Source organism: Pseudopipra pipra, chromosome 2 (assembly GCF_036250125.1).
Source record: "Pseudopipra pipra isolate bDixPip1 chromosome 2, bDixPip1.hap1, whole genome shotgun sequence".
NCBI lineage: Eukaryota > Metazoa > Chordata > Aves > Passeriformes > Pipridae > Pseudopipra > Pseudopipra pipra.
In genome coordinates, this window is record NC_087550.1 from 57,106,672 (window position 1) to 57,178,760 (window position 72,089).

General features: G+C 36.4%; 1 long non-coding RNA gene across 3 annotated transcripts; it reads left to right on the top strand.

Moving 5' to 3' along the window:
- The first annotated feature begins 16,758 nt into the window (after positions 1-16,758).
- Positions 16,759-49,404, top strand: LOC135409711 (uncharacterized). 3 transcript variants are annotated; one of them, XR_010428332.1, is made up of 4 exons: positions 16,759-17,164; positions 38,376-38,568; positions 42,068-42,207; positions 48,459-49,404. It is a non-coding gene; the product is annotated as an uncharacterized LOC135409711 (long non-coding RNA). The 3 variants fall into 3 exon arrangements; XR_010428333.1 differs by lacking the exon at positions 38,376-38,568 and having other exon boundaries at positions 16,778-17,164; XR_010428330.1 differs by lacking the exon at positions 16,759-17,164 and having other exon boundaries at positions 34,114-38,568.
- Positions 49,405-72,089: the final 22,685 nt, after the last annotated feature.

Sequence of the window (72,089 nt, forward strand, 5' to 3'; positions counted from 1 at the left end):
CCTTCTTACTCTTGCATTCTTACCAGTTGGCCACAGCAACATGTAATACTGCATTAAAATATATCGGGATTCCCAAAGCTACAATTTTCATTGTATAAAAAGCAAAGAAAAAGAAATGGCAGTATTTTGCAAGAGCCTATACTGTATGGTGTTTATTGACTGTAAATCTTTCTATTTTATGTCCACTTTTATTTAGTCATAGTGATTGATCTTTGATTATACTACTGTCCATTAAAATGGAGTACCATGCTCATCTTTCACTAATAAATGCTGAAATAAAACATTCAAAATATGTGAAGCATTTATATTAAAAATATTAAACAATAAAACACAACAAAACCCCAAACTGGAAACCCCACACAAAGAATTCTGACTAGACTTTATTTCAAGACACATTTTAAAAGAATTATAATAACTATATCCTGTAGATCCTGCACAGCTGCTAACAAATAATAAAAAAGTTAAATGACAAAAATAACAATATTCTTCAGAATTTCTGTGATTCAAAAAAATCTTGTCTTTTTCTTGCTTTAACATGACTTTGTTTTCAAACATTCAATAGTCAGAGCTTTAAGAGTTCATTGCATTCTTGATTTTCTTAGAGATGCACATGCATGATAAATAATCAAAAATCCCCAAGAAATTCACTAGGTATTAATACAAATTTATAAATTCTACAACTGTGAGCAAAAATATGTTTTATTAAACATTTCTAATTACACAGTAATACTCTTCTTGAAATCAAAGGTGTTTTAAGTCATAGTAGTATAAAACACCTCAGAAATTTAGGTACCAATACTGAAGGATTTGTAACACTGAAGAAAGTATAGAAAGTAATACAAAACATCAGCAGAAAGAAAACGTACAAAGTTATTTTAGAACTAAGCAGTTCATTTTTTCATCTTGTCCCCTGGTTTTCACTCCACTTTTTACACAGATATTTAATGGTGATGATGAAAATGATAACAACAATGATAAATGAGAAGACACTATCTTTAAGAAGTCAGAAAACTATTAAAAGGCTTAAAACTTTCTAAAATTTTCTTGTTATTCCAAGTTCAGTTTGTGGACTGAAAATTATTCCTGAGAGAAACCTACTTGCAATCTTGGTAGTTGCCTTTCACTGCCCCTCAGCTGTCAGAAGGTGCATTTTAAACCTTAAAATGCCCACTGCAAAATATGTATTTATAAATTCAGTTTCCTCCCAAGCAAAAGGTACCTGCAATTCAGGTGGGTAGAAATGGTGATTCAGTAAACCTACTTTTCTGGAATGAATATATAAATTTTAATCTGAGTTGTAATTCATAAATATTAATCTCTTTGCACAGGAAGGATACTGAATATCAGTTTTTCTTAACTGCTTGAAACCAGATGTGATAAAGCTTCTAAAACTCTTGATTTAAACTGTTGATTTAAACCATCCTCTGCTGGTTTTTATGAAGTTCTTCTTTCATGACCACTGTTATTATGAAATAACTTATCAACACTTTGAAAAAAAATAAATTCCCTTTAGTGAATTCTTAAATGAACTAACTCCAGATCTAACAGATCAATTGTTTAGTGGTTTCCTATGTTCTTCTAGATATATTGTAATTTTATTTTTAAAATAATGTTATAATTATCAAGTAGTCTACTTCTGCTATAAAAATAAACTTTGTTCATTTAGAAATAATATCTTATTTAATCTGTGTATCATCCATGATCTATAGTTTATATTTTTACCAAACATAGCCTGTAGTACTTTGAGCAGAATACTTTTAAAAGCCTAAAAACAAAAGTAAGGAAACAGACTAACTTTCTCAGGTGTAACTAAATTTCTCATTTCTTGAGTAAAAAGCTTTTAACATTCCAGTTTTTACCAACCAATTCCCACCTACTTATTCCACAGAAATCTTAACTATTACTTAATAAAAATAAAAATAAAAGAATCCCTGTCTCTTTTCTAGTGATGCCAAAGGAAAGCTGCAAAGTTATTACTTCTTGGGGGTTTTTTTCAGTACTAGGAAAACTGAATACAAAGAGTGGGAAGTGTTTCATAATAATTTTATACTTCTTCCTAATTTTCAATTGTTGCTGTCTTTATCTCTAGTTCTAGAACAGTGGGTTGGAAGATAATCCAGATGAAGACATTTACTTCATCTGTCCAGTCCATTATCTTGAGTCTTTGAGGAATAATGGGTTTGAAAATGTACCAGGCTACATGTACTTGGCAGCTTTTGATAACCAGCAAGGTATTAGTCCTACAAGGTGTTTTAATTTGGACATTTTAGGTAAAAAAAAATTAAAAAGAGTGGGGATAATTAGAAGAAATTAGGTTTATGACAAGTGTTGTTGATGAATTCCCCTGAATGAATGTTAAATAAATATTGTCCAGCTTACTTGGAATCACGAAAAAGTACACCAACTGCCTTAACTGGCTTATCAATGGATATACAAATTAATGGCCTATATTAATCCATAGCCTATTGCGGGATTGGTTTTGTTTGGTTGGTTGTTTTGTTTTGTTTTTTTCTACACACAGGTCTCATTAAAATTTCTTGTGAGCTATAATGCCCTCTTCACAACCAAGTTTAAATAATCACTATTAAAAAAGAGATACAGTTCTACGAAGCACTGTGCTTCATGAGTAGTCTTCAGATCACAGAAAGGGAACTGTTAATATGAACTATAAATCCTTAAGGCTGTGAAGTATGTGGAGATGCAAAAATTGCTTTAAGACTAAATAGCAGACAGTACAGGGTACTTTTACAGCAGGACCAAAACTGTTTGCTGTAATAGCTGTAATTCAGCAAATTACAGCATAATACAGCCAGATGCAAGGAGGACATCAGTCCACGAAGATTTCAGGCTAATTATTTCCCTCAGTCAAAGATAATAATACAATCCTAAAACAAAAAGACTTATTCATATACAAGAATAGTTTTAGAATAGTCTTTACATTACTCATATCCACACTTGGACTAATCAAGAGGCTGGAAATCCATCAGAACTCAGTTTTAAAAAACTTAATTTAATCACTTCAGTGAATAAATGAGTTAATGCTGCATGGAAAAGAAGAAAAAGGAAAGTAAGAAAACTTGCTTTGGTTTGGGAAGTCTAGTCTTTAGCTTGGTGATACAAAAATAATCAATGACTTAAATATTACAGTGCTCAGTGCTGTGACCAATGAAGTTTGCCTGTTCAACTTCAGCAGTGAAAAGTACAATGTGGTTAGAATGGAAGGAATCTCTATTCTTGCAATGGGGTTTAAAATAGCCAGCTTACAGGATACTTAATCAAGACGAGGAAATACCAAATAGTGCGCTATATCTGATACTCTTTCATGAATGTAAACAATTGCTTCAGAGATGCAGCAAAGTGCCTCTGTGAAGCTAGAATTCAGAGCCTGAAGCCTTTTCCTGTGCCATGATACCTTTTGTATGACTACTTACTGGTAGAGCAATTATCCAGGAGAACTTTTTAGGACATCATCAGACTGGGGAGGTTTAAAATGTACAGGTTTTGCACCTCAGCGTTATGCCTTAGCCATCATAACTGTTGCACAAGCAGAGCTCCTACATTTTACTTTAAACAGTCACTGGACAGCAAAGTTAGAAATGGCTATGGAAAAATGAACTGCCTACTCTCCTCTCAGTTGACTATTCGAGCCATCTTTTGCAAACTGGGCTACTGCTTCCTTGAAAAACATCTAGATCATAACTATATCTCCTCTCTATATTGCACAAAGATGAGTGCTGCAATATTCCAGCTCTGATTTGAGCATACTTATTTTTTGTGCTAAAGTTTCGTGTCCCAAACTGATAATTGTTACTTTAAAAGAAACACTTAGTCTATTGCATACACAGTTACCAATTAGGAATGTTTGGCCAGAAATCTTTAGACTCCTACAGAAAATCAAGTGCTTCAGTGTGTTGGCAAGATTTTCCTGTGTCATTCTTTTCAGTTTGAGGTTCCTAATTTCACTTCAAAGGTACTTTATTCTCCTTCAAGCCTTTAGGAAAATGGGGCCTTGAGAACTTTTGTCTGTTGTTTTGCTTTTTTTTTTGAGAAATCCTACAGCCATATGTATAAGAAACAGCTTTGCAAGGCTATAACTGTCCCTTTTTTTGACATTTGAATTTGTGCATCTATGAATCCTCTTATTTGTCCCATACCTTCATAGGGCTTAGAGATAACACAATTTCTTCAATTGCCCTTAAAATGCTCATTAAACTAGAGCTTTGCATTCAGAAACCTATAGTCTCCTCTAATAAGTATACTACCATTGCATAAGCAGTAGGTCACTTGTGGCCTCTTTCCAGTTCTTTTCAAGTAGCTCACAACACTCTCCTCAGCACTGACATGCTTCTGCCGATTAAAACCTGGGAGTCCAAATATATAGGTGTCAGGCTGAAAGGCAACAGTGAGACTAAATGATGGTCTTCACATAGTTAAACCCAGCATAACACTACTAGCTGTGCTTTTTCCCATCTGTTTGACAAGAAAGAATTAAAAAGGAAAGTATTCCTTGTAGCTCCAGGTGCTTGCAATGCACCCACTTAACACAGATGGCAGAAGGCCTGCCTGTTAATGGGTGAAACTTCCTTTGCCAAGCAAATTAGAATTGCAGCTAAAATTGTACTGGTCTTGTTTTGGCTTTTTTTTTTATTATTATTTTTCTCACACTCTGCCCACAAAAAGGTCGTTTGCTTTACTGTATATGAATTATGAAGTACAGACTTTTCCTGATGCATGATATAAATGAAAGACAGTCTTGAAGGAGATATGCTTCCCTTCCACCTTAAAAATTCTCAGGGTTAAAATACCTAAGAATTGGCACCACATTCTTACAGGAATTTCACCTGTGTCACTAATTTCCCAAGAATTTACTAATAATCTAGATGGACACGGAATTCTAGATCTGGAAATGAGCACCCAAATCATTAAATCTAGTTTTTACCACAACAAAAAACACCCAAAAAGTCATATAATCACAAATTCCTACACCAATCAACCAAGCTGGATTACTCCAGCATTTTTTTGTTATGATGTCTCTGAAGTAGCTTTGCTCACTTAGCTGCCAAGTTGTTAATATCTTTGAAACTTTAATTTAGTATCACATAAAATCTCAGAGGATTATTCTCATTCCTTTCTATGAATTCTGTTTAATTGCTCTTCATTTGTGTTGCCCAGCGGTTAAAAAGACTTGTCTGTTTGCTCCAACATTCTGTCAAGAAGAATGTAAAGCTAAAGGCTGTTTTATCTTCTTGCTGATAAAGGTATTCTCTTTCTTGTGAACAGGATTACTGTGTCCTTAGCTTCTCTCTTAACAAAGACCCAACTAACAAAATAAATTAGAACAGATGTTACATGTACTCAAAATCCATACGTTTTGAGATGCACACTTGATTTGGTAGACTACAGATGCTTTTAATATCTTGCCTTATTGACTATATCTAAGACATTTTTTAATAGGTCTGACCTGTTGTCCTGCTGATATAGCCTAAGCTAAAGACATATTTGTTTCACAGACAAATATTCAGCACATAAATATGTTAGAGGTCTCAGTCAATGTGACTGCAGACTAGCAGAAGGCAGCTTTCCTGTTAGCTCTCAGGCTCTTTCTTGTCCAGTGTTCCTTTGATATATTGCTTAGAGAACACTAATCAGAAACATACAGTTTGCATAGTGGCAGCCAGATTACAAGAAGCCAATGCATCTGTTTGGGTAATTTTTTTACCCTGTGATTGGCTACACAAATGCACAGACATTTGAGGGCAGAGTAGAAAGTAAAATTGGAACTTCATAGAGTAGAATAAATTATTCTACTAGGTTAAAATATGCCTATGGGCAAACTCTTTCCTTGGAAGCTAAAGAATGTATCAACTAATGTGATGAAGAACTACCACTGGGCACTATAGATTGACAGAATATTTGGAGAAGAGAGGAGATTGCTGTCATCTGCATAAATACAAAAGACAGAAAGATAAATAGCCTATTTCAAAACAGATCATTGAAAGGAATTAGAAATAAAAATTAAAGGAGAGACTAAATATTGGATTAAAAACTTGCTTCTATTATGCCATTTTAGAAAGTGCATAATTTAGTTATTGTGACATTTTTTTCCCCCAGCTAAGTCTCCAAAGAGCCCTCTATTGCAGGGTGCCATGTGGAAATCTTTTTCACAAAGACTTTCCAGTGCATAAAAAAACATTTATTGTATCATAAAACATAGCTTTGTAAATCCATTCCCTGTGCTGTGTATCCTCTTCAAGGTTAACATTTAGACTATAAGTTAAAAATGATCAGAGATCAGTAGCTTTGTACACTGCCCCAATATTTGCAACATACTTCTTACTTGGCAGTACATCTGCTACTGAAGGGAGACAGTTTTAGTTCGGCTTGAGGTCGTGTTTGCAGGAGTTACTAAAAACTATTATCCTACCTGTCTTTAAATTTGTCTACATTATCAGTAGTTTTGTTGCATTCAGCATACTCCTAGCTGAGGTCAGATGTCCTCGTTTCAACTAGGACTGGTGAAATCATGCTAATACACTCTGGACAGGAGAGTCCAGCTGTTATGGTCGGTAAGATCTAGATGCCCAGTGTTTTTTTCTGATATTTGTTCAAAACTGAAAAAAGGATACATCCTGTAATTAATCTGCACATAGGTTCAGTTTTCATCTCTTTGACAAAGCTATTTACAGTCATGATCACAGTTATTATGGACAGTGTAGGACCAATGGCTCTAAATGTAACAGGAGAATAGACGCAATTTATGTTATAAAAAGAGAGAAATGCTCAGTTTTGAGAGTTTATTAACAGAGCTGTAATTATCCAATTAAATATTAGAAACATTGAAAGCTTTTCTTTTTTTTTTTTTTTTTTTTTTTTTTTTTTGAAAGCCACAATCTGTAGGTGAATTTGCTTAGAAATTTTTTACAGATTTCGGAAGCTCGAGTAATTAAAAATTATTTCCCCTCACCCTTCCCTGATTAAATGGAAACTTTTAAATGGAATGAAAGAGAAGACATATTGCAAATTTTATTCCAAGCTAAAATATACACAGGATTAGTATTCTGAAAGCAAATTGATTCATAACTGTCTGAGTGCCCTACCATGGAAAGGCATCTTTCCTTGTCACACAAATGTGATGTTCTTTATTCATTTTACGCAGACATTCTGTATAACCTCTGCTTAAATTAAAACCCCATGTTGTCTTTTTCTTTGGCACCATTTTCATCCTTTGCTCTGTATTCATCCTTGATCTCTTGAAGCTAAGATATTGAAAAGGATAAATTTGGCTTGATAGCACTACGTATAACGATGCTACTGTAGGTTGCTAGGATACCATTTGGTGGTCAACTGTCTCTAGTGCAGCTGCTATAACTCGCCAGACTGAGAGACATATTTGCTTTTACCGTCCTTAATGCTTGGGCTACAGAAAGTTTCCTTTCATTTTATTCAATTTTGGCTTTTGGAGGGAGGTAATCTTGGAGAGAAAGATGTGGCAGAGGGAAAGAGAAGTTATTATTTTATTTTATTTTCAGCCTGTCTAAATAACAAATATGTTATCCCAAAAACGAAACACGTATCAGTGTCTGCAAGTTTTATAATTTTTGGTACATGAGCTAATACAAGCTCTGATCATATGTTCTTCACAGCAAATGAGAATCTTTCACTGATTTATGATGACTCTGCTAAGGGTGGCTTTTCCCTGATGATTTTGAGGGCTAAAAGCAAGAGATTCATTAAGTTGAGCTACATAGCCATGTAGTTTAATGGAGTCTAAAAGTTCACATCCTTTGCAGGATATATGCAAAGGGGACATGTAAGAAATTCACACTTACTCAAGAAAAAAAATGTTTTTTCCACAAGAACAAATAATGGTTGCTTTTCTTTTGAAGAATTGCTTTTGAAAAATTGACTTTTGGTGCTAATTCCTGAGTGCTGACCACTTCTAGAAATTAGTCACCTTGACTGACAAAATATGAGTTCACTACCTTAAAGTTAGATGTCATTTCTTGAAAAAAAACCATAACAAAACAACAAACAAGCAAAAAAGCACCCTTCTCTACTTGTAGCTTCCTTTCCCCTCCTGATCTGATTCCTGTTCCTGCTTTGATTCACAGGCTTAATTGTGCACTGTTATGGAAACACAAACTACACTCTACTGAGAGACTTAAAACTTGGTATTCATATATTTAAGATGTGAAGAACCCCCATTACCATATGTATTTCTTCTTTTAGAAAAGAAAGAAAAAACAATTCAAAAGATGCTCTGTATTAATATAAATTGCTTTCCTAACTTGACTCAATGGAAATTGTCATTGAATTTCAAACTGAGTGGAATCTGAAAGTCCAGTCTTAAATGCAATAACAAGAATTCAGGAAGTATTTACATGTTAAGAGTATTTCGTAAAGTAATATCTAAGCAGCATAGGGAAAAGTAATTTTATTCACAGAACAAAAGTCTAACTAAGTGGTCTTTATACAAAGTTGTCATTATTAAACATTCTGTAAAAGTGGGAAACATCTCAACAGCATGTGGTAGTGACTTTATGTACCTGACAACAGTCAATGCAGAAGAAGGAATACCTCTAGTATGTGATTATCTCACTTGTTTTAGACATTAACTGTAAAATGAGATTCATTGCACGTATTTCTCCTGAAAGATTATAAAAAGAGCCTGAGGTTATAGACAACTATGTTTTGTTAGATTAATATTAATTTTTCTTGTAACTTAGTATCATCTAACTTCAGCTTCTAAACCAGTGATATTTGGTCCTCTCTGTATTCAGAGGAAAATTGCCTTCAGAGAACAGTTCATTATCACTATTCTAATCTGTCTCAGAAAATGAAACTCCTTTTAGAGATGCCTCACTTTCATTTAACTACAGTGGGAACCAGTTTTGCACTCTAGACTAAGTACCAGACTTTCAGAAGCATAGGGTGAGTTGATATGAATACCAGCTATAATGAGTGTCTATGATTTTACAAAACAGCATATCCTGCATGGAATAAAAGTAATGAGGCACAAGCAAATATTGGTAAATGTTACAGAGGACACATGTTATTTGCGATAGCAGATGGGCATCAGGTAACAGCTGATTAGGAAGTTACTCCCTAGTGTGTTCAAATATATCTGGACAGAAGGTGCACAAACAGTATCACAGCACACATGTGAACTCAGTGAAAATTCTGGCTTCATGCATTGTTGCTGGACAGTCTCTGGCATTCCTCTCTCCACATTCCTTTATGCCCGACACTGAATTCATGATTACTAACATCTGCAAATATACTGGCAGTGTATCATCATTTTCTGGCAGCTCTGATTGCCAGTGAAAGACTGTACATTTTGCTTAAGCCATGGGCAGTTTGGTGTAGTGAGGTCCATGTGTTTTATTCTGAGAATTTGCTGGGTTCTTGGCTACTACAAATACAAATAACTCTAAACCCACCTCCAACAAAAACAAAAAATCAAGCTCTAGCCAGGTACCTTAAAATTTTATTGTGTTTCAAAAATTTTTCTTATAACCATTCAGATACTAGTAAACAGCATGAAAGAGTTTAAAAGCAAAACCTAATACTACCAGTAATAAAGAGACCAATTGGTAAAATTAGTGCAAACTATAATACCTAGATGTTCTGTGCATCTGCTTTTTCTGTAGCATTTTCTATCTAGTTTCCAGGGAAGAGATCAAAAATAAGTTTTGGTGTTATAATCCAGCTGCTTTCAACATCCCCAGCACGAAGGCAACTATAAATCTACCTTATTTGGCTACAAACTCCAGGTAATATTTTATCATTAGGAGGACACATAGAAGGCATTGGGCATCAGTAGACATATACCTTGGTCTTCAATCATTTAAGGTGCAATGAACCCCAACACTAACAGGTGAAACAAGGAAGTCACTGTTTTAAGAACACTCAGACAAGCCTTTGAATCAAAAGTTAGTGCAATGAACACAGCCTCCTGTCTTTTTGGGGAGTCCGAGTGCTCTGAGTTATAAGAATACTCTGAAATTTTTCTTGGTATTTTTCTCTCTAAACTCCAAAATTGTGTTTAGATTGATGAATACTTCCATTAACAATAATAGCAAAAAGAGTGTTTCTTATCAAATTGAACTTACCAGTGCTTTTCAGGTTTTATATATTTTTAATTAAAACTGGTAAGTTGGTTTTTTTTCCATGAAAATAAAAATTTAGCCCCAAAAATTTTACAAAGAGAAGAAACATACTTTCCATGAAAACAAGGGGAAAAAAAAATCTGGGTGTCTGTTTTTGACTCTTGCGATAAAGTAGAACATTTTCTCTCAACAGCACTGAGGAGGAGGAGACATTGCTGCAGTGTGAGGTTCTGTGGCTGCTAACTGCTGAGGTCATCTTCACTTCTGAGCTGAGACCACAGGGAGGGGACAAAGAAATGAGGAAGTTCTTACTAAATTCTTTGACCTGAATTTTCTGTGGAAGTGATTTATGTGTCTGTTGTTACATTTATTTGGTGAAAAAAAGATTTGTACTACTGGCACTACAAAACCATTTACATCACTGATTTCTGCTTTCAGTTGGACACTGATTATTGCAGCACAAAGAAAGATGTTATATTTTTTAAATGGTCAGCAGTGTATGTTATGTAGTTCAGGCATGGCTACAAGGATCTCAATACTGAAAAATATTCCCATAGCCCAAAGTCACACATATTCTATCGCAGAGGAATCAAGAGCAGACCACATACTGCACTGATACAGAAGATATCTGTGTTCCTTAGACAGTTTTTTATGCACTACTTTATTGTGGACTGAAAGTGGGATGAGCAGACAGCTGAGTCCTGAGAGACCTGCTGATGTTGCCTTAAACAGCCAGTGCTGGCTCATTTCCTCACTTCTGGTGTGAATCCAGAAGGCTTTCCACCAGGAGAGCTTGCCCGCAGCCATTCACATCACAGTTTCTGCAACAGATCCATACTTGAACTGTTCAGATGCCACAGGTTTGCCCATCTGGTACTGTTAAACCTATGGCTGTCACTCCCACACTAAAACACAGCAATGACTTTCTCCACCCTTGACATCTTGCTGAGCTGGCTGTATCCGATAATGTAATGTCTGCTCATAGCAAGGGAATATGGATTCTGGCGAAAACACTGGAACTCTTAATGAATCTATCTCTGGTTGTGTCTTATTATTCAGCTTTATATCACTGCTGATCTCTGGATTGCATTGCTACTGATGTTTATGTCATAACCTGTCAAAACTACTGTCAGCTGTCCACTTCTGGTGTTGCATACTTGCCACTGATACCTCTATCTCGTGGCTAAACAACCTCTTTGTGATTCAGCTGTATCAACGGAAAAGGTTACCATTGCAAGTTTAGCCCTGCTACTCCTTTTCCTTCAGCCGGAGATTATTCTCTCCAGTATATCTCCTTACACAAGTACTGTTGCAAGTACTCTGTAATTTGCATTAGTCAAAGTAGACTAGAATAAAGACGACTTGGTATTTGCACCTTTTAAAGGAACACAAATTGTTTTGATTAAAGTGTCTTCAGAATCAAGAACTGAGAGGCAAGTCTCCAACAAATGATGATGGTCAGCTACAAGTGAGCTATACATGGTAGGCTAGACACAAATTTTATGCAGAATGCCTGTCCGTTGTTAATTTTGAAACAAGCCCTATGTGTGATTTCATGTCACCCATCGGTTTTCCTTGCATATTCACCACAGATATGTCTCCACAGATACATTTATTTCAGGACATATTTAATGAAAAAGTCCTGATTCAGACAGTGGCTTTTTATGGAAGAGTAATGCCGTAGCTCCTCAAAACTGCTTTGTCCACCTTGGAATCCACTTCTGTTTGGTATTTGACATATTTTTTGTTTGTGCTGGATAAAGCCTGGCATATACTAATACATGGTTTGCAGCAATGACTAGATAGAATTGAATACAGCCACATTGAACACAAGTACAATTCTACAGGAGCATTATCTAATAATCTATTTTGTTCACAGGAAAAAAATACCTATGTTACCTCTGCAGCATGTTTACATGACATGAGAGGTTAGCTATTCACAATACTTTTTTAATTTCCGCTTAAAATACTTTTGGCTGCAGAACTCACTTGCCAATACTAAGGGTTCTCTGTCTTCTTTCTGTCAGGAATAACAGGAATGGCACAGTTGACTCAGATGAAAGAAGACATAATTTACTGTCTATATAACACAAGAAAAAAAACCCAATTTCGCATTTTGGAAAGTTCTTTGTATAATACTAAGCCATAAAATGTTTCCAGAACACATGAATTTGTGGTACAGTTTGTATATTATTACTTTTGGCTTCTCTCGTCTTCACCAATCTAAAAATTCAGCTGTTAATCTCACACTGCTATTGTCATTGTCATTATGTCAATTCTTCCTGTATTTAACCAGATTAAGAATACTCTATTAGGCAAACAATAACATACACTTGTGGTTATTGCATAAAATTCCATACAACACTATGAGATTGCTGAGATTTCTACAATATTGTGTTATGGACACATATATATTGAATGAATAAAATTACTTTTCAGAAAGACGTTGCATTCCTTGGCGTACCAGTTGGTTTTAGAAAGCATCAAGAGAAACATTCCTTGATAACTTATTAAGAATTGTTCAAGACTAATTTAGAGGTGCAAACAGCAATGCAAAGACCACTGACAGTGAGCAGCTATTTGCACAGTAAAATGACTTCTTGCTTAGTCTAAAAATAATTGGTTCATTAACTTTAAATGTATCATTAACCTGATCATACTGTTAAAGTCAAATGTAAAAATAGTTAAGGTTTTTTTGGTTTATATTAGCTGATGCATAGGTACCTGCATGTTCTCATTTGGCACTCTTGAAAATGCAATGTGATTATACATTCTGCAGAAAACAAAAGTTTTTAGAGGGTGAACAATGACAGCAAAGCCTAGGGACAGGAGAGCAGAAATAATTTTGTTTTCTCTTTATTGGTGAATCTTAATATTCATTAAAAGCCAAATACCAATATGATGCTTAACAAATCCTGTGAAGGACTTTGGCAGTTTGTGATTTGTATAATTTGATTCTACGTGAACTAAAGGCAAAACTATTGAGTTAAAATGCTAGAGAAAATAATACATGTGTTAATAGATATTTAAGCAGTATTTTTCTACCCTCCATAAGTCTCAAATACTACCAGATATTTAATCTTGCTGAGGAGATACCAAGATGATAGTTGGAAAGAGCTTGCTGTAAGAATTCATTTGAGTTACTCTGTCATGGAGTAGACCAGATGGAAGAAGTAAAGGAAACCCTTGTCTTCAAAGAAGGGACTGAGGTCAGTTGGTTACTTTCACTAACTTGTTCCCCAGGACTTGGGGGAGTGAAAGGTCATTTACTTTTGGAAAGAAGTTCTTGCCCTTCCTTGTGTACGTGACATATTTTGAAAATAACCTTCATTTGAATGAAATAGAGCTGACTTTGCTAAGGCCAGGCTGAATTATGACTCATAGACCCAGGAAACTTCTCCTCTCAGACAGTTTGCTTGCTGCTTTTGTCATTTCCAGGTCCAGACAGTACTTGAAGTCCTATGAATGTCCCAAAAATAAGCACAGCTGATGTGACTGGCCACATGTAAACACACATACAGCATGGCCCTTTCCAACACCCACACAAACATCAGCATTGTCCAGACCTGAACACAGACAATTCAGGCTTCTTTCCCTTCTGTGTCACATCAGGTTTGAAGCTAATCAGTGAAACACGAACATACACCCATTTTCTTGATTCTCTAAAAAACCACCTCAAGTACTGTCATGGGCCCTGCGACGCTTACCAGTCATCACCTCAGATCTTGGGTTCTGGTCAGACGGGAGTGACCTCCTACTCATTGGCTTGTCCAACTTGACATTCATTAGTAAATCATCCTCCAATACATATCACATGGAGAGAAGATAGCAAGACCACACAGAAAATAGTAAGGAACGGGATTTAAAAATAAGATCAGAGATCAGATGCAGAGTTTGGACAGAGGAGTGTCAATCACTTCTTACTCTCCATCTATGTCCAGTTCTAGGCCCCTCAGTTCAGGAAAGACACTGAGGTGCTGGAGAAGGTCCAGAGAAGAGCAACAAGGCTGGTGAAGGGTCTCGAGCACAAGTCCTATGAGGAGAGGCTGAGGGAGCTGGGGTAGTTCAGCCTGGAGAAGAGGAGGCTCAGGGGAGACCTCATCACTCTCTACAACTACCTGAAAGGAGGTTGTAGCCAGGTGGACATTGGTCTCTTCTCCCAGGCAGCTATCAGTGAGACAAGAGGGCATGGTCTTAAACTGTGCCAGGGGAAGTTTAAGTTAGATATTAGGAAGAAATTCTTTACAAAGAGGGTAATCAAGCATTGGAAAGGGCTGCCCAGGGAAGTGATGGATTCACCGTCCCTGGAGGTTTTTAAGATGACACTGGATGTGGCACTTAGTGCCATGGTCTAGTAACCGCAGTGGTAGTGGATCAAGGGTTGGACTTGATGATCTCAGAGGTCCTTTCCAACCCAGCTGATTCTGTGATTCTATGATCTTTCATGCTAATAGGTATCACACTTTGATCCCTCTCTTTCTCTACCCTTAGCCCTTTTCCTAAACATCCTGGAATAAATTGTGCATGTTCCCATATTGCTTTAAAACAGTCCATAAATTGTACACATTCCTGTAAATTACTCCATTTAGTGGTTTAACCGCAGCCAGCAGCTAAGCACTACATCATTGCTCACTCACTCCCCCACGGGATAGAGAATCACATGAGTAAAATTGAGAAAACTGAGCTAATCTCATTAAAACTTTCTGCTAATTTGTTAGAAATCTGAGTGGGAAACAATTCTGCCTGACATTTACAGTTCTAGGCAACATGCAGGGTAGATGAGTTGAAAGCTGAAAGTTGCAACCAAACAGTTCTTCTCATGACAACTGGTTTGAAAATTACTGCACAAACTTTTTCATTTAATTCAGAGCTTCATGACTGGCCTTTCTTTGAAGTTAATTCATGATAGGACAAGGTGTTATTGGCTTCTCTGATACAAACCTTATATCAGATTATGAGAGCACCGGGTCACAGACATCCTGAAATTCTGCTCTGTGTCACAAATGTATGAAGTTGGATGATGATTGGTGAGTTAGTCTCCTCCAAACAGTGGCTGCTAGAATAGCTGATCACACATAGCATAATGCAAATAAATAATGAATTAATTTTATCAAAAATAATACAAATAATGCAATAATACAAAGCAGATGGGTCACAACATTTAAAACTTATGTTTCTAGTTTTACAATCCCTTCTGAATAAAATTTCTTTGGAAAAGTAAGCTTTATTCCACGTTAGTTATTCAAAATAGCCCAGGAAAACTCTAGAGTTAGGTTGACGAATATACAACCTCCAGTTATAGATCATGAAACTGTGAAATTAGCTTTCATTGAGTTCCAGTATTGAATATTCTGAAACTTCAAGTCCACATGGTGTAGAACAGAAGGCAAATTTATGTCAATTAATTGTTTTATGGAAACCAGATAAAGAAGCATTTGTCCTTGAACCACTTAGATTAATGAACCTAAATAAAACACATTCATGTATCTGTGTATATAATTCCATGTTAGAGGCTATTAATGGCTGCCATCAATCACAAATCTGATTACAGTTGATATGTGAAATTATCTTCACTGAGTCTAAATGAAAGAACAGTCTAATGTTTCTCTTGTGTACATAGAACTAAAACAATAGAAGTCAGGGATAAAGAAATAAATTAAGGATTGCCTCATTGCGACAGATATCAGCTGAGCATCTTGTCTAACCATCTTTTTCTACAAATAAGAACATAAAATAGATCACTCACCCTGGCTATCTCAGATAAGATAGCTAAGAAGAGCTTCATTCTGGAAGTATCTGTTTATTGCGTCAAAGCTGGGATTCCTAGCCACAAATGGGATTCAGCTGCTCCAACTTAGATAAATGTGTAGAAGCTGTCAAAGTTTAAGACATTTTTATGAATAGTTAGATTCGCTAAGTCACTGTGACAAAGGAGATTTCAGCAGAGATAACAATTATATAATAAATTATCCTTTTAATGAAAAAAATCCAACAATGACATACTACTACTACTTTGACACCTTTTACTAGGACAACCCAGGAACTGTTAGTTTTTCTCTATTGTATGAGTCAATATATGTAATTTTTTTTAAAACCTGGCTTTCCTCCACAGTAGTCCTGCTTTCTCCTTCTGTCTTCCCACTTGCCACTGAGAAAGGGTCCATCAGAAGTACATATGTTGAAGCAGTGGCTACCTAGTCACTTCGCAGCACATTCTACCTCCTCCTCTTTGCTTCAGTCCTGTAGAACAAAGGCTCATGGCTTAAATTTAGATGGTATCAGGAAATGTTTGTCCAGATTCCAGTTTTTGATTACCTGCTGCAGCAACAACTATTACAGAGAGGAGGCTACTTTTAAAAATATTTATGTATATATTGCATGTATGTATGTCTCTGTGTGTACATGTCTATTATTATACACATGCATATGCATGTGTGTATATATATATATTTGTGCTAAAAAAATCTTTTATTTTCCTTACAGTAAAGCACAATCACTGTGGTGCATTAAGTGATCAGGGCACTAAAGCAGGACACTAAATTCCTGACTTCAGAGACTTCTGTCAAACTCTTGACTGCAAGATTAAGTTGTTTACACTGTTTCTCCCCTCATAGTGCTGTTTATTCTGTTTATTCATAACATAACTCTTTGAATGCCAAGGAGTGAATCTTACTCTTACTCTAATTTAAGTTTAGAAGTCCAAGTGCCTACACCTGTGCCTGAGTTAATCATTCTGACAGGGAGAAACAGGCAGCTCAGAGGTAGATGTTCACTTAGCAAACAGCTACACCTGGTCATATGACTTTGTTTTCAGTTAACAGTTCTTGAGCTTTAAATATTTAACAAAATAGGCAAATATGAGCTAACTGCCATGATAGGAAACTGCCCTTCACAGATGGGCACTATACAGCAGCCAGTCCCATGATGTTTAGACATATTTCTATACTTTTCTTCTCTCTTCCATTCAATGAAAGGAACGGTTGGACAGAAAAATGAACTATGATTTAATGCCAGTTTACAGCGGGAGTTATTTGTCTCATTTTTCCCTGTGCCAGGTAAGTTAGAATGCTACTACAAAATCTTATACAATCACCTCCTGGTGACATACTAGTTACATACTAGTTTCCAAATTTCTTTTTCTATAGAGATTTAAGAATTAAATTCTCATTGAAGTGATAGCGTTCCTCTATGACTGTCAACATTTACTCTTTATTCTGGGTAAATTAATGTTTTCTTGGAGTTTCCTGTGTGTTTGCATATGTCTTCTTTTTAAGAAGGCAATTATTCCATGTAAAAATGCATGAGAAGTATCACAAATTGTGACCTCTCTGTCATTGGACCTTGCTGATAAATTTCTTGAAGAATTCTGTCAACAGGTTTGGACTGAGGGAGACTAAACTTTGTGGAAGGAAATCTATCACACAGTGAACTGTGCTTAGAGCTTACTTATTACAAGACATGAAAAATAGATGGTTTAATATGAAAAATATTTTTTTTACCTAGAAAATGACTGCTGGCATAATGGACCACATTTAGGAAACTTCTGTTATTTTAGTCAATGTTTTATGTGTTTGTTTTCTTTTTTTTTTCTGCCAAAATACAGTCCTAATTTTTCAGACATTTGTTTTTGCCTTTAGTCAGAAAATAATATTTAGAAATGCACATTTTTCATACCTTCTAGGTTAAGCCCTGGAACTTAACTTGTGTGTTTGTCCACAACAGAAAGCAAGTTTTAAACTATCAAGAAACCTTCATGATGTATTGGCAAAGCATTCCACTGTAGCTCAGGATAATACTCATAAGGCTCAGCCTTAGAGGATTCAGTGACTGAAACAGTAACAGAACAGGATTATTACTTACAAAGAATAAAAGTAATGGATAAATACAGAAAGCACTGGAATTGAGCTACTTTGTCTATGTAGTCCAAAATGTATTGCAGAGGAGAATAAAGGGGACACCGTGGTCATTTTAGCACCCAAAAATCCCATCAAATAAATTGTAGCCCCGGGAAAGCAAAGTAGAGTGGTATATTGCCTCTGTTTAATAAGAAAATAACATGGGTTCATATTGGCACTGAAGACACCAAATTAAAATTAAAATGTAAAATAGCTTTTCCATATGGCAATTAAGAAAACCAACAATTAGGTATTGGGAAACTTAAAGATCAACCACTTCAAATGAGAATCCTTGTCAGAGGGAAAAAAAAGTAGTGAAATATTTTATTTATTTATTTATTTATTTATTTATTCATTCAGAATAATAATTTTAATCATTTAGCCTCAAACAGCTTTTTCAATTTATTATAAACTAATAAGTTATTCAATACAATAGGTCTATAGTGATAAGACAAGAGGGAATGGCTTTAAATTAAAAGATAATAGTTTTAGATTAGATGTTAGGAAGAAATTCTATACTAAGAGGGTGGTGAGGCATGAACAGATTGTCCAGAGCAGTTGTGGATGCCCAAACTTGGAAGTGACCAGGTTGGATGGTGCTTTGAGCAAACTGGTCTAGTAGAAGGTGTCCCTGCTTATGGCAGGGAGAGTTGGAACAATATGATCTTTCATGTCCCTTCCACTGAAATCATTCTATGATTCTATCACTTTACATACCTGATTGAAATAAAATTTTATATAAAACCTAGTGCATTTCATTAGTGAATATATACGGGCATGCCCATGTGTTTATACACTCACAGAATCCCTCAAAACGTGACAAGATTTTCAGTTAAACAGCATCTGATTCCTTAAGGAGTCTTATCATTTAACAGTACTTCTCAAGTGAAAGCTTACTTCTTTCAATTGTAAAGATGCTGCCAAAATTATAATTTTCTTTTTAAATTGTTCTAATTGACTACTAGGGGTAAATATATGAGACTTTTTTTTTAAAATTTACAAATATTTTAGCTATCTCATTGACCACTACAGCAAAACAATCAACAATATTTGACACTGAAATGCATAAATATTTCTTGGAACCAAATTTTAATCTGCATCTGATAACTGGTCCAAAGTGCAGAGCATAAAAAATACAGAAATATTCTGTAAGTACTAGTAAGTAAAAAAAATTGTGCTATGTGATACTAATGAACAGTATTTACAAGTTAAAAGATAAATGTTTAATAAATTTTCTGTAAGCTGATCTTGTTAGAAAATGGTTTTGAAGGTCATTGATCGGGAAGACTAGCTTGGTAAATTGTTGATAATTAATTATTTGCTCACCTTTAGTATTTAGGAATGTGCAGGAACAGCTTGGGGGTAATGGGATCCATCCCCATCAGAACTTGATAAAACTCAATAAAATCTTCAGGAGTCATATTTACCTCTTGTGCTAATGGCTGATGGTGTGTATCAAGCCTGTGACTACAATGTGCAGTAACAGTCAGTTTGCTTCTCAACAGCATGTATACTGTGCCTGCACAGTAGTCCTCAGTAGGGATTTCCCTGGCTGCGAGCCAGAAGTGGGCATCATGCATTCATGATAAACAAACCCAGAGGAGTTGGAACCTTGAGCAGTGTCAGTGTGAAATGTGTGTGTGTGTGCATGCACGTCTCAGAATACAAATCTTAGAACACAAGATTGCTATTCAGTCGCTATACCCATCCTGCTGAGCAAATAAGGTTTAGATTACATGTCACTAAATGGTGCAGTTTTGTTCTTGCCACAACCCCGCTGAAATTTCCTTGTGGCAAGCAATGTGCAAGACTAACGGAACTTTTTTTCTGTCTACCAACATCTAGCACCTAAATATTCTTGTCTTGTTAGTGCTATATTAACAATGAATAATCAACAAATTTCTTGCTCTGATTAATATTGTTCTCCTAGACCTTCTCTGTGTTATATGCATACCTATTCACATGTGCATACACACACACACACACACACACACACAGAAAAACCCATTGCAAAATTTTCTGTTGAAATCCCCACTAACTAAACAAAATTAGAATTGCCACAGGTAATAGGATTCAGTATATCACTGGCTCTGTTAATTCCTTTATGCTTAATAACATGAAATTGAAGACATATCTCTTCTACCCCTTTCTCTCACCTCCATAGTTCCTTTGCTTGGTGCCTCTGGCAATACATTTAAAACTTTTGCTTTTATTATTGTTCTACACATCAGGTAAGATACATCATGTAATGCAGAAACTCAACAAAGGTTTGTCTCTACTGAAAATTTTATATAAAGTTATAAATATGAGGAGCAGTTACCTAAGCTTTTTTGTGTCATTATTACTGGAAGTACCAAATGGCATTCTAAAGTTAATGATCCAGGTAATTTCCGGGTTTCATCACGTTGGTTTCTTTTGAGGAAGTTATTAATCTGAGTACACTTAAGTATTTATTTTTATTTCAAAAGATTCAATTCCACTTTTTTATTTCCACAAATACTTGATCAAATATTTGTACAAAAGTATGGTTTCTTTTAATTTTATTTTTTTCTGCTACTGTGTATAATCATTTGATTTTGTATAAAATTCTCCACTGAAATTTTGAGCACTATTTGGCCTTTCCTGTAGCTTTGAATATTCACCACCACCTCCTTGGTAACCATTACAGATCAGTTATGAATTATCATAACAGTTATGAATTATCATAACTGTGCCTGACATGCTGAAGAGGATGGCTGTCACCATAAAATGCATGGCTACTGCAAGAACATTTAAAGAGGAGTATGTCATTGGATTAAAGGTCCATCTGTGTATGATGAATGTCAGTATCCTGATTTTTGGTGTTGGCCAAGAATATATTTGTAGGTAAGATTATAATTACAGGGGAAACAGCCATATATCTGAAGTGATGTGAATAAGCAACTTGGTTTTGTTTTGTAATTTTTCTAATTCCTTCACAGATACACACAAAAAACCACAAACCAAACCCAAAACCAACCAACCAACCAAAAAACAAAACCAAATCAAAACAACTACCAACAAACAAACAAAAAAACGACCACAAAAAAACCCCACCCCAAAGAGATTGAGGTCAGAAAAGATAAGGTCCTCTTTTTTTCTTTCTGAATATGGATTTACAAAGTCACATAACCATCATATATATGTGGAGATTGTATTATTTTCTAAAAGTTTTGTGTAAAAATTGCCTCTAGCTAAGCCTCAGGCCTTCATCTTTTTTAAATAAGCTAGTTCCTTAACACCCATTTTGCAAGACTAGAAATATTTTTGTTTTTATTTTTCCCATAATTTATCTCTTTTCAAGAAAGGAACACTAAAATTCTGTTTTCAGATAGGTGGAGAATTCCTTTAGTTTTGTCTGCTCTTAACTCTAGTTCTTTGAAGAAGCTATGTTAAGTGTAAAGTATTTGGGAATAGCCTAATATTCTATGAAAATAGTAACACTAAATCAAAATGAAATCTTGTTGAAACTTTCTTTTTCTTTCATGTTGAATATCTAGAATGAACATATGCAGTTTGACATTGAAATGCCACAGCCCTCCCTTGTTTAGCAAGGCTGGCAACAGAGAAAATATTATGCTAGCTCTTTAAAGCCAGAAGTGCTTCCCTCCACTTACACATGCAGTTCAAGTTGCAGTCACATAATTGGGTCTCAGAAATTGCCTCTCTTTCTTGAATTCCCATGCTCGAGTTAAGAACTACTATTAAGGGTCTCACTTTCATTCCAGAGTTTCTTTTCACCCTGAAAGATTCACTGTGGAACCCTAGCAATTTACTCCCTTTTATCTGTTGATTTTCAAGTGTGTTAAGTCAAAGTTAGAGAGTACAGAACTAACCTCTTTCTCAGGTTTTCTTACGTATGAGTTTTGGGTATCTTATGGTATTTTAAAAATGCAGTTCAGAATATTATATTTAGTACAATGCTGCATAATCACTAATTATACAGTCTTATACAATTGCTATTTTTTCGTTGTATGTGCGTACAATAGGATTCTATCACTTGATATATTTATTGCTCACAGCACTGAAAACACAGACAAGCTGAAGATATTTGGGGTCACACTCTTGTTGGGTTCTTTGGATTCATCTCAGCTGCAGCTCTGTTCTTTTTAGCAGGGTAAAGATGACCGACAACTGAGTTGCAAAACTCATGGGCAGACAGGTTAACCTCTTGTCTCATAAGGACTGAGCCTACAGTAGTTTTGAACAAAATCTTTTTCATCTATAGTTGTTGCAATCAATAACTGTATTCATTACATGTCTACATGTGTGTGTTTGTATGTGCTCTGTGGTGGAAAGACTTCACTATTTTTCAATATCAGTTCACATTTCATATATGAATGTGGTGACTTTTTTTTTTCCAGAAGTAAGCAAACCTTTATATCACTCGTCCTAAATAAGTAGATTTTAGGGAAGCTGGGCATTCAGCATTCTGAAAATCAGACACTAGAGAAAAATAAAAGAGTGTCTAAAAGCAACAATGGGTTTCATATGTAAAAACAGTCATCTAAAAGTTAGACATAGCCTTCTGAGCTGCCTCTGTAGTCAGTGGAGAAAAATGAATGCCCCTAAATCTGAGTTGTTTCTTCAGCTGCCCACCATGTCTCAGTTATCTCAATGATGCTGTAGCTTTGTGAACACATAGAATCATAGAATGTTAAGGGTCTGGAAGGGACCTAAAAGTCATCTAGTCCCATTCCTCCTGCTATGGGCATGGACAGCTCCCATTAGACCAGGTTGCTTAAGTCCTTATCTAAACTGGCTTTGAACACTGCCAAGGTTGGGACATTCACAACCTCCCTGAGCAACCTGTTCCAGTGTCTCACCACCCTCACGGTAAAAAAAATTCTTTCTAATATCTAATCTAAATTTCACCTCTTTCAATTTTTACCTATTATTCCTTGTCCTATTGCTGCAGTTCCTGACAAGGACTCCCTCACCAGCTTCCCTGTAGGCCCTCTCCAGATAGTGTAAAGTTGCTATGACGTCTCAAAGCAACCTTCCCTTCTCCAGGCTGAACAGCCCCAACTTTCTCAGCCCATCTTTTTAGGAGAGGTGCTCCAGTCCTCTTGTCAACTTCATGGACCTCCTCTGGATTTGCTCCAACAGTTCCATTCCATCTTATGTTGGGAACACCAGAACTGTACACAGTACTCTGGATGGGATCTCACAAGGGCAGAGTAGAGAGGGAGAATCACCTACTTCAACCTGCTGGCCATGCTCCTTTTGAAGCAGTCCAGAAGTCGGTTGGCTTTCTGGGCTGCAAGTGCATACTGCCAGCTCATGTCGAGTTTTTCAAGAGCCTTCATGCACATGCACACTTCCACTTCCTAATACTTGTTTCCTAGGCTTTATATGCCTGAGGTGAATTTCCTTTTGTCCTGTTTTATAATTTCTGAGATCTCCCTTGTTCCCATCATTCTGAACCTTTGCTTTCCAGCACTGTTGATCTCTACTGCACTTTACCATGAGTTGTGTTGTTCCTAGTTTAAAACTCTCCTCATCAGTTTCACCAGATTTTGCAAAGATTATCTTGGCTTGACTTTGTAAGGAGTATCTCCACTTCTGATTCCAGTCCTCCATCCTCAAAGTGGGTCCCATGGTTGTAAAAGCCAAACTTCTGTCAACATCAGCAGCTGTACAACCAGATTGTCGACCTGCAGGTGCTGAAATTAATAAAATCGTATGACTTTGGTGTGACAGGACTCAAAATCAGCCAGGGTTTTGAGGGTAGATCCATTTAGATTTTATTAAGTCCAAAGACAGAATGATATTCAAACATAGCTTTAATTTTGTTTTTGGTAGACTAAAATCCAGAATGTATAACTCTCTGAATAAAGAAAACCTAAAATTTTCTTGAAGTAGTAAAATAAACCCTGCCAGAGAGATCTCCTGGGTATTGAAACTTCATTGCCTGTGATATTAAATTGTCAGAGAGGTCTCTAAAGTACTTTTGGTTTAGGAGAATAAGCAGATGCCCTGCCAAGGCCCTAGCAAATTTTGGATTTAGCACAAGTCAGACACCTTTTTCAATAGGCAAAATGCATTCAGTCACCCTATTTTGCAAGCTGAAGGGTATAATAGTATGTTCATGGGCCATTCCATGCCCTAGAAGAGGTTAGTGAGCATTTTTTTTGCCAGTTAAATGTAGTAAACATGATTAGGAAAAGCAGAATAAAATGGGCGGGGGGAGGGCAGTGGCAGGAAGAAGTGCAGGCAGGTTCTGGCACTCAGCCTAGCCACTGAAACTCAGTTTTTTAACTAAGAGAAACCATATTCACTTCTTGTAATTTTTTAGGAAATTATCTCCCTCCTTTAGCTGACCACCTATTCAGTTTCACAGCTCATGCACAAAATGTAAACTTCCAAATCTTTCTATGTGTCTTTCAAGTGTTTTCTGCTTGGACATGTACATTTATTCTCACTAGTAACTCCTAGTTTGTTTATTTGTTTGTTTTGGTTTGGGGTTTTGGTGCTATTTGGTGTTTTGTGGGGTTTTTTTGTTGTTTTGGTTTTGATTTTCATATTTCCTGGAAGGTTCCATGCGTCGCAATGACTTCTCACAGGGTGATAATCCAAGAACATGCAAACATATAACACTTCTCCTTAAATAGGACGTTATGCCCAAGCTCATTAGCTGAATTCTCAGCAGGGCTAATTAGCTTAGGCAGAGCTCCATGGTGAGAGATATGTTACCTTTGGTTCCAGAGCAACAGTGTTTGGGTCAACAAGTGCTTTGCACAGTACTGTCCTCAGCAGAGTAAAACCGTCCAGGCTATCATCAGATATATGAGTTGCAGCAACCATCTTGAAAAGCTTGGCTGATTTGTATCTTCTAACCTGGTTAAAATAAGTGACTTCTGCTGCATTTACCTTTCCACACAACCTTCCTGAGTCTAATTCCATTAATCACTTTATAAACCAGTTTGTGTGAAAGCTGAAGCATGAAATGTGCTGGCAGGGCATTGCAGCAGGTGCACAGTCACCATGTTCTATCATGTATAACTTTGCAGAGATGAGAAACACTAAAGACTTTGTTAAAGTGATTATCTGTAATCCTAGACAGGGGGTAGTAGGCCAAAATTTTTCTCTCTGTTGAAGAAGAATCTGGTTAGAAACTAATCCAAATTATTGATGGGTCATTTGAGGCTCATTCTCATAACTCTGAATCTGTATTTTTGAGACAGATGGATGAGTTGACATTCTTGGTAGGACTTATGCTCCCTGCAAATACATAGTATACATATATACCCTCTGAAGTCTCGAATGTCTGTTTGGATGGCATTTTGCCTTCTCACAGGTCAGCACAAGTAACGGTAGGTTTATGTGGACAGTTGGCATTACCCTGCAAATGTCACTTTTTTCCAGGAATTCCTCATTCTGTGCCAGTATTACATATTGGCACCGCACGACTCTTTACACCTAATTACATGATTTGACACTTACATGACAGAACAGAAATGGTTGATTTGAGGAGGGAAAGAGAGGTTGAAATTTATGGTTGCTTTTACAAATATAGGTCATATGTTTTCAGACTTCTTGGAATATCAGTATAGAGCAGCAGTCATGACCCTTACTCTCTCTCATGTTCAAGTAATTTTCCTAAAAAGTTATAATTGCCATTGTCTCTTGTTTTTGCATAGATTAATGTCTGATAAGGCTAGGTCCTTCTACTAAGAAGTTTGTGTTATGCATGTACTGAACTTTTAAGGGGAAAAAAACTGAAAGAGAGAATTGTTCTGTTTCTTGTAAAATCAGGATAAGGAATAGTTTTCTGTTCTAAAATCCATTAGAAATAAAAAGTTAAGGTAATAAACCTAAATGTAGCACACAGATATCTGATATGAGAATTCGCAGAGTTATATTCTTTCTTTTCTAACACTATTTTCTATCTCATCTATGTACAGACCAATAGATAAAAAAAGAGGGCATTGTGAGATACTGAATTTGACCCTCACTGAATTATATATTGATACGGGTTGGAGCCAACTCACTGTGAGAGTGTGTGTGCGTGAGTGTGTGTGTGTGGAAGGGCTGGGCCTAGGCCTGCAAGTATGTTACAAGGCCTACCTTACTCAGATATTTTGCCTGGGAGGCAAAACCAAACTATATGAATGCATGAGGCTCCATGTGAGCTCTCTCCTCTCTTCCAGCCTGCACCATCTGAACCATCAAATCTTTGCAATAACTATTTTTCTCTCCTCTCTCCCTCTCTCTTTCTTCCTTCTTTCTTTACTCTTTTTCTCTTTTTTCTTCTTTTACTCTTTTTCTTCTCCTGTGGGTAACTTAAAACCAATGAACTGTGTTTTACTAAAGCTGGTATATTGATTGTCTGTAGTGTGTGTTTTTGTGTCTCTGTACTGGGTGTTTTAGTAGATGCTTTTCTTCAGTTATGTTACCTGCTATATGTAAAACCTTTTACCAAAACACCTTATTTCTCTCACCTAATTGAAAGAAATTCTCTTAGAGATAGCATAGTAGCGTTTTCTCTGTATGTGAACTCGAGGTAATAACGAACCAAAAGAATTTTTAAAAGTCTTAAATAAATGTAGCTGCTCTGAGCAGCTTGTAACTTAAAATCTGAAGTGTAACAAGTGTAAAAGAAATTCTGCACACAGTTACCACTACACACTCATTGGTACAGTAGCAGGTCAGCAGCAATAGCATATCCCTTTCTTCCTCTTTTTCTTACCCCTGTCCTCTCCCTGTCCTCTCCCTCTCTTCTCCTCCCCTCTCCATTCCAATATTGGCAATGTCCACTGTTTTCATTGAAAGACAATGTCTACTGAAAAACAATGTCCACTGTTTTCATGGCTGAAAGACCATGATCCAATTAAAATGGCCAGTTTTGAAGAAAACTAAGCAAAACCCCCAACCAACCAAAAAGAATAGTTTTCTTTTGGATTAGTGAACAGTGGATCCAACAAGCACCCAGACTGCAACAAGGAAAGGTGGAGGACCAAGGCTCTCCGTTTTGTCGTCAGTGAGATATTAGATTAGCTCAGCAGCTCACAGAAAAACATGATTAGGTGCTTTCCTCCAGACCAGTGAAATCTTTGGCTTTTCATTTTGACAGGTAGCTTACTTTGTGGAACTAATTAAGCCTGACTGGGATTCTTACTCCAATTAGCAAGATGATCACTTTTTACTGAGGATATCTGCTAAACAGCTTCACAGCCTTCTCACAATAAGGTCACTTTCTTCCATCAGATCTATAAAGACAAGTAAGCTCTTCCACATTCACTAGAAGAAGCCTAGAGAATGTCGGGTATTGTAACAGAAAACTTTTATAACATAATTTTCTTGCGACGTAGAGAGTGAAGACTTAAATGACTTGAATGTTTCTGTTTAAATACAGTTAAAGTAGCCTGGATGCTCATACCCACATCATTTCAGCTAATTATCCAATGAAGACATAGCCATACCTAATATATTTTAAATAATACTAGCATTAATATAGCAGTAAGTATAAATAAAAGTAATTAGCTTCATGATCCAGTTGCTTAAACCTGTTTTCTTTCAACTTTCCTGAACTATTTAACCCTTCCACTCCTCCTAAAGTAATCAAAGGAAAGTAAGAAGGGATGAGGAACGTGTGTCTTACCTTTTCCCTTTTACTAGTTTGTGGGATGGATTTACCATACAGAGAAAAAGTAGAGCATCCCACAAAGTGGTACACATTAAATAATTAATTTTTGTTCATACAACCCTTCCCAGAAGCTTACGGTTACATCTGGGTATTTTTTCCAGAAGGGATGTAAAGGTACAATTGTATTTTAAAAGCAAGCATTTAATATGGGTTGCAAACAGTCACAATATGACTTTGTCTTAAAGACCTATGGAAAAGTTAATATATCAGTCATAAAGAGCTTGCCTGCTACAGCTGCAATTGTTTAAGAAGGAATTACTCCTCATCCACTAAACACCTCACATATTACCCTCATATGTGAAGCAGTCTCTGAGAGTTTAATTTATTCTAACTAACTACAGGAATCAACTTATATGCCTTTATGGTTGTTGAATCTAAACTAATAGCTCAGACTTTTCTGATAGCTGATAAAGAGATTGAAGCATTTACACGTAGTGATTCAGATGGAAAGAATCACTTCTAGAGGTGCCTCTCCTTCTCTTCGGTGTCTGTATAGGAGTCCTGGGCTTTTTGGTTTTGCACTGCAGTAGAATTAGATGGAATAAATGTGGGTATGTTTCTGGGTTCATTCTTAGTTCAGTTCAGTATAAGTAAATTGAGTTTGCCTAAATGACTTGCGTTGCTTTCTTAAAACAATCTGGTTTATTTGGCCTGAAATGGGCCGGCAGTAGTCATGAATCCAGTTATCACATCTCAAGTGAGGAATGATAACTAACAGCAATGGAGCTGTCATCTGCTGAACAGCTCCAGCTGTTCTGTAAACCAGCATCTGGCTATATCCCAAAAAGTTAAAAAAATAATCAAGGCACATTCTAAGTTCTTTTAATCAGTTATTTTTGGGCATTATTTTTATTAGATGTAATAACATATAATGTAAAAAGGCGTTACTTTTCTAAGATGTTTAATATTTAGTACATAAGCTTAAAAGTTTAAGAAATCAAAATTAAATATGCACAGTTTTGTGTAACTGGCTTGTACAGCCCTATGTATTTCTGTAAAAATAGGCTACATCTTATGCTTAGAAATATTTTATTTGCAATATATTTCTTTGCAACAATTTATTTTAAAATAACTTCTTAGTAATTTCTCCAGTAATATTTTTTGCCTAAATCTTCTGTAACAGTAACAAAAAAGAGGGGAACCCCCCCCAAACAACTCATGTTAATATTTGCTCAGACAGGCATGCGTAAAGTTTCTGGAGATTGTCCACTTTTGTGAGAAACATAATTGGTAGAAAGTTGACTCTCTAAATTGAAGACGTAAAGAAATCTAAAGATCAGAGGGAAAAATGCTGTTTGGTGGGAGAAATTTGGGTATTATATCTTTTAAACTGCACAGGAGGTCAGATCGGAGAACTGATATGCTGGGAAAGGTTGGGAAAGAGTGGTGTAAAATACACACCGATGAAATATAAACTGCATATCTCAGTGGGTCCTATGGCTCCTCTGTGGTTCCTATGAATGTCTAGGGAGCTCACTGGTGTTTCTGTATAAGGCAATAAGGATGAGAAAGGAGTAGTGTGTTCAACTCCAGGTCCCTCAGCATTCATCATTCAACTCTGAGGTCCCCAACATAAGAATATAGACCATAGAGCAGCCTTCTAGTACCTAAAGGGGACCTAGAAGAGAGTAGAAGGGATTTTGACAAGGGCATGGAGAGATAGGACAAGGGAAGTGACTTTACACTTAAAAAGAACAGATTTAGATTAGTTATGAAGAAGTAATTCTTCACTGTGAGGGTGGTGAAGCAGTGGAATAGGTTGCCCAGAGAAGTTGTGAATACTTAATCCCTGTGTTCAAGGCCAGGTTGGATGGGGCTTTAATAATCTGGTCTAGTGAAAGTTGTCCCTGCACATGGCAAGGTGGTTGGAGCTAGATAATCTTTAAGGGCCCTTCCAATTCAAACTATTCTATGAGGCTATGATTCTATGGAAGTTAAATAATCCCCAGTTCAAACCCAGAATATCCCAGTTTCTATGTAGTGTTATCCTTCTGAAATACAACAGTGTTTTCAGTGGATGTCCTGCTCTGCCCTTAGACCATCAACCTGGCATTTTTCTTACAAATGTCACTTGGAAATACGTTCCTCTTGTGACCTCACACTTAGCATTACAAGTGCCCCAGAAATCTTCTAACATGAAGCAAGTGAGCTACTGCAAAGTCTAGAGAGGAGTGAGAGGAATGACATTTTAAGGGGCAACCAATTTTTTGCAACAAAGTCTAAAGGTGACAAAAGCATCTGGGCCAGAATTAAAGAACTTGCTTTGAGAAGTCCAGATGTATTTTTCTAGGATTTACAATTGATCAATGGTGGGTCAAGAGAAGAGAAAAAAGCCACTGAAATATCAGCACCTAAATATTCATTGGAACACTTGCTGTTTCTTGGTATGATAATATATTGAAGCAATTCATGTGTAACCTTTCCCCAAAAAAGGCCATGCTCTTTAAAATCTAAAGCTGAATATGCACTAAAAAAAGTTGTACTGCTTCACTATTTTCCTCTGAGAGATATGCCAAATCTGTAGGGGAAAAGAATCTGTTTCACCTAGATAATTATCTCCAGTTCTGGTGACACTGCATAAATGTACTGCAAGACATCAGTCTTTTGAAGATACTCAATACTTATACAAAACTAATACAAAGGCATGCTTTCCTCATTTGAAGAAGAAGAGAATATTAGAGCATATTCCAGATTTTTTTTTTTTTCAGAAGAACTATCAACACACTATCAAGAACTACTAAAAACTGATTTTTAACTAGCATTTTTGCCTTTGGAGTTCATGATGTCATTTTTTTTGAGAACTACCAGGGCTTGGAAGGCTGATGAGACCAGAAAATTCACTCATCAATTCCTTAACGTACAAGTAAGCTTTAGAAAAGCATAGGTAGGTTTACAAATAGGCTTTAAAAATAGCTGTGCTCTGCAATTCATTCAAATGTAAGCTGGTCTCTGTCCAGACAGGTCTCAGGACTGCCTACAGGTCATTGATGTTGTGACTGAGCATACTGTCCTCACCAGCAAGGTAGTAGGTATTAGCCCCAGAGCAGTATAATAGCTGGTGCAATGGCCACTCATTTATGGACTTTATGTTCTATTTGAGAGTCAAACTTCTTTAGAATTGTTTTTCAATACTACAAGTAGCTGAGCCCATGTAATATTCTAGTTTCCTGTTTCACAAGCCTCATTTGAATGTCATCACTCTCCCAAATGAGAACAGCAATAACCTTGTTTCGCTTACCAGCGTGCCAAGCTAATGACGAATGGAATATGCAGCAAAGTAAAAAATCCATAGCAGTATTACCCCAGATAATATGACTTCATGAGGACCTATTATATCTCACTATGGCCTCAATATGTTGTGAAATCCATACCTGATATATATGTACAATAAGAAATACAAGTGTGAGATTAATCTCATCTAAGTTTAACCATCAAAAACTTAATTACTAAGCTTAGTAAGTTGATGCCTCTCCTTAGAGAATACAGAGAGAGAAGCACCACTATTGAAAACAACATGACCAAAGCTATTTCCTACAAAATGTGCATTTAGATGTTCAAGAGAACCTGTAGATATTTGTAATTAGGAGAGATAAAAATCTTTCATGTGGTCATATATCGTTCTAAAGAGGAGATAAGAAGCTATCAGTCTACAGAACTCATAACACTTGCTTAACAATATAAACAGCCTAAGGTGACTAGCTTAGACTCAATGACATGCCTGACACAGTATGGCCTAAAAGTTCTTTCTTCAATGATTCCAGAATCATGGAGTAATAGAATAGTTTGAATTTGAAGGTACCTTTAAAAGTCATCTCATCCTGGCAATGAGCTGGAAGACATCTTCTACTAAACAGGTTGTTCGAAGCCCCATCCAGTCTGACCTTGAATGTTTCCAGGGTTGAAGCACCTACCACTTCTCAGGGCAACCTGTCCCAGTGTTTCACTATCTTTACTGTAAAAAATTTCTTCCTTCTATTGGTCTGAATCTACCTTCTTTTAGTTTAAAACCATTACTCCTTATTCTATCATAACAGACCCTTGCTAAAAAGTCTGTTCCCATCTTTCTTATAAGCCTCCTTCAAGCACTGGAGGTTTACAATGAGGCCTTCCCAGAACCTTCTCTTCTCCAGGCTGAACAACCTCAACTCTCTCAGCTTTTCGTCACAGAAGAGATGTTCCAGTCTTCTGATCGTCTTTATCACCTTCCTCTGGACCTGCTGTAATAGTTCGGCGTCTTTCCTGTACTGAAGACCCCAGATCTGGATGCAGTACTCCAGCTTGGGTCTCACCAGAGCAGAGGGAGAGAATGAATTCCCTCTACGTGCTGGCCATGCTTCTTTTGTTACAGCCCAGGATATAGTTGGCTTTCAGGGCTATGAGCGCATTTTGCCAGTTCATGTTCTGTTTTTCATCCACCAACACCCCCAAGTCCTTCTCAGAAGGACTGATCTCAACCCATTCATCCTACAGACTTTAATAATAGTAGGGATTTTCCTGACCCAGGCAGGACCTTGAACTTGTTGAACCTCATGAAGTTCCCATGGGCCTACTTCTCAACCTTATCCAGGTCCCTCTGGATGGCATCCTGTCCCTCAGGCATGTCAACCACACCCCTCATAGAACACTTAAGATTGGAAAAGACCTCTAAGATCATCTAGTCCAACAGTTAACCTAGCCCCACTGTGTTCATCACTAAACCATGTCCGCAGGTGCCACATCCACACACCTTTTGAACACTTACAGGGATGGCAATTCCATCACTTCCCTGGTCAGCCTTTTCCAATATCTGACTGTAGCATTGATATAAACAAGACCCTCCTGGGATGATGGAAAATGGACAATCCTTTATTAATGGCTGAACAAGTTCTTATATTAGAAAAAGGTGCCGTAACACAACGTGAGGGGGGCAGCACAGTCCTATCCAATCACTTTAAAGCTTCTTCCCAGGACACTTCTAATTGGTCATCTTTTCGCGGCCTCCGTCAGAACTTCAACTTCCAGTGTACACCATGACCATTACGCAACAAACATCCTGTATTTACTTGCTTGTAACCCCACACCTGACCACCCTTTCAGTAAAGAATTTTTCCCTAAGGTCTAATCTCCCTCAGCTTGGAGTCACCTGCAAATTTTCTGAGGGTGCACTCAGTCCCACTGTCTGTGTCACTGATGAAGATGTTAAACAATAGTGGCCCTAGTATGGACCTCTGAAGGACATCACTCATCACTGTTTTTCATCTGGACGTTGAGCTGTTGACCGTCTAAGTACAAACATCCAACCAATTCCTTGCCCACTGAACAGGCCATCAAATCCATACGTCAACAATCTAGAGAGAGGATGCTACAGGGGATTGTGACAAAGACCCTACAGAAGTCCAGATAAATGACATCCATAGCCCTTCTCTTGTCCACTGATGTAGTCACTCATTGTAGAAGACCATTAGGCTGTTCAGGCAGGACTTGCCTTTGATGAAGCTGCGCTGTCTTGAATCATCTGCCTGTCCTCCATGTGCTTTAGCATGGGTTCTAGGAGGATCTGTTCCATGATCTTCCCAGGCATAGGGGTGAAGCCAACACGTCAGTAGTTCCCAGGGCCCTCCTTTCTACCCTTTATAAAAATGGGTATGTTTCCCTCTTTTCACTCAAAAGGGACTTCACCTGACTGACATGACTTTTCAAATACAGCAGAGAGTTGCTTGGCAATTGCATCAGCCAATTCCCTTGGGGCTCTGAGATACAGCTCATTGGATCCCATAGACTTATGTAGGTTTAGGTTTGTCAGGTGTTGTCAAACTTTCTCATATTTTTTGCCTTATGTTTTCAACCAGACCCGGATCTGGATGAGAAAGGGTGTCAACCCTGATCTTCTTTTACAGAGGGGGGGACTCTGCTCCCCCAGTCCCTATCCTGCTGTCCATCCACTTGAGAGGTGTGGATAGAGAGGTTGCCAATGAAGGCTGAGGCAAAGAACAAAGAGTAATAGTGAATGGGGTAACATTAGACTGGTGGCCTGTCACTAGTGGACTTCTCTAGGGCTCCATCTTTGGCTCTGTGCTCTTCAACATCTTCATAAACTGCTAGGACACAGGACTGGAGGGGATATGAAGCAAATTTGCAGATGTCACAAAACTGGGAGGAGCTGTTGACTCCATTGAAGGCAGGGAGGCCCTGCAGAGAGACCTCGACAAATTAGAGGACTGGGAAATTGTCAGCCATATGAAATTCAACAAGGGAAAGTGCCAGATTCTGCACCTGAAATGGAACAACCTCAGATGTGTGTACAGAGCAGGGAATGAGTTGCTGGAGAGCAGTGCCACAGGAAGGGACCTGGAGGTCCTGGTCAGTGGCAAGTTGAATATGAGTCAGCAGTGGCAGCCCTGGCAGTCAGGAGGGCCAACCGTGTCCTGGGGGGCATCAGGCAAAGTATCACCAGCCAGTCAAGGGTGGGGATTGTCCCACTCTGCTCTGCGTTGGTGCGACCTCACTTTGAATATTGTGTGCAGTTTTGGGCACTACAGTATAAGAAAGACATTAAGCTGCTAGAGAGTATCCAAAAGAGGGCAAAGAAGATCATGAAGGGGCTTGAGGGGAAGCTGTATGAGGAGCGGGTGAGGTCACTTGGTCTGTTCATCCTGGAGAAGAGGAGACTGAGGGAAGACCTCATTGCAGTTACAACTTCCTCGTAAGGCGAAGAGAAGGATCAGGCATTGACCTCTTTTCTGTGGTGACCAATGACAGGACCCAAGGAAATGGCCTGAAGTTGTGTCAGGGGAGGTTTAGGTTGAATGTTAGGAAAAGGTTCTTCACCCAGGTGGCTGGGTGCTGGAACAGGCTAGGGAAGTGGTCACAACACCAAACCTGACAGAGTTCAAGAAACATTTGGACAATACTCTCAGACACATAGTGTTACTCCTGGGGATAGTCCTGTGCAGATCTAGAAGCTGGACTCAATGATCTTTGTGGGTCCCTTCCAACTCAGCATATTCTGTGATTCCGTGAAAGAAGGTGCTTGGAACCTAAGCCTTCTCCTTGCCTGAGCAGCTGGAATTTTGCTTTCCCAAAATTCAGTGTCCTGACTTAACTCTTTAACTGACCCATATCCCTCAGGACTGCAAACTACACTAGTGTACAATCACCATAGTCCAGACTGCCTCCAATCTCTGTCACCAATTAGCTCACTTGCACTGGTGATGAACAGGTTCACTATGGCATCCCCTTTGGTTAGAGTTGTCTATTACCTGTCTTCAGAAGTTACCCTCGATGCACTCCATGGGTCTCCTGATTTCCAACAGCTCTCTGCACTACAGAAGTCTTAAATGTTCCTCAGTCTGGACAAAATCATTCTGGAAATCTCATAGTTTTGCCTGCAATGTAAACTTTCAGACAGATCTTCTGTGGAACTTACAAATCACTTTGCCTTTTGCATTCTTTCGTAATGCTGTTTTTCTGATGCTTGAGAAACTCATCTTTGTCAACTCTGTATTTGAAAAAGATTAATTAATTTTTAACAAAACAACATTCATTTTCCTCACTCTAAAATTCATTTTAACTCTTACCAGATTTCTTTCTATGTTTCATGAGAAAAAAAATTGAGTCATCTAAGTTGTGAAGTTATCTTTACATCTCAAAATTTGTAATAGATCATTTACTACCTCCTGAAACATTCCCGGGGCATTCATGACTCATGAAGGTATTCATTGGGTCTGAAACCTCTGTGGGTGTCTCAAAAGTAGTTCTTGCTTTATCTGTAAGTGTTAGTTTCATGTGGTGACATCCAAATGCTGAAACCAAACTACTGAAAGATTTTTCTCCTGATACTTTAATGAGTTAATCAGATAAGTATGGAAATGGGTAGCTGCCTTCAATTGACTGAAGTTTTTCGTAGTCAACAGAATCCTTTACTTACCATTAGATTTATTTTTTTTTTCAAATTGTGATTAAGAGGTTCAAATAATATGCATATGGTTTATCTACACTGGCTTTCAGAATGTGATTAATTACCTTTTTACCATTGTCTTATGTAGTAAGAAGTTGTTCAATGGAAACACTCTGGGACCACATTCCAGCCTTACATCCAGCAATAATTTTCTCAGTCTTATTTTTGGGGAACAGCATAGTAATCAAGGGCTAAATCAATGGCTCTGATGTCTGCTTTTTGCTACACATAGGTGTTTTTTTCTAATACTGCTTTCAAATACCTAACAGATGAGAATCTTAAAGACATTTATAATGTTGGACATTATTCAATGATCTTATTTCTAATTACTCATTTGCCCTATGCATTCATAATGATGGCTCTTACCCAGAATTCTAGTTTTAGTCTAGGTTGAAATAGAAGGCCAAAATAGAATTTCTCTCTTCAAACAATTTGGAAAGTTCATTTTGACTGTGCCTTTCCTAGACATTATGCTTAGCTGAAAGAAGAGTAATTCGTTACATTCACATAGTAGCTACAGGAGGTATCCTTATCGCTGCAAGAATCTAAATTTCCTCATACCCATTCACTAGCAGTATCTGAATATTTGTCAAGATTGTCTATTTCCTTATCGTAACACAAGTTTTAAAAATATTTTTCAATTAAATTCTCTCTCAACATAACATAAAAAAATATAATTTAGCATAAGAAATAGCCATTAATATGAAAAAGTCCCATATTCTGCATGAGATGGACTTTTTCTGTTGTCTATACTACCTGGGTGATGATGAACAGTAGCCTATATATTTTCTCCAGTATATACTGGAGAAAATGCTTTCTTTCTGTCAGCACAGCTTATTATTTATAGGGCAAAGTTTGTTCACAACATGAGTTCAGTGTCACTAGGCTTTTCCAGTGTCAGTATCCTCAAGCATGTAAATGATACTGAGAATTTCTCTTAATTATCAATTGTATTAGTAACTTCTAATTTCTTTCTGACTTCTGGCTTTCATATGGCTTAGAAATTGGCTCTTCAGGAGCCTTTGCCTCCACTGCATTTGCAAATGCCATCTGACTTAGGCTAGTTTAGGCACTGAAAGTGGTCTAGCCACAGCAGTGTAGGACTCCACAGGCTAATTTCTTTTTTTTATCTTCTCACCAAGAAGCTTGTTTACAGCTAGTCAGTGTATGTCTTTATTGTGTCTCAACATAGAAATACTATTTGGCCTATTCCTTTAAAAATCTATTACGACAAAAGGCAATGACACTAAGGACTGTGGAATTAGTGCTACCATGAAATAGAGAATAAAACTGAAAATATAACTTTGAGGATACTACTGTTTATCTTATTCCAGTAAATTTAGACAGGTAAGTTTCTTGTTAGAAGAAAGCAATTCTTAGTGTGTCTCTGGTGTTTTCATATCATGTGTGGCTTGCCTGGAAGGGACAGAATGAAATGCAAGTGCTTCTTTTATTTACTTTGTCTTAGGGAAAATCAGAGACCTGATTAAAGAGGAGTAAGAGAAGGAAAGTCTCTCTGGGCTCTGTTCTGCAACATAACATCTCAGTGGTTGCTGGAATCACAAGCTCTTTGGGTCTTTCACACTGGTAGTTATAAATCTTCTTCTTTAGACCCAGGAGCCTAGTGTAAAATCCAAGGAGCTTAGAAATGTTACCTTAATGCTATTCCCTCAACTGTGCTGAGAGGAAAATGAACTTGCTTACCCTGTTTATTGCAAGCCATATTCTGAAGCCTTCATTTACCTCTGGCAGTCATGTAATTGAGCCAATTTCTGTGATTGTTTATTCTTTAGCCCTACATTCAGAACTGGTGAGAGACAGAATTTAAAATATATCAGATGCTCAACAGCCCTAAAATACTCCATTAAAAAAAAATCCTAGTCCATGCTAAAAGTTTTGATGTTGAGTCTAGCACTTGCAGTTCAGACTGACTGAAGCACATAGAAAGGACAATAAAGTGTAAGTTATCCCTATTTCACATAGAAAACATTTGCTTTTTATAATGAAAATAATAGTGTGGAGGAGCATGCTAATTTTATCCTATTGTAATCACATTACATATGTAGTAGGAAGGATGTTTATGCAATGGAATGGCTGTGTATTCATCCTTAAATATATTGCAGCTCAAAGTATCCATACATGGCATAGATCCTTCCCCAGGAACTGGAGTCTCATCTGCGGCTGCGCAAAACCTTAGCTTTATACACCAGAATTTTCTAACTGCCTGTCAAGGGGGATTAAAAAAAAAAGAAGTGGTTTGCCTACAGAGAAATTCATCCCTTCTTGATTTGTTGGATAATAGGTGGTGTTAATTTAATTGAATGTTGTAAAATACTTAATCTCAAATGGATTTTTACTAGAACAATAGTACAAAAATCTGTGTCTTTCTAAGAAATTACCTTCATAGATACCCTTGATTCTTTTTGGAAAAATATTTTTTTCTGCTGTGGTGGTTCCAAACCACTGGGGAATTTAACTCCAAACAAACTGCTCCCCTTCCTCTCACTACCTCCAGTGAGAGAGGGACAAAGGTAGACACTATGGGTTGAGATAACTATTTATTGAAAACAAACAGCAATGGAATAAGAAAGGCACAGTAACAGGAGCAATATTTATAACAAAAGTTTACGAAAAAGAGGGTGATTTACACCACCTTGACTCAGTTCTGTGTGGCTGCCTACTCAAAGCAAGATGACGGACATTCCACAGCTAGCAGTGACATGCAGTTGTTCCCGAGATAAAGAAAAGATGGTGGACGCTCTCCACAGCTAGTGCCACGTGGTGTCCCCAAACAAAGACAAGATGGAAGATACTCTGCAGCTGGTGTTCCCCGTCCCCTAGCCGAAGACAACAAAAAACAGTGACAAACAAATCCCCCAAAAGCTGGATCATCTGCATTGAGCTGTACTGCCCTGCTCTGCTTGGGTTCGATTCCATGCTGCACCACCCAGCTTTGCTCAGGTTTGACTTTGTTCCACACTACCAGCTCTCCTCAGCTGTGTTCTCTGCTTTGGAGTCACCTCCACAATTCTGCCTGCTCCATTCCTGGACCGCACAGCTCAGCTTGCTCTCGGCTCAGCTCGAAAATATTTGATGGCATCAGCTAGATCTTTGAGGATTCTTAGATGAATCCCATCAGGTTACTTGCATAGGTTTGTAAGTATCCAGCTGAAGTAGCAGATCCTGCACAATTTCAGCGTTGACAGAGAGTCAATCGTTCTTGCAGTCACAGTCCTCTAGCTCGGGGCACTGAGACTTGACAGTAATTGGCTGGGCTTGGCTGGGCTCAGCTCACTGCCGCTTCACTTCCCACAGCAGCTTCAAGCACCAGTGCTGTGGCATGCGCACTCTGATGGGCTCAGCTGTGTTCACTTCTTGGAGTTGTGTTCTTCCCTAGGGATGGGAAGGGACAGACAGCAGCAGGAGAGGGACAGAGACCTCAGCCCTGGTCTCCAGCTACTTTCGCAAGGAAGAAATGGAACAAAATTATACACTTCCAGTGTACATTCACCTTTTTCTTTCCTCCAAAACCATGCCCCCCATGATGATGTGAGTGTATAGAACAGAAGCTAGCCATGCCCACATGTCTCTAGGCTCCTCCTCCCTGCAACTAGGACATCTCTTTAACCTGCTCAAGAAGCTAATATGTTTCTAATATCCTAAAATTTAACTTTCAATCAAAGAATATACAGAACTTTTTTTAGTGTGATCTTTTTAACTTGGAAATCACCAGGGTAAAAATGATTGTAAACCTACTAAGACATAAAATTTTGTTTCTCATTTTGTCCTTCAAAAACTTGTAATCCAGTTTGTCTACAGTACAGATGGCAGGAAACATTCTATTTCCTGAAATCTCTCCCTAATCTAAGGGGAAAAATTGGTAAGAAATTCCAAGTAGTCATACTAAAAGACAGAAAGATACTAACATTACAATCTCTGTTGTTAACCTCCATGTTCATACAGGTTCTATTGCTAGGATAAGAAAATGATAACATTGGTCTTCTGGTAATGATCAGGTAACAAGATCTAGTCTGATGTTCCTAAGTACTGATAACTAGCAGTATGCTTTTTTCCTTTTTATCCTTTAATAATTTTTTTTTTTTGGTGCATAATAAGAATGTACATGTCTCAGAAAAGTTTAATTTTAGTTTAAGGAACTGAGGCAGAACAGCTGACTCATCAGTGACTGTAATCATTTGTTTCTGCAATAATAGGGTCAAAATAAAAGATGTCACTGAAGCAGCTTTCTTGTTCATTCATGGTAGTCGTCAGCTTAATAATGATAATGATAATAGTAAAGGCAGATTGAGGGTAGTTCATTAAGTAGCTACGGCTTCAGAGTCAGCATCAGAATGTGAATCCTGTGCTCATGAGAGCTCCTACACAAAGGTGCTATAAACTAGTGGCTGTATGCACAACATATTACCATGAAGAACCACGTAACCATGAAGCGGAATTATTCTCTCATGCTTCTATACCAAATGAAGAGAACTTTCTGCAATGTGTGAAATAACATCTGTGAGTAGGCACCAGTCCTGTTCATGAGTACAATACTTAAATCCCACTGAAATGATTTTTGTTCAGAGGATAAAATTTATCAACAGCAAATGACTGGAAACTAAATTTTCTAGTATATTGCTCTTTTATGCAGCATTTTCAGTGTGTTTAGACATTCATGAGTCAGAATGATTTAGCCATTCAGATTGGCGGCAGTTTATGTGCTATTTGCAAGAAAGTAGATGATTGTAACAAGGTGCAAAGCTTCAAAATACCTTGCCCAGATGTATTACCTCTATCTCTTTTTCACTATATCCACTCTTACTTCAGGTATTTCAGTCGTTAGAAAGTTCCATTTCAATAAGGTATCTGAAAATCCCATGTTATGTTCTATGAAATTTTCATGAGTTAGAGCTCTGTGCCTAGCAAGAAACTTATATAATTGCAATCTATGTCAGCAATAAGATGTTATTATAATAAGCTCAAAAATATTAATTAATCTTATTTTCATCCCATTTTTATTTTGCTATATTGTCTCAGTGATAGAACACAAAGGTAGAACCATTACTTATTTTCAAGAAAGACTTATAAAATACATATGCAGTAGAGAAACTAGCTTTTTTTAGGAGAAAAATTCATAATCAAATCAAATTCCTCCTCATTTATAATTTACAACTACTAAATGGCTAGTTACCTTTAAAAAATAGAAGGAAAAAATTAAACCCATTTTGAATGTATGATATACCGTTGTTGCATTTAAACAGGGGAAGACATAAACAGTGGTAACAGAGAAAAAGAACACCAACAATGAGATTTCAAAGTATATTTAGAAATTGCATATAGTAATAAAACAAAGAAAGTTTATGTTTTACATTTTTTTCTCAATTTCAATATTAGTGATGTGTGGAAAACATTTCTTCTGCATACACATGATAATTTTTTCTCAAGGTTAAAATCCATTTCTGGGTACTTCTACGGTGGAAATAAAAACATCTGAATGGGGAATGAAGTGACCAAACAAATACGTGATCTTTGAATTTCCTCCTGATTTGAACTGGAGCTCATGATAGCTGTCATGGGCATTCTTATTCAAAAAATGAAAATGCCACGTCAATGAAGACTGAGAGTTATGTAGAAAAATTAAATTTAAATGAAATAAGTGTATCTAATTTTATCTTTGTTATATAGCACATGAAATACAGTGGCCTGATGCCTCTATCAGAAAAATTCAGAGTATACACTACTAATCAATACTGTCCACTCTAAGTACATTTCTGGAGAACAAAACACAAATCCCAAGAGAGTTCTAATGTCAGCTGAAGATGAAACAGAATAACTTCTTGTATTGGGTCTGGCTGAGCTGGAGTTCATTTCCCCACAGTAGCCCTCACAGTGCTGTGCTTTGCACTAGCAGCTAGAAGGGTGTTGGTAACGCATTGGTGTTTTGGCTGCTGCTGAGCACAGCACCAATGCTGTAACATTCCTTCCTAAATTGAGGGCAAGATCCTGGGAGGGGACACAAGAAGGCCAGCTGACCCAAACTGACCAAAGGGATATTCCAGACCATATGACGTCAGCTGAGATATAAAAGCTAAGGGACAGAGCAGGAGGGCAGGCATTCATTGTCTAATGGTTGTCTGCTGAGAAACCGTCAGGCGTACCGAAGCCCTGCTTCTCAGGAGTGGCCGACCACCTCTGCTCATGGGAAGTGAGAATAAAACCTGCTATCCTTCGCTTCTGCGTGTGCAAGCTTCACTTTGCTTTTTTACTTTAAATAAACTGTCTTAACCCATGAGTTGTTTTTTTTTTTTTTTTCCCTTTTCCACCTTGCTCTCTCCCCTGTCCCTCTGGGAAGGGGAGTGATAGAGCAGCTGGGTGGGCACCTGGCATTCAGCCAAGGTCAACCCACCACACTTCTGTTAAGTGCAGGATCCAAAACTAATTTTTTTAATGTCATTTGCAGAAGGAAAATGTGTCAGTTCTACAACTGGACAAGGTCATACCTTATTATCATGGATCTGTGAACAACTGTTTTAGACTCAAGAAGCCATTCTTTTTTAGGACTGCAGAAGTCAGACTCAAGTTTTGCCAAAAACTTGGTAGGTGAGTACTTACACAATTAAGTAAAGACAAATTTAGAAAAGACAAAAAAACTTGATAATTTTACAACCCTACAAAGGTGTTATTTGTGAGTTTCCTATATATATAAAAATTCCTATAAAGACAGACTTCACTATGTATTAGATGCTTTCAAGTAGATTTTAATTTTTTTCTGCTGCATGAATGTTCTATCTTTTGTATCCTATAGCAAGTGAATAATTGCTCATTAATAACAGGCTAGAAGAACAAAATGTAATTGAGAAGTCCTCTTGTTATGCAGTGTCTAAAAATTATATTTAACATAGAAATTGTTCTGCTGGCAGCTAAAAAGAGACATTAGCTGCCTGAAAGCTCTAATCATGAGAGGAGACCAGCTGAGTACTGTATAAGCAGGAAAAAAAAAAGGACCCTGACAATAAAACTTCAAATATAAATTTAAGATGAGAAGCAGAAAAAAAACAATTGAAAGATAGGAAGTCTTAAGAAAAAAAAAAAAGAAAAAAGAGAGAGACAATAAGTGTTCTTGTGAAGAAATCTTGAAGAGGTCTTGATACAGCAGGAATATGTCTTGCCTACAGTTAGTCACAAGAATATACTCTTTCTATCAAAAGATGTGAACTAAACACAGCAGGTGGTCCATATTAAGGAAAACTTCATATATAAGTAGACCTAAACCTTCCTTGAATATACTAGTTAGAGGCATAAATAAAAGATATGATTCAAAAGACTGATACATAAGCAGTTATAACACATATGTGAGCTAAAGAAGTTGTAATTAACATCAACTTTTATTTAAGCTTTCATTACTTTAGCATAGCATAAGCTAAAGCTAATAGAAAACTTATTCATATGAATGAAATATCATAGTAACACCACTGCAATTTACTGATGTTAAGTTTTAATAGTAATAATATAAACCTAGTGAATTACCAACAGAAATAATTGAAAATAAGCTTAAAAACAAGAGAGGTACAAGGCTAAATAATTTGAAATTATTCTGCTTTTAACAAGAATGAGACCAAGAGAACATTCAAATAACAAAGTATAAATTAAGACTTTACTTATAACAAGAATGTAAACTCTCATTATTTTCATTTTGAGATTCTCGTCACCTTCACTGTGAAAAGAAAGCCTAGGAAAGCATCTTTAAATGACCCATGCTGTGTTTTTTTGCATGTCTTCCACAAAAGTACAAGTAAAGAATGCCCATAATGTTTATTTGCACTTATTTTTCTTTTTGTCTTTTTTTTTTTTTTCAGCCTATCAATATTTTATTTTTGTTTGGAAAAAACAATGATATTGATATCTTCTAAAAAGGATGTTCTGGGACTGTCATGACAATTTTTCAATCTAATTTCAGAATTTAATATATGTTAGATCTACTTTCCCATACTGCAATCTAAATTGGAAGCTAAACTAATATAGATACATAAAAAAAAAAAAATATTCAATTAACAATATAGATTGACAACAGAAAATGAACAATTAACTTGAAGGAAGATAATCCAGTAATTTAAGAGCTATGGAAAGTTCATGTCTGAAACAACATTCATCAGCAAATTAAGCACAGCAGCAAAAACTTTGCTAGCAAGTGATGAAGGCTACAATTTTCAGTTTGTAACTGCTGTAAGTATTTAAGCCACATATGGTTTATTTATTTGATTTTGGGGCAGAAATTGTATTAAGTTCTGATCTGGGAATCCTGTTATTCTAATGCTGTTTTTAAAATGCAGATATTCTTCCCAAGAATGCCAAGGCAGGGGAAGATTTAAAAATAAGGTTTATTTCAGATGCACGGGCCACTTTTTTATGTCTTCTTTCTCTCCTCCCTCACTATCTCTGGCCCAAGGAGACCTTGTACATGTTTGCAAACATGTTATCTCTGTGCATAAAAGAGACCAAGGCTGAAAACTTCTCTTGCTATGCAGAGTGAGGGGGAAAGCGTTGAAACTGCTTTTGAGAAAGAGCCACCACCTTGGGCAGAAAGCCTTCCTAGCGAATTGAGTTCTAACTTCCCATTACAAATTCTTCCAGAAATGTATCTATTCCGACATGTTGATTGCTAGGTACTGCAGTTGTCAACGAGATGCTAATTGGGTTCTTTTTTTGGCTCATATAAATCTTAACCATATGTGAACATAATAGGGAAAGTGGATAGGCTTCACATAGGAAAAGACTGGCATTTCTTATACCTGCCGTAAATTATGCAATGAATTTGGCCATATGAAAAGTCAACACAGAAGACACCATGGGGTTTGTATTTTACAACACAAGATCTGTTTCTGCTAAGATATTTACAATTAAAAATATAATCCTTAAGACTCATGCATTTATGACATGTAGAACTAATTGCAACTAAGAAGAGATTCAGGCAGGTAAGTTCTCAAAAGAAAGATAAACTAAAAAATAGAAATAAGCACATCTGTTCTCTTTCACTAGTATAATAATCTTAATTTATAGGACATTTTTTTAACAAAGATAATTCCTTCTTGAATTCCAGACACTTGTCCTAGACAGAGTTGCTATCAACAGAAGGGAAAGAGAGAGAGGAGGAAAGTGGGTTTAATTAGCATTGTCTAGTCTTTGTGTAGTAGTCTCCATTGAGAAGGTTTGTCTCTGCTGCAACTAGTTTAGGCCAGAACTTCTAATGATATAACTACGTTCAGTTTTACTTTACTCATTCCTTATTACATGATGCACAAAAATAAAATTACAAAATAATGTACATGACATTAGAACATACTGACTGTTTTTTCTAGGTTCGTTCCAGACCCATTTTTAAATATCATGATTGCCAAGATTCATTAGCAATAATGATATCAAAGCTGGATTACCATATTTCTACTTCATATTTTCATAATTGTAGAAATGTTAAATTTTATATAATGAAGAGTTTTTGTAGAAGTTCACATTTTTACTATGGATGTAAATTTCTCTCTTATCTCCCAGTTGGATTTACTTCACCTAACACTTGTCATGTAGTGTATAGATATCCACACTGGACGTAGTTATTGAGGTTATTTTTGTAATCGTCACAGAGAAACAGATTCCTCTAATGCAGTTCATTCCATAGTGAGAGAAAATAAGTACCTGTTTCTCTTCATTAAAGGTCTTCATGTGGCTAACAGAGATGCAGAATATGTAAAAATGGTATGAATTCTATATATACCTTTTCATCTGGACATGCCCAGGGTAGAATGGAAGATTAGACTTATTGTATTTCTTACAGCATGTGCAGAGCAGCTGAGATCCTGCGTATGTTGCTGACAGGTTGGAAACAAAACAGCTGTACTGAAAATTTTATTTTTCTCTGATAGAAAAGTGAAATTAAATTTGCTTCATATATTTGATATTAGGGAAATAATTTAGTATTCAGATAATATTTTAAAACATTTCAATAAATACCAGTTTTGCATCCTAAAATTAAGAATATTTCCTTGGTGCTAGCAACCCTAATAATTTTTATTTGGGTAAGAATAAGGGACCTGGTTCCATGAAGAGAAATACATATATTGCTATATGTCAACTTTTAGCAGCCTTATTTTCTGGACACTATTTATAGCACCTGATAAACAGCATAAATAAACAGTAAATATTTCCAACCAGGAAAGAAAGATGAGGAAAAATAAAATGTTTATAAAGTGTTTTAAGTCAGATGAAGTAACATTCTTGCAGGCTTGAGTGCATTTCCATCATGGTATTCATTTATTTGAATGTTAATGCATAAATATATAAAGCTAAAAAGCTTTAGGCATCCTGAGTATGCTTAAACAAACCAAATCAAAACAAACAGTATAGCTTACACTAAGTTTAATATATGAGTTGAAAGTGTTGTGAAATATAGAAATCAAATCTCCTTGCTTGGGGTAATGCAGATTTCTTTTCCATTGGCTTATATAGGCAGCAGTTGGAATCTAACTTAGATTGAGGAATATACCTTAGAAAGTCATCTTTAAAGTTATTTTATGAAATACTGTCAGTTTTCTCCTTTAAAGGTTACTAATGAAGTATTATTTTCCATTATGATGAAACACAATACTCGTCTGTATTTTGACTTTTTCAAGTTTATTGCATAGATCCAGAATGATCCATTTACTGTATATTTATATATAATTTAGTCATATTCTGAAAAAAAAAAGAACAAAGGCTGAGAAAATGTGCAACTGCTCACTGTAATTTTTTCAATTTATTTTTTTTCCCTTTTATGGTGACAAGTCAATATGCAGAAATAGGACTGATATAGCATATATATTTTTTACTACTCCTACTGCATACAGTAGTCTACAAAAATATTTATTCCAAACTTTGGCCCTGGAAGTGCAAATACCTATGAAAAAATAAGAAAACCTAAAATATGGTTATATCACTTGGTATTTTTGATTCAAAAATGTGCTTCTTCTAATAGACCAACATTTTCTCTGAGCTACTTTTCCTTTCTCTTCTTCCTCTTGCTGTGATGAATGTGTTCAGCTAGCCTGTCACCTATTTACTTATGCACCGCCTCTTTGTAAGAATGCCCTGATGCTGTTTCAGTGAGCAGGTTTGAAAATAATTAATTGCAAACATCAGAACAGATGAAGTAAAACATCTAATTAAGTCTCTGAAATATCAAAGAATAAGTGTCTGGCTGTCGTAGGAGATTGTTTCAGAGGTTAATAATCAACCAAACAGTGCCAGGGATAGTTTTTCAACACTAAAGCCACCTGACTTTGGATGGACATGCCAAACTTTTGAAATCTCGTATTGCTTCCAAAATAGACAACAAGACAGAGAGGTGGAACAGGCACATCCCTTTCTGTGCACACAATGCAAACATTTGGTGAATAATATGGGAGAGGATGAAGTGGCCTAAGCCAAAACAATACCTAACACATAAATGACAGAGAGATGATAACTATCTCTACATCACAAGTATTTGTGACTTAATTTGCTAAGACCTATCTAGTTACTCAGAGAAGCTCCAGACAGTGCCTCTGGAGCAATCAAAAAAAAAAAAAAAGAAAAAGAAAAAGAAAAATCTTATTACATTTACTATTGATTATGTAAGAAGCTCTGGTGATTCAGTGCTTCCATATGTCAAACTAAAGAGCTGCTGATAGGAAAAATATAAGGAGATGTTGTATCTAAACAGGTTGCTTGGTTTTGTGTTTACAGAATCCAAGACTCTTATGCTGGAGCAAAGTAGTTCTGTTGTCCACCTTGCTGCAGTGCAGCACAGTGTAAATAAAATAGAATGTTTTATTTTATAATATAAATATATGTATATAATTTATATATATATTTATAATATGAATATAAATATAAAAGTAAAATGAATTATTTATGAGCTCAGTGACAGCATAATCAAGAGAAAAGAAAATTTGATAGCTGTCAGAAAATATTAGAGACAGATTTTCCTGGAGTACTTTTTCTTTTGGTTTTTGGTTTTTAGTTTTGGGGTTTCCTTTTACTTATCAGCTTTCTATTAAAAAAAGCGTGATTTAGATGAAATTTCAGAATCTGCAAAAATATACCAGTTTTATCAAAATTTTCTGACAGAACTTCAGTGTGGAAAGAGTGTAAATATGCAGGTTTCATTGGGAAAAGGAAACATTTTGATAGCAATGTTTTGGTTTTCTCTTTACAGTGAAAGGAAAATAGTAAGAGAAGAAATATTTATGCATTTGACATAAAAGACAAGCATGACTGAGCAAATATGCAAATTTTTTTGCATTTGAGGAAAAATGAGGAAATTATGGGAGAAACTAAAAAAGAAGTGAATAAGTTATAAAAAAAAGATGTGATAAGAGTTCAAAATAGAGGACATGAACATTCATGCTCACAGACTGTTTTAGGTCTTATCTGTAAGGGAACGTCAATCAGATTTTCCCATGTGTGAGAAAATACGCATGTAAAAACTCATTGTAGATTTTTTTTTTTATGTTTGCTGTATTGAGTTTTCAATGCAGTCATATGTCAAAATGTTTGGGCATCATTAGTACCTATCTGAATGTATTTTAATACTGAACTACAAATACCTAAGTGAAAATTTAGTTTTACTTAGATCTACTTGACAAGAACTGAGCATATGTGCTCCTAAAGGTCTGTAAACAGCTGTTCGTATTTACTAAACTTGAAAATTTGTCCTATGTCAATTTTTTATATGATTCACAGTTTGTAACTGTAAATTATAACAATTTAAATGATTTTGCCTTTTGGTGGCACTTTGCTGATTTTCAAACAAATAGGTATATTCTGGTTTCTCTTCTCTACAGGTGTGTTTTACATCTCACCATTCAAATCAAACAGCGCAGCAAACAGAAGCCATTCTATGCAGAGGCAGCCAAAGACTAGCTGTATAAATCCTACTTTTGGGGAATATCATTAGAAGGCAGCACACTTCCATGCTACCCTTTTGTAGAGAACACACAGAATGTTGAAACCATTCTTTTAATTACATTGGTCATCTGTCGAAGTCCTCACACTTCTTTCAAGATGAAAAATGTCTCATCTTTATGATGTTCATTCCCTTTAGGATGTGGCTACACAAATATCACACTTACTAAGAAGTTAGAGAAGCAAAAGGAATGGGTAAGAAATAACTGAGTACATTCATCAAAAAAACTTTGACAAGCACAATACTTGTGGTAATAAATGAAGTCTAAATAAATAGACATATATTGCGATATAATGATGATATAAAATATTTTTATATGGGTATATACATATATTTTACTAAAGACACAGAATATGAATTTTTTGTTACATCAGACAAACTACTTGATCATCGGACTGACAGATACTGAAATCCATTTGCACAGAGCTATTCCTCTTGAGATACTTTGTATGTTGAGTTAGGAATTTGTGTCTGAATTCCAGGTGAATTACAAACAGGTGTTATTTTGATGTTTTGAAACAAGATTCCACCAGTTACTCTAATATTTGCATTTAAGTCTTCAGTCTTTAAACAGATGCTTCAGTGTATTTACTTGTACTTGATATCCAAACCAATAAAATATATCTTTCATCCCATTGCTTTTTGTGTGTTTAGAGTTAAGTTCAGATCTGGTCTTCATTCACTTCCTTTTTAATTGTGTAATTTTAATTTAGCTATGATTAAAATATCTGATTGCCTGCTTTTCAAAATATGTGATGTCTGTGAAATCTAGAAACAAAAGTTCAGTTAAGTTAAATGTTGAAGTTCATATCCTGGGAGTAAAGAAAGGAAGAAGAATTACTAGCCTTTTTTTCTCTTTCATTTGGAAAATCTAATGAAAAGTAAATATGCTAGCAAGAGCTGATAAACATCGGCACAAGGAGGTTAAAAGACTGCTGGATGAAGGCACATAACTCTTTCTGTATGTTCATGCCTTTCTGGAAGTCCAGTGTAGGTATGTGAACAGATACCTTAACTCTGCCACTCTTCCTTGCAGCAGGAGTCTGAATGATGGATTTTATTCTGTTTCTGACTGAGAACACAGCTTTCCAGTTGCTCAGAGAACTCCTGTCAAGCACATGGCAATGTGATCACCTTAGGTTGAAACTGTTTCAAATGTCACAAGCTTAGTAGAGCTGAGTAAGTAACTTCTGTTTGTGGTTTTGTTTTAGAGATCTCTTCTCTCACTGTTGTAGGAGGGGATTAATTTGTAAGGCAGCATTTTTTTTCTCTCTTTGACTAAGGATTAAGTCACTTATAAAACCCTTTTTTTAAGGCAGTGTGTGCCCTGGAAATATCACTATTCTATTATGGGAAAATACAATCCAAACAAGATACAGAGGCTAAGCCTGTAAACCGATTGTTTGATGCATAATAAATACACAGAGTAAAACCAGGTGGTGTTTTTATAAATACAGCATGATAATGAGCTCATTACAAGGTTCTTCAGTTTTGATGTCAGCACTCTAAAGATACTGATCAATAATAAAGGCTTACTTTGTAGGAGTTCAAATATGATCTGAATAGCAGTGCAGATGTTTCAGAAACATCTCAGGTTTTTCACCAGTCTGTTTTTAATTGTCTCACTAATCTTTACTCTTTTTAAAAGTGTCTAGTATAGAGACTATTTAATGAAAATGCCACTTCCCTTGACACTGATCTTAGAATGGGACAAAAAACCTTATATACTTCATTCCTGTGATCATAGAGAAAACCTAGATACATGTTTTGTCAAAAGTCGAGTTTAATGAAATCTATTGTCTTTCTAGATAATTTATCAAAGAAAAAGTCACTAATTGTTTGCATGATGAATCTTCAGAAAGTAGCAGTTTTAAATCTCATTTATGTGCACGCAATGAAGTCAGGTGGTTGGAAGTTGAAGCTAGATGTATTCAAACTGGAATGTTGAACATGACTGTTGAAAATTTCAGTTGAACTAGGGATAAGTTTGTTCCATTGTCATTTATTATTACTGTTTTAAGCTCAGCTGCCTGAAATCTGTGGTAGTTTACCTAAATAGGGTAAATAGGGACTTGATGGAAAGACCACATATAAAAATCTATTACTTTCTTTTATGTGGAAGGTTGTATAGTTACTTCTGGCCTTAAGAATCTATAAACTGATTTGTAAAACAGGTTTTTCTTTTAGACAACAAGAATTGCAGACAAATTTTCACAGTGACATAGTCTATATCCAAAATTTTCTGGCACTTCACAGTGCTTGCATTTCTTACTAAACTTTTCTGCAAGATTATTATCTACAAAAAGTCTCTCTATTTTGTTTTATATATATATTTTATTACTGAAAATTGATCCATTTAATTTTTTTTTTTACAAAAAAGAGTAGTCCATGAGATTGAATAGTGATTTCAACTAATATTAAAGGTCCTTTAATATGAGACATATAGAAAGACAATACAAAGTATTATATACAGCATTATAATGACCCAGGCAGTGAGGAAAAGAATGGCTACACTTAGTCTCAGTTTTGTGGCTTTTTATATTTATTATATGATCATGCAGTTCGAATGTTTCTTCTACAGCATTAGCAGGCCAGGGATTTGGCCACAATCTCCTTTAATCTACAGGCATAGATATAGCCTTTGAAAATCTGGCCAGCTCCACAAATTTGCTGGTGATCTTCTTTCCAGGTAAATCAAGTGCACAGAGACAAACTGAAAAGTGATTATTGTAGGCCACTTTAAAAACACTTTTTAATAAAGTGATGGGTGAATATGAAATGGTGCTAATGATATCATCTGTAACACGAAAGACAAAAAAGTCTAGAGAAGGGTTAAGCTGTTGATTTCACTGCCTGTAATTATGAAGAGTTATTTCCTAAGTGTTTCCCTAAGTGTCTTAGAACTTCTAACTGTGTTGAGGAGGGGAGGGGTAAGATATTTATCCTTTAACACAGAAATATTTCTGTTCTTCTCAACTCTGCTGAAAATATTTCAATTTATTGAATTTCAAATTACAGTTTAATTCATTACTCTCATTGAGACCATCTAAATGAAAATCATAAATCAAAGCCATGATGATCTTTCTGATAGAAATATTCTGGTTCTGTAGCATCAGTCATAACTGTTAAATGACTAAGAATTTTGTTTCTCTTTCTCATATCAGTACTAACCAGAAGATTTTAATAAATAATTTTTTTAAAAATAAAACTCAACTTAGTTGGAATATTAGTGATTTTTATTTTTTTTTCATTAATAGAAATTGGGAATGCCTTCAAAGTCAGAATTTCTTATGTAATTTGTAATGAATACAAATGAAACTAAAAGAGCCTTTTCACACATAAAATTTTGCTTCAGTTCGATTAGGGAAAGGAATATCCATTGTATGTTTATGTAAACACAAAATGTGATATTGTTACCCCAATGAGACGAGCAATCAAAAAAATCTCATGAAATTCAAAGAAGCTAGACTATCAGCTAAAACTAATATAACATTTCCAGGTAATCCTAAGAATTTTCGGATTTCTGTACATTTTTTTATATATCAGTCTTATTCTTTTTATTTGGAGTTGGACCATCCTACATAGGATTCATCAGTGACTTTGAAAATATTATGAATACAAGACTATTTTCCATATATATTTTTGGAACAAGTCAAAGGTTGGTATCCAGCATTAAGAGTTTACTAGTGCCTATTCACACCTAATAAAAAATCACTGTCATTTTATCTAAAGTTTCCTCTGTAATATCAAACAGCTAACTGAAAGATTTCATCCAAAATATTTCACATATTCAGAAATAAGATTTTCATAAAGAAGTTCTTTTCCCTTTCAACTCTATTATAAAAGATAGAAAACATTGCACATAATACTAGTGTCCTTGAACACTAATCATATAAACAGAGAACTAAAGGATATAACCCCCCTTTTGGACAGCAGAAACATTTTTATTATGAATATATCTTTCCAGATTATTTATATCTTCTTGTATTAAATACACTTAGCTTATTTATGTAAAAACTGACAGTACTGAGGTTATCATTTACAGATCTAAACCAGTTATATATCCCTTATGCCCTTTGTATATTTATCTGTATTGTTTTATAGTATTCTTCAAGGAACAGTCATTATTGTTTAGTCATTGTTTAAAACAGAAACCAAAAGTAACTGGTCCTGAGTGGAGTTCCACATAGCATCTATAAAATTTTCTTTTGCAGAGGTGGAAAATCTGCAATGTACATTGTTTGGAGCTCATGTGACCAAACACAGACAATGAGCTAGTCACCCCAAGATCCTTTTAGAACCAGTGAAAAGAGGCACTTTAAGAAATTATACTGAACAACTTGGCCCTGAAGTTGCTCCTTTTGTCTGTCAGTACAAAAGTAGGATTGCTAGTTCATCTACAGATAGATTACTAATTCAGATAATGCGTATAACTTAAATGTAGGTGAGATCAATTACATTCTCTGTAATAAAATGGCTGAAGTGGTGGCCCAGATTTCCGCTTCATCCACCGCCTAGGAGAGAAACCAGCCTTACTGGTGTGCTTGAACAGTAAAAAATGAAATACTTATGAGATACTTGAAGTAATTGAAAACCTCCCATTTGGGCTAGGAAGATCCAATCTAGGTTTCTGCTTGACATGTATAGTTTTTCATTAACCAACACCGAACACTGATAGAGTAAACAGGGGAACAGTCATGCCTTTGAATTCCTAGAGAAGTTATGGATCCTTATAAGATGAGCATAAGGTTCTGCTCTTTCCTAACTTCTGGGGTTGAGTCTTCATTCCCCGTAATACATGCCATGAATTCATTTTTATGTTACAGAATAGGTTTCCATTGACCTATCTATCTCCTAATGTGTGAACCTGAGATACAATCCAATCTGTTTCTACTTCCAGTTATAGCACCTACTAATCTAGCTGCTGTCCTTCATGCTTTTTATAGAAAAAACAAGCAAACAAAATGATCAGACTCATGTCAATTTTACTGGTTCTCTTAGTAGAATTGACACAATATTTAATTATAAACATCTGATATATTTTTTAAAGTTTGTTTGTAGCAAATCCATTTATTAATAAAGTTTATAATGTACAGAAAATTAATTTGTAAATAATGTTTCCATTGGTTTTGAATAAGAGTCAAAGACATCAAAGGTATCCATCTAAATAATCAGAATATAATCATAATAACAATAATAATAATAATAATGATAACAATAGACTATTTTCCTGCATATGTTCTGAATAATTAGTTGGAATAGAAATATTTGGGTTTTTTACATGAAAATAAATCTGTGATATAGGCATTGAGACCTCACTTTTAGAAAAAGAGTGAGAGAGGATTTTTCATTCTCTAAAGATATATTAGTTCTCAAAAATAGTTTATCTTTGTATTTTATATTTTGTTGAGAATCACTTGAAGTTAATTGAAAACATTGATACTTCTTACTATCAATAATAAGAACTCATGTAATCTTTTTTAACGTCTGGGGCCTATAATTATTTAAGTACCTGCATAAAGTTATAGGTTATAAGCTGTTACCCTTTGAATTTGAGTATTCTGCGCTTACATTTTTATCATTACTGATAAATAATTTCTTATAAACACATCACATGATTATTAAATAGTTCGGGTTTCATAAAGATGAGAATTCCACCTTCTGTGTGAAGTGATCATTTGGGATTTACATTAGCTTTGAATTTTCAGATGCCATTCATATATACAATTAATATTTGTTTGCCATTAACATGAAGAGTTTTTTTAGGCTCCATATCACAGGACTAAGAAGACAAGGCTTACTGTGACCTTAAAGTTGTCAGCAACAGCAAAACAAGGTTTCTCTCTGAACTTCCTTGTGCATGCAGACACAGAAGGTTGTGTGATTGCTATTGAAACATGTCTGTGGCTCCCTGACATGCTCAAAGCACTGTACGTCCAATAACTGTATATATTTTCTCTTCTGGGAAGATTACAATATACAGTAAGCCTTAGATACCTCAAGGAATTTGTAGAGGCAAATCAAAGTCCGGTAAATGAAGGTGACCAGAATGTTTTCTAGAACAGCACACATGCTAAAGCTGTAATATACATGCATCCATAGAAATAATGTCCCACTTCCGAAACCCCTTAACTGTTAAGAGAGAGTGGGGGTGTGAGAACATTAAGAGGAACTGTTTGCAACCATTTCAACCATGGTTGAAAATGGGATGCAAGACCTTATGCAGCTGTTCTTATAATTTTAAGTGATTACTGTAATTGGTAACCAGAAAGAAAAGAGATAGGCTAACTTCTGAAATAGATAACCAAAGATATAACACAAGCTATTCAGTCCTTCTGACACTGCCTATATACTTGGCATCCCAGACAATCCTCCTCAAAGTACTTAAAAGCACTTAATACTTTTATCAGCTGAAAAGTTGTCATAAATATTCACTATTCTAGGACAGTCTGAAATGAAGAGCTATTGTGTAGATGTAAGTTACGTACCTAATTGGATCTGCAGTGAGGCAGGTGGGCAGCTTAGAGAATAGCATTTTTTCCCTGCCTTGAACATGACATTGAATAATGAAACCTGCAAGACTGTGCTGATATAGTGGACCTGAGAAATAAAAGGTGTCTTCCTTTAGGTGCGTAAGCACTTTTTATTTTTGTTTGTTTTATTGTTTAAAAACTTCCACTGTAAAACAATAACAGATGTGAGGTAATTTGGAAATAACAATCATTAGCAAGAGTAAGGAAAAACTAGTGATGCAGACACTTGGACAAGTGTTCTTGGGTAAGTAGAAGTGTGAACAAATGATGTCTCATTATTAGAGCAGGAGAGCAAAACAGCCTACATTTTCCAATCCTGAGGATAGCCTGGAGCTCACTGCTAAAAAAAAATAGTTATTGTTGAAAAAAAAAAATCTCCACTCATTATCAGATCTAGATTGAACATTTTCTTAATATTGAACCTGAGATGTATTCTGAAAGGTAGGAGAAGTGTTCAGGTCAACCAAACTCTTACTACTTCTTTGAAAGAAAATAGTTTCATTTTGGAGAGAAATTCTTGGAAACAATTCTAAAAAAAAAAGAAGTAAGATTGGGGAACAAATCACATCTCTTGCAGAAGGAGAAGCCTGTAAGAGAGAAGGATTCTACCTGGGAGAACAGATGACAAGGAAAAGAACTTTGATTAAAAAGGACGCTTTGTCTTATTACATGGGCAATGATTTTGACCTAAAGATTTGATTGTTGTCTTACATCATTAAAAAGTTCTTCTGTTTGCTTTATGGCTTATATTTAATATGCCACTTAATGGACCTGCTGATTATACCTGTATAGAATGGATGAGATTATTTTCTGTGTACTGAAGTGCATTATGGCCACTTACTAGCACTTAGCACTTAGCACTTAGCTGCCTCACTATTACTAATATTAACCTTTAGCTTCATGTTGTGAAGAACTGAGAAACTGCCAAGACTTTTTTTTTTTTTTGCACAAAACAGAGAGCAATTTGTTTCAATAGTTGCACTTCCAAGTGCAAATTTAGCTTCCATGTCCTCTGTTACCCCTGAACTGCAGGATGGCAAAAAGAGTGTGCTTGTAGATTATAATCCGAAAGGAGACTAACTTTTCTGAGGTGTGTATTTTCTTGTTGTTTTAATCACCCCACCCCCACCCTGCACCCTTCCTCTCCTGAAAGAAAGGGTTGTAAGTATCATAAAATAGCTCTTATCTGTGACTCCTGAGACTTCAAGGTCAGCCTGGTGATGGATTATTTGGTTTAGATCACAATCTGAAACATTCAGATTTGGACCATTCATATGCAAATCCCTAAACTTATTCTGGAGGAATGTCTTTGCAAAACAGTGGCACCATTTGGATTTTACAAAATGCTTTGCCCTGGCTTAATTCTCTTTCACTCTCTCTTTAAAAAGCAGTGTAAAGTATCAATGTTATGAACAGCTGCAGGTTATATGTTCTAAGAGAAGTGAGATACTATAGGGTAAAAGATTATATAGTATTTTGCACCAAAGAAAGGATACTGAAGGGAGGAGAAACCCATCCTTTTGCAAGACATCCCTCTCATAAAGTGTATTTTTATTGTTAAAGCTAGTTGAAATTTCTTTTTTTTTTTTCTCACACTACAGTATCCTGTTTTATTATAGCCTATCTTTTTAGATGGATATGGATTTCATTCAATGGACTACCCATAGTCATATGTTGCCATTTTAGATACTTGTACTTGACATCTTGTACTAGTTTTGGGTGGGACAGAGTTTATTTTATTCATAGTAGTTTCTGTGGTGCTATGCTCTGTCATGGCTAGGCTTCGTGAACGAAGATTTGGGAAGGGCTCTACCCATGATTGTTACAAGCGCGCCGGTGGTTAAAAAGGCCAATATGAGATAGACACGTCCAGTTGCAAAAGGCACAGCAGAAAGACTCTTTAGGTGGTATATTCTGCAAGGCACGATTCTTTCTGTGTTGTCTTTTCTCCTCAAAAGTGCTATGCTCTGTATTTGTGATGAAAACAATATTGATAACAGAGGGATGTTTTAGCTATTGGTGAACCATCCTTACACAATGTCAATTCCTTGTTTCTCACATTTCCCCACCAGCAAGGGGGATGGGGATACACAAGGAGTTGTGAGGGAGCATAGTCAGGACAGCTGACCTCAGCTGACCAAAGAGATATTCTATACCGTATGGCATCATTATTAGTATACAAAACTGGGGGATGAAGAGGAGATGTTGGGAGTGACGGCCTTTGTCTTCCCAAGTCCTCTTTACATGTGATGGAGCTCTACTTTCCTGGGAATGTCTCCCTGCAAGTGGGAAGTGGTGAATGAATCCCTTGTTTTGCGTTGCTTGTGTGCATGGCTTTTGCTTTACCTGTTAAACTGGTTTTATCTCAACCCACAAATCTTCTTGCTTTCATCCTTCTGATTGTCTCCTCCACCCCACTGTAGAGGGTGAGAAAGCAGCGTGTGAAGGTGAGCTGCGAGTCCAGAGCTAAGACACAGCACATCTGCATATGTGTTACAGACATATACAGAGGACACATACTCTTTTGTAGTGGCATCTGAATGTTAAACAGAATAGATATGGGCATTTCAAGTGGAACTTTTATGTGTGGAAAACTGAACAGCCTATATGCCTGGCCAGCATTCAAGAAAAGAAAAATTCTATCCTTTCAGTTGCTTCACAGAAGGCTTCATGTGAATAAATAAATAAATAAATAAATGCCAAAACTAAACTAAACAACAAAATAAGAACAAACAATCGCACAAGTAATTCCATATGATCATCTATTTGAACATTTACAGTGTATATGCTTTAAGGAATGAATACATCTGTGTATCCATCTGGGTTAGGACATGGGTTCTCAAAGAAAAAATATTTTAGATATTAAGACTTTAACAAGATTCATATAATCAAAAATCTCTTCAAACTGTGTTTTCAAAGTGAATTTAGTTGCAATCAACTCCTGTTTTGGGAGTGGGGAAGGGAGGGGGAGGAGGAGCTGGTCATGCTTGTATGCACCCATTTTGCAAATGTACATTTCTAATTGGTTTTGCATAGCTCCTGGGTTAGGCAAAGGTCTCAGATAGCAGAATACTCATTAAACTGTTATTTGACATTGCTTCCTCTGAAGAAAATAAGGAGGGGAGAAATCCAAATTGTAACCTTTGTTAGTAAATAGCAATGAAAATACTGGAAAACAGCTTTTAAAATAATTGGTACAGTATGTTGAAGTTTAGAAGAGAAAAGAAGGAAAAAACTCCTAAATAAAAATGTTAACTGCTGAAAAAAATTTCTTCTTTTTTTTTTTTTTTTCTTGTGGATGCTCTTGGACACTCAGAATCCTATTAACTAGTCATTTGCATTTGCATAGTACTTTTTCATCTGCGCATTTCTATTTTGGCAATAGAGGTCCAGGGAGAAACCAAAACCTATCGGTAAGATATCAGTAAGACTCAGGATTTATATTTGCCTCTTTTTATGTAAGAATTATTTTTGTAAGAATGATGTTGGACTGTAAAACCTTTACAGGTATCACCTTTTTACTTATGTTTGTGTATTTAGACCTAAAGCATCTCTGCTAGTGTTATTTTGCTATGTTCCATATTTGACACTAACTGGTCATGAAGCAAAGAGTCATCCAAATATATATATTAATATTCTCTTGACCTACTCATTCTGATGGAACCTCACTGCATTATCAGCAAGAACACTAGAGAGTCATAGGTCAGAAATGTTACACTCCTCCACCTGTTTGTTTCCTACATATGCAGTATTCTGAGCCAGATTTATGGATTTTAAATTATAAGATTTAAATGGAATACCATGACTCTGTAGTCAGTGTCTTCACAACAAACACATCTAGAACACCCTGATAGCTTATACTCCTTGTTGCTCTAAAGCAACAGGTGTAAAGCTGTAATTGACCTGTCTGAACTTAAAAAGAAAAAAAAAGAAAAAACGGTAGCCAAGCATACACAATATTTCAGAATACTAAAATAGTCTAGAATGCCGCAGTCTTTCTTTGGTTAACATTTCTTCTTTGCAATTTATGGCAAACTTCCTCTAAAGTAAAATCAGGGATAGTTATGTACACTAAAGGATGAAATAGTCAGTAAAGGACCCTCTTAGTTATACATTCCTTTAATCCTGAAGCTGCAGAATTTAATTTATGTTCCATGACTTTAATACTGAACTAATCTAAGATATTTTTCACCTGCCATAAATTTTCTTTTGGTGTTCTCTCCTTGTGTTCAAGATCTATTGACAAAATTTCTTAATCAGAAGTGCAGCTGTTCATGAAATTTTGCATGGTAAAGCATATAAATTTAAAATTAACTACCATTTTAGGTCTATTACTGGAGTGCTAAGACTTCAGCAGGTGCAATAGATATCTTGCATAGATTTTATTTAGAGCAATGTACAATGCTTCTCCGGAATGGCCACTGCCTGTATGAATATACCTAATGGCAGCAACAGTTGAGAATATATTGCATTATATGACTCAATTAATTGCAGCAGTAAATTAATTTCTAATCTTAGTCTTATGTTACGTCTGCAGTTGAGGGAACTGGACAGACACCCTTATAAGTTGGTTTTTGGTTTGTTTGTTCTAGACAGAAATTGCTTCTCTTTTGTGATAAAGCCAACCAGCATGTATCTTGGATACTCTGAACATTTGTTTGTTCTTTCTTCCATAATCTAAAGGAAGAAAAAGAAAATTACGGTTTTATTTTCATAGTTTTCCTCTGGCTCTGAGATATCTTCATGAACATTCCAGAGAGTTACTACATTGTTTCCAGGTATTATTTTCTGAGACACTGTGCCAGGGCATTAGAAAAACTGACTCAAAAATTACCTCTATTATTCAGAAGAAGAAAGAGTTTTCCCTTTTTCTCTTTGACAGGAATTCCTGGAAGCCAAGGCTACATGAGTTTTTAAAGCTTAGCCTCAGTTTATGAGATATCTAGATAACTGTAGGCATGATTAATGATTCTCAAATGAAGTAATCTGTACATTCAAAACGTTGGCTATACTTACAGAGAAAATATGGTAGAAAAACCTCAATTGCAAGTATTGTTTGAAAGCTGCATTTGAAAAAGAAATGAGGTAGTCCCACCTAAAATTCATGTCTGACTATCTCTATGTGAAGTGTGCATATTATCAGACATAAATTAGTTAAATTATTGTAATTGTTCAATTAACTCTGAATTTTTATTGGATTTAAGATAGTTTAATCTACATTAAATACTTAAAATCCACACCTTATTAGATTTCATTAAAAAATAATAATTTAAAGGTAAAAATTCTAGAAAGCTAAATGGAGATAGCTCTATAAATAGCATTTTCAAATGTTGAAACATAAAATATGATAGCCTTTAAGCATTCATATTATGCACTGTCTAACATCTAAGGTCAACTCAAGACAGTATTGTAACAAGAACGTGCATGCATTATGAAAAAATTACGTTGAGTTTTCTATCATGAATTCATACATTCTAAATTTTATAAAGTCATTCTCAAATTAAGAAATTTCACATCGTTGGTTTTCTTTGAAAAAAATTCCTCTGCATCTGCCTGCCAGTGTCCTTAAAAAGTGACCTATGGCCATAAAGTATGTCCTTGGTTATTTTTGAAAATTAATATATTTATCCATCTTCCCAAAGAAAGATTTTTTCAAATGTGTTGATCTGGGAAAGGTCCTAAACTCAGAAAATGCAAGCTTCACATCACCTTCAGAAATTAGTCTAAGCTAAATTGTCTGGGATCCCTTAAAATCAACAGAGAGATATAAGCTGTAGCTGTATCATCTGCTTATAGACTACTTTCATTTTCTGAGGCTTGATACATATTCAGGACACAGTCCCGCCCTGTCTCAGGTCAGGATCTTACTGTTTGCCTCTTTAATACACTGACATCCTAGTAGATGAACTCAGTTTAAACTGGGAACCTAGATTCAAACTCTCTAAAGCTAAGTAATAATTTACCAGACTACAGAAACATGGATTTTAAGGACCTGAAACACTCATCACATCATTTCTTTAAAAACTGAATGAGAAGTATTTGGCAAGAGTCAAACACACCTCAAATACCTATTAAGGGGTTTTTTGGTACTACACTGTAAAAGACCCAGTGAAAGACATCCCATTATCTTCCTTGGAAGGCCATTGTTGTGCACAAGATCTTACCATTTCAAAAGTACTAAATTCTAATTTAAAACTTCTTCACTAAAAATTAAGCCACTGACCATGAAGTATAATGGAGACTATGGGAAAAAAAATCTTTAGTGAGAGGATACTTTTATGTATTTCTGTTCATTTCTTTTTTTACAAAAAGTTTTTACAAAACTTTCCTTTTATATGAATGGACTGTAGCATTCTCATGGCTGTCCGCTGGGCTCTCTTCTGTTTTCCTTTATCCTTAAACTATCTTCCCTGAAACTGGAAAAAGTAGTCTGGCTGAGGCCCTTATCAGTGCTGAATAGAGCAAAAAAAGTTTATTTCATGTATCTCATTTACAATTTTATTTCTTCAACTGTAGAGGAAAAGGGATTTAGTACATATCAAGACAGAGCACACAGCATGGTGATAACCTGTATACTAGATCCACTCAGATGGGTTTCACCCGAGGCTTAAAGGAGACAATATTTTAAAGTTGCCTAAGCAGAGGTGTCTAGTGCACTTTTGGATGCTAAAAAACACTACAAACATACCTTACCTGTAAGTACCGTGCCATATTTGCCAGACCCCCAGGAATATAGGCTATAACATTATAGGCTATACCTACATGTGGCATTTGAACTGAACCCAGGCTGCATTTATATTGACTATTTACAGAAGTGAAGTGTAAGATGAGATGAACCACTCTCTAGGCTTAATAAGTTAGTTTACTTGAGACTTAATAAGGGCTTAATCACTTAAACTGGATCTAGAAATCTACATTGTAGACCCCAAAATTCAGGTAAGAAATCATTCCCTTTAGGAATTCTTAATTAAGCAGATTTTTTTTAAAGAATGGGTTAGATGAACTACAGAATAGATGACCCTTGAAACAGGGTTCTTTTCTAGTTGAATTTTATACAGTTTTAATGTTATTCAGAGGATTTATGGTCTGTCAAAAAGAAAACAAAAACATTATCCTTGATAGAGTCACAATTTTACTAAAGAACAGTTTTTCGTTCTCTATATTTTTAGTATACATTATAAACTTCATTCTCTATACTTTAAGTAAGAGTGTTAAACTTTCTACTGCCCTTTGATAATGCAAGTTCATTTCTTTTTTTTTCTGTGCTGCTGCAAAAACAGCAGACAGCAAGCCACTCAGATAAGAGAAGGATTTCATCTAGCATTACAGACATGCTAGAATTTTTTTGCATTCTCTATGGATAGTTTTCTAAAAGTTCTTCCAAAGTTTACTGAATAATATATAGTTATTTTCAGGTTTTCATTTCTGCACAGCTTGTTCTGCAAATGCAATTAGGAAACATATAAGATTTTACTTATCACAAACTCTTGTTTAGATGGATATTACCTAATTATTATTTTTTATAAATTTCTCAGTGTATTTTTTTCTCTGCTGTCTGCTTTATGAAAATCTGAGTCATAATGGGTACACCATATAGAGGACCAAGGCTATGTCTGTCAAAGTGAAAAGAAATTACCACAAAATGTAATCATTAAGGAATAGTACAAACATACCTAACAGAAAAGCCCAGATGGCAATGAGACTGAAATTCTGCTGTTTGTAGACTAGGTGAAACATTTTCTGAAAAGTAAATGAGAAGTGTGTGCATACATAGAGAGTTACTTTTTGCTCAAAGGTTTGGCAAACTTAGAGTCAATTGTTTTACAGATGCTGACGCTTCCTTAGTCTGAATGGAGATAAATATTTCTGCTGGGTCCCACAGGTTCAAAGGGAGAATATTTGCCTCACTCAGGTATCAGAGATATGCATCTGGTACCTACCTGAACTCAAAGTGTGCATTTGGTGAGCACAGAGCAAGCTGCTGCATTTGAGTCATTGCTGGAAGGTGAAAGTAGCCATTTCTTATCACCTCTGCAAAAGTTCTTGGGCATAAATTACCTCAGACAAGAAAATTATATTTAAGAATACTCAGACGGCATCATCCTTGGATACTGAAAAGATAAAAACTACACATTCTGAAGACGTAGTTATAAAAATTAAATTAATTCTGGTCACCACTTTAAAGGTTTTCTCATAGCAAGGCCAGACATTAATGCCTTTTTTTTCCAGAAAATGAGAGTAAACCACTTATTCCCCATTAAATAGTGAGACTGAAGCTGCTTGATTAAAGCAAATGAAATTTTGAAAGTTGGGTCATCAACAAGCATTGAGGTCTAAGCCTGTTAGGTTATGTGACAAAAATCATCTGCCTACACACAAAGGAGCTCAGAAACACAATGGCAGGCAGGGGACCCCAAATAATACCCTGCTGTCCTTCTCAAAGGTGTCTCACAGCTCATCAAAGGCCCATCTGCAGAAATCAGAGAAGCACTGTGATGCACAGTGGCAAGTTGGAACCCAAACTGGGAACTCCTGAGGAACAAACACTCCACACAGGTCCCTGTCAGGGCTGTCCCAGGAGAACCTCAACCCCGTTTTGCATACATGGAATTCATCATGAGGAGGTATGGAATCACAGAATCATTTAGGTTGGAAAAGACCTCCAAGATCATCAAATCCAACCTTTGACCAATCATCACCTTGTCAATTAAACCATGGCATTAAGGGTCACATCCAGTCATTTCGTGAACCTCCAGGGATGGTGACTCAATCACTTCCCTGGGCAGTCTGTTCCAATACTTAACACCCCTTTCAGTGATGAACCTCCCTTGGTGCAGTTTGAGGCTGTCTTCTCGTCAAGGGAGAAGATACTGACCTCTACCTTGCCACAACCTCCTTTAAGTAGTTGCAGAGAGCCCCTGAGTTTCCTTTGCTCCAGGCTAAACAACCCCAGTTCCCTCAGCTGCTCCTCATAAGACTCACTCTTTAGACCCTCCACCAGATCTGTTGCTCTTGTGTGGACATGTTCCAGCACCTCAATGTCTTTCTTGAACTGAGTGGCCCAAAACTGAACACAGTACTCAAAGAGTGGCCTCACCAGTGCTGAATACTGAGGGACAATCACTTCTCTAGTCCTTCTGGCTGCACTATTTTTGATACAAAATTAAATGGGAGCAGGTATTTTGATAACCATTCAGACTAATAAGTTAATTGCTTAGGGGTGTGAAACCTAAAGGTTTCCCTGCAGCGGAAGAGCAATTCAGCAAGGCGCAGGACTTATTATGGAGTATTTAGAGGAGGAAAAGGATGAGGAAAGACAAAAGGGAGGGATTTATATGATTTTGGGAGGAAGAAGTGTGAGAAATAGAGAATAAAGGGAAGAGCTGATTGTTTGCCTGGCTATGTCCTCCACATGACCACTGCAGTTCATCCTATCTTATTTAATTCCTTTCTAATTCTTTTGTGTGCGAGAATTCTCTACTCAATCTGTGTATCTGGGCATGGGGAAGGAGGAAGGGGGTGTGGGGGGGTGTGCATGAAGCAACTGGAGTCAGACACAGATATGTCTGTGGTGCAACAAGTGGAGCCAGTGCAGGACCATGGCATCACCAGCAAAGATCAAGACAAGATGACTGGGAAGAAATGCATGGATGGGTTGGATGGGTCTCTGAGGGCCAGCATGTGTGTCTGTGGATGGGAGCACAAGGAGATTAACTATGGGAACCAAGGAAGTTCTCATCAACTGCGTGTATTTGTGCAAGTCTCTATCAGCAACAGGAGTGGGATTGCAGCCTTGGGAGCTTGAACATCCAGATGCCAGTAGCTGTTGAAACTGGGATCCAGGAACATCTACTGGACAGAGTGCCTGAGCCAGCTGCTGGAAAGATCCACGCTGTACGTATGTATGTAAATATTCTCACCAGTGGACCTCCAACCTGCTCTGCCAGAGAGGGAAGCAGGATGAGCTCATTGGTGCTGCCTGTGTTTTTGTGGCTGGTGTGTGTGTGTGTGTCTGATCTGTGTGCCTGTCTATGTATAAATGGATATATGATGTATATGTGCACTTGGTGTACGTGGCTCCTGAGAACACATTTGCAGCCTCACTGCTGGTCAGACCTGGGTCTGCCTCACCTATCTTGAGCTGTCGAATATATTTTCCTTTAACAGAAACTACCCTCAACAGGTTAATATGAATTTCCTATACAAACAGGTATTTCACAGCCGCTGCTGGTCTGTATTGCTTTTTTAAAAGAGAAGGTAAATTTACATCCAAGGAAAACTCAGAATAAGAAATACACTATGCAGATAAATCAAAGAAAAACAACAGAGGTAAAGAAAAATCACCAGGAACCAGAGTCTTTGATGCCCTTTCACTCAACCCTGACTCATATGTTCTTATTTTCTACCAAGGATTTTATTCTTGCATTTACATTTGTCAGAAATGACAGATGACACAGTATGTCAGCTCTCCATAATCCCCTTTGTGTGATATTTCTTGTAGCTTACACAAAATTATTTTGTAAAGAAAAGTTAGGACAAAAATACTCCATATGCATCCGTGAAAAAAATGCCAAACAGTATTTAGCTTTTCATTACTACCTTACTGAAGAAATTCCAAACAAAAAGAGGCAAACAACAATTACAGTTCTAAAGAAAGTTTTTCAAAGCTTCAAAGAACTTGTCTATACGAGAAAGATAGTGTGTTTCAATATTAAGGATTTTCACTTCCCCCTCGCCCTGCAATCTAGATGTTGTCTAAATCATCTACAAGCTTAACTTAACCAATTTTTAGTTAGAATTAGGAAAGTATTATTTCGATGATTAAGAGTCCCAGAGACAAAGCATGGACACTAGATTTGATTTTCTTTTTTCCTTGATTTTTCTCTTCTTTGCCACGTTCTAGGTCATTGCTCAGGTACCACACCTACGACAAAAATACAACGTACTCTTTCTAACACTCAAAAAACTCATAGAATATCTCCTGACATGCACCGTATAGTCACATATCTTAAAACATTAGAGCAGCATTCAGAGGCAGAAAGATGTATCAATAGACTTCATCTAATTTTAAATACTTCAAACTGAAAATTCATAAAAATAGTAATTACATGTTGTGTTTGCAGGAGCAACACATGAATCCTTTGGAGATGCAGGGCATAGCAATATGTCCTGTGGGCACCAGGAGTGTGCTCCAGAGTAAGCTTGATATCAGCTGCACGGCACTTTGTGCCTCAACCTCAGGACCTGTGTGTGGTACCCTGTTCCTCTGTCATCTAACAGCTACACTGATACTAGCAATCACTGTCAGGGAAGAGATTCTTAGTATCCTATGCCAGACACTGTGAGGAGGAAGCACAGTCCTGGATCAGTATGGGTGGTAAACCCATGCAAAGCCTCATGCATTCAGCTAAATCCTCTTTAACCTTTTTGCCCTCCTCAACAACAAAGTTAAAAATTAATCTCTTTCAGGAGTATTTCACTGAATTCCTAGTCTAGGAATTGGCAGGAACATATTACAAGGGAAACTGAAGAGTCTGCTGTCACCTATCCCAGACAATATAGATTTTTTTGTGTGGTGTTAGGAAGAATATAAATTCTAAACGAAAATAATGAATGAGCTGAAAAGGTCATTCAGCTGCAGGGCTGCTGAAGATTGTTTCAGTTATAATAAAATTATGAAGTCCATGCCTTTCGGTTTACTTATAAACCTTTTCTAAGCACAAGAAGAACAAGAGGTTGTAAAGTCTGATCCCTGAGTGCAGAACTAGGTCTACTCAAATATGCAACCTCAATGTGCTGCCTTCCTTTATTTATATTATATATATATTTATATTTGTTATGGAGAAAGAGCCCTCTTGCTTTCAATAAGAAATAGTACTTACACAAGTAAACTTATCATGTGAAGAGACAAGATAGGCATGGGAAAAATATTAGCTGTCTTATAGGTAGAAAATCCAGAATAAGTGGATATCTATATACCACAGCCAGGACAAAAATCTCATTTGCTTCAGCCTGCAGATTCATGTTGCCTCCCGGACAGAAAGGTACAGGGTTTTTTTCTCTATGTCATCTTCCCCAGTTCTGATTTGGCCCAGAGATGGCAAGAACTGTGTGAAGATAGGCCTTTCTACCATTCCACAGTACTTCCTTGGAACAGTACACCTCTAGCACATCTCACACACCAGACAGACCCTCAAAGGTACTCTTTAGCCAGATAATCTCTGAGCAATTTAGCAGATTGGAAAATACGCAGTGGAGTGTATTTAGGATTTCGTAAAATGACACTGCAATCCCCACTAAAACTCTATGAAATAAAGTCCAATATATTACCATTCTGGAGAATAATGACTCTATATCAACTAGAGCTAAGAGTATAATTTATCAACATTAGCCTTGATGGGGCATCCAGTGCAGTGTGATTGATTTAAATGCATAGATTTTTAACATTTTGAACAGGTGGCTAACTTATAACAACAGTTTAAACTTTTATAGCATCTTATCATGCTGAGGCAGCTCATGGTGTTTTACAATGACATTAAAATTAAAATTTAATCTATCCTGCAGAGTTAATAATTAGCTAATGTCAGTTAAAAGTCAATGAAAACAAATCAGTCCTAAACGTAGGTTCAGAAAAGAAGAAAATAAGGATCTCCTGATGTCAAAAGGCAATGAGTTCTGCCAAGCAGATGCATGGCAGTGAAAAGAGCAAGCATTCCAAGAGACATTTCAGTGGGGTTTAAAATTTTAAAATATTAGTTTTGATCTTAGCTGCCAGGCCTTATATGACTTCATTCATATGGCTTCATTTTGATTTATATAGCACTGCAACAGTCCTTGGGGATGAGGTCAAGAGGTAGGTGTCCTGTCCTTCAGGAGATGAATGTAGTCACTGGCATTCACTTTTCTCTCTAGCCCAATGATTTCTGCATTTGTTTCTGCCAAGTAGCACAGTGACAAAATGTGAAGATTCCTCAGCATCTCACAGCCACATAGTTACTTGGATTTGAATTCGTTCAGTCTAAATCCCATTCAAATAGTAGGATCACCATCCCCTGATCTCTGTTTTAAAAGAAACAGGTGCTGTTATTTTGAGAGACACACTGCATTAGTGCAGGAGAGGTTTCTGAGTTGTAAACCTGGTTTGTCGTAAGTGCAGGATTTAAGTCTTGACCTTCCCTATTATATTGATGTTGCACAGCATGCTGTCTATTCTGAATCCCATTTAATCCTCCTCGTGACTGTAGAGAGTCAAGGTATTTAACTAAGGGCTATGGATTGTACTTCAGAAATGAGTTTTGCTTCTGCTTTGAACTAGTCATTGGTGATGCACATCATTCTCTGTAAGCTACTGTGAGATTCTAAGAAACTAGTTTACTTTAGATCCCCAAGTATGTGTTGTGAGAGTCAGTGCTGCAAGGTCTTCTTGCAATCTAGCCTTCAAGTCAACTGCCTTTTTCTTTTCAACCTGAAAGAAAAGAGAATTAGTGTTTTCACTCCCTGTTGGTCTATCCAGTTCTTGGTCCCTCAGTTCAGGAAAGACATTGAGGTGCTGGAGCAGGTCCAGAGATGAGCAATGAGGCTGGGGAAGGGACTAGAACACAACTACTATGAGGAGAGGCTGAGGGAGCTGGGGTTGTTCAGCCTGGAGAAGAGGAGGCTCAGAGGAGACCTCATCACTCTCTACAACTATCTGAAATGAGGTTGTAGCCATTGGTCTCTTCTCCCAGACAACCAGCAGTAGGACAAGAGGGCAAAATCTTAAGCTCTGCCAGGGGAGGTGGATATTAGGAAGAAATTTTTTACAGAGAGAGTAATCAAACATTGGAATGGGCTGCCCAGGGAGGTGGTGAATTCACTGTCTGTGGAGGTTTTTAAGACGAGACTTAATGTGACACTTAGTGCCATGGTCTAGTAGCCACAGTGGTGTTGGATCAAGGGTTGGACTTGATCTCGGAGGTCTTTTCCAACTCGGTTGATTCTATGATTCTTACTCTCACCACAACTGTGTGGTACTCACATGAAGCCAGTTAATTACCTTTAGACTTGGTTAAAACTTCAAGAAAAAGGTGAAGATATAGCATGTTATCCTACGTTTGGTCTCTTAATCCAGCTAACAGCCACAATGAAAGATGACAGTATGGTTACTCGCATGTATATTCCCAGAACATCTGGAGAGTTTGCTTTTACTCCTAGCTGTCATCTCTGTTAGCCCGATTAAGCCTTCACAGGTGTACTGCAGATCTGTGAAGTCTCAAGCATTGAAGGTGCAACTCGTACAGTTGACTCACACTCACATTCTTCTGTGACTCTGGCTGTAGCTTCTCATGGATAGCAGTGTAAAGTACTACGAACTGCTGCTGTTCACTGAGCAGAATAGAGGCAGCCAGATAAACGAGGATGCTGTCAACTCATGGAAGTGCATGTTTAAAGCACCCCATGTCCCCCTGCTACAGGTTACTGCCATACTACTTTTCTTTTCCAGAAAGAAGAATGTTTCAAGCACATGTACAGAGAAAGCTAGGAAATTGTCCATATTTGCACACTCTAAAATTCCACTGTAACTCACACATAGGTGTGCCTCAAACAACAAACATCTGTGAAAAACGAGTGATTTCTATTTGGATTTCTATTTGTTCAGCAAAGTTGCAAATATATGAGAATCGTATGGGTTAGTGCATATATTACTGGAAAATATATGCAAAAGTATGTGCTGAAGAAACATAGCTCTCTGGTTCTTGTCAAGTTGCCAATATGTAAAGTTTGGGCACCCTGTAGGGTTTTTATATGTCATCCCAAATACCTACTTAGTATTATAAAAATTAACTGATAGTAAGTGCAATTAGGTCAAGAGAGAGATTGTATCTGTGAAGTGTCTAGTGGCAAGATCTTCACAAAAGTAGGCAGCTATGCAAGGAAAGTATCAAAGTAGATACAAGAATGCATAATTAAGGGGTGACAGAGGTCAGCAATTAACACTTAGACATTTGTATTTCTTTCCTCAGGACAGGACAGTAGAATCAGAAGAGAATTTAAGTTCAAATCTGACACAGAAAGAGGACAAAGATACATTAATTTCAATTATGTTTCTAAAATTATTTTAATATGCAGTTTATGCATTTTATTAAATTTATGACATTTATTAGTGAACTGAAAAGATACCGATATGTATTTATCATTAAAGTATATACAGAGAAAATGAGTTTTCTATGCACATGATAATTACAAAGACAAAATAAGTCTTAACATGTTAAGCCACTATTTGCATGTACTTATATTTTGGAAAGATGTGTATAGCAGGAGAGTTTGTTATAAATTAAAATGCTTATTAAATGTCAGTCGCTCTAATAAGTGATTGATATCTAATTAATGTGTCATATGTGATAATTTTAAATGTTAATTAATGCCTAAAGACTTAATAAGTGCTGCTTGACCTATTAATTATGTTAGACAAAAACTTACAGTAATTGTTTCCTAAATGAAATGCTTAAATAAAGTGTTTAAAGTGTTACCATATGATGCTAACATGGTGGCAGGCTGATTTTATATAAGGCTGTGATTCAGGGATAACCTTTGAAAGTCTACTTCACACATTTATGTAGAATAGAGCTGCACTTTTTCCAGTTTCATTGAAAGATTTACTGCCCTCTTCATTTTTTGGAAGTGAGAAATTAATATTGTGGGCTAGACCCTGCTGTAAATTAGTCAGGCACTGCAAAAGTGTTGCCTTATGTGCCTATCAGCATGGATCCGTCTTTAGTGGCGCTTAGCCTGACTTCTAACTGGGGTTATCTCCTGAGAAAGCTGTCAATGACGATGCATTCTGGGGTTCATCCTCACCTCAGAGAGAGCCTGAGTCTACGAAAGCTGCGGTCATTAAGCAAAGAGATGGAGACAAAATGTGGTCCAATGATCACTCACAGTGATTATAAAGGATGGAGGGCTACTTTATTGATTTCCAGCGTGGCTGGGACAAAACCATACCATTCTTCCCTATTTTTTCTTACTCCCTCTGTAACAGAAGTGTAGCATTTTCTTTCTGTATCAGTGTTTTGAAATTAAAATCATTAGACATTGTAAGGCATTCATATGATCTGATAGCTGGGAACCAGGAAAGACAACATGGTTTCTTTATAACTGTGGAGAAATAAAGGGATTACTACTTTCAGAGTATTCATGGGAAATTTGTGAGTCTTCTCAGAATTACATTTACAATACTTATATATGGATATATATCAACTTGATTAATAAATAATATGATCTGTATTTAAAATATATTTATTTAATTTAATGCATAACTTATGAACATTTCCCTCTTTGTATTTAAAGATAGTAGAAAAAAATTCTTATTTTAACTTCATTTAAAAACTGCTTTATCTGGAATTTTTATTTTGTTGCCTAAAAGATTCAGGAAAAAAAAAACTCCAGGGCAATTTAGATAGAAGGTAAGGGAAGGTTTTAATTAAGCCTCTCAGACTCTGGGAAATACAAAACCATGCACGCACCCTCTGATCTAGGCGTTATAATTTTATAATGATATCCAGCCAATCCCCATTCATCCATCCCCCAGCCTTTTACCCCGTCCCGCCCCCAGCCCGCCCCTCGGGAATTGAGTCTGGGGGCATTTTGGGACCCTCTCTTCCCATCTTCTTCTGCACAGCACTGTGAAGACTGTCAGTTCTGGGCTTGAAGGTTCCTTTGACTGGGTGATATCTGGTTGTCCAGGCCAGGGTGCAAATGTTCTTAAACAGAATGAGGGGAATTGATATGGAATTGGGGTAATAGGGTTGGGTATATGTGTAACTACTATGCTAAATGGTAAAGGATATAATACAGCTACTTCTAAAACTTACATTCACTATCTAACTACTTCTAAAACCTATAAAAATTAAAAAAATAATAAAAAATCAAAAACTCCAAGGCAACAACTTTAATATTAAAATTTAGAGCAATTTTATAAGAACAGTTCTTGCTTTTTG